Raw genomic sequence first — 69,470 nt, forward strand, 5'->3', positions numbered from 1 at the left:
ACTTACACCAGATATTGACACAAAAAGGAAAATGTGATATTTCTTTTTTAAAAAAGATTTATTTATTTATTATGTATACGACATTCTGCCTCCATATATGCCCGCATGCCAGAAGAGGGCACCAGATCTCATTACAGATGGTTGTGAGCCACCATGTGGTTGCTGGGAATTGAACTCAGGAACTCTGGAAGAGCAGTGAGTGCTCTTAACCAATGAGTAATCTCTCCAGCCCAAATGTGATATTTCTTGCTGAACGTTTGGACAAACTGAAACCTGGAGCTTGATGGGTATCGAAAATGGGAACAGGGCTGGAGGTATAGCTCATTCGGTAGAGTGCTTACCTAGCGTGCACTCTGGGTTCGATCCTCAGCACAGCCTAAAATGGGGTGTAGTAAGTCACTCAAGACTTTAATTCCAGCTCTCTGGAAGTGGAAACAGGAGAATCAGAAGTTCAAGGTCATTTTCAGCAATTTAGCGAGTTGGAGGCTAGTCTGGGCTACATGAAACCCTGTCTCAAAACCAAGGGGGGTGGTGTGGAGGGAGACTGTGATTCTTGCCAGTAATCAGATGGGGTAAATAAAGCTCAGAGGATGCCAAACTATAAATCAAATTCTAATTGGTCTTAATAATAAAAACCCGGAGCCAGATACTAGGGTGTGCAAGCTGAGAGATCAGAGAAGCAGTGCAGCCACTAGAGAGACCTTTTACCTCTGCCAAACCCTCAGACTGAGGGGTGATCCAGTCTCTACAAATCATCAGACTGAACTCTTCCAACTTCTTTTTCCTCCTGCCTGCCCAGCCATATCCCTTCCTGTCTCCACCTCCCTAGTGCTGAGTTTAACGGCTGTGACTCCCAAGTACTGCAATTAAAGGTGTGAGCCACCACCACCCGACTTGGTTTCTCCTTTGAATTGGATCTATTTTGTTTAGCCTAATGTGGCCTTGAACTCACAGAGATCCATCTGCTGGGATGAAAGGTGTGTGCCACCACTACCGGGCCTCTGTGGCTAAGTAGTGACTTAGCTCTACACTCTGATCTTCAGGCAAGTTTTATTTGTTAGATTACAAACAAAATATCGCTACACCAGACACTCTTAGGCACAGATATGGAAAGGTGTGTGTTTCCCATTGAGTACATGGGGAAGCTGAGATTCAGAGAAAGCCAGAGTTTGCCATATATGCAATCAAGGAAACTGATTTGCCAGAATGGAGGAGAGTGCAGGCGAGGGCACTGGCGCCCTTTATCCAATGTAGTCGGTGCTCTGGGCCCTTCGTGGAGGGGCTGAGCATCTAGTGTTCATGTGGTCAGTGAGGACACTACATATTTCTAGATGCACTCTTGAACCAAGAAACAATTAGGGGCATTTCGGACCCATGTAGGGCTAAGACCTAGGTCTATGTACTAGAAGTTGGGAGGGAGCAACAGGTGGAAATAGTCAAGGAAGAGGAGGGTTACTTTGGCGCCCAGCCCGAGGACCCCCGAAGGGTGGACAAGCCCCCTTATAGAGTTGCCCGACATTTTTCCATTGGTGGCAATGCTATAATCCCTGAGTGGTGTGACAGACACTGGGTATGTGAAGCTGCTTAGCACTTGAACTGAAGCTAGTGTTTCTGGGGCCCTGAGTATAGAATTTATTCATCCCCTAACTCAGATTTACTCTATGGAACCGCTATATAAACTTCGCTTTTTCTTTTTGAGACAGAACCTCAAGTAGCCTAACTTGACTTCAGATTTGCTAAGTAGCCTAAGATACCCTTGAATTCTTTTTTATGTGTATGAGTGTTTTACCTCCACATATGTATATGCACCACGTGTGTGCTTGGTGTCCCTGGAGGTCAGAAGAGAGCATCGGGTCTCCTAGAACTGAACTTAGGGGGATTGTTGTCAGGGTGCACCATGTAGCGCAGGGTGGTTGAAGAAAAAGCACTTTCTTTGTAACTTGTGTAGCAGGAAGGCCCAGCCTCTCTGAGGAACTGAGCCTTGAGCAGACACACAAAGGCATATTTGAAAGTTCCACAAAGTGTCCCCTCATACCACTCCCAGGTCTGATTTACATAGCTCCCTAGATGAGAGCATCATGAGCCTCCATGGCTCCAATCATTTACCTTACATCGTTTGCAATACACAGTAATGCAAGAGCCTCGGGTGTGCGAGCCTGGGCTGTCTTTTGACCAAAGTCATGAAATTGCTGCAATGCCCTTTCAGCAAAACAGTTGCTGTTTTCAGCGAGGATTCTTCAAGGTCAAAGTGCTTCTGGAAAATAGTTGCTCATTCTTAGGTCTACCCCAGATTCAGTGATTTTGGTAAATTCCTACATCAGTCTCACCAGAAATCAGCATAAATCTAAACCCTTCAATGTCCTCCTTCCCCCCACACCCCAAAAGCCACACAAATGGGTTTTTTCTTCCATCAGATCCATGCCCTGATGTGTTCTATTGTTGTTGTTGGTTTTTTTTTTCTTTCAGGGAGGTAGTGGAATTGCTTGGGTCTGGTTTTGTTTTTTGTTGTTTTTTTTTTAAAAAAAACAGATTTACTTATTTATTATGTGTACAACATTCTGCCTCCATGTATGCCTGCATGCCAGAGGAAGGCGCCAGATCTCATTACAGATGGTTGTGAGCCACCATGTGGTTACTGGGAATTGAACTCAGGACCTCTGGAAGAGCAGTGAGTGCTCTTAGCCACTGAGCCATTTCTCCCCCCCCCCCAGTTTGGTTTTTTTAAGACAGGGTCTGACTGTCCTGGAACTCACAATGTAGACCAGGCTGGCCTCAACTCTCAGAGATATGCCTGTCTCTGCCTCCTGAGTGCTGAGATTAAAGGCATGCCCAGCCCTCCACTCTGTTTTTAAAGCCCTCATTCTGGCCACTTTTCACCTGGACCCCAATATCAGCCTTCTCCTTAGTATAGCACTTCAGCCTCCAGTGACCGTATATGACTTGTCAAGCTACTGAAATTGAATGTTACATTTGCACATCTAAAACCTTGTCAGGGATGGAAGGATGGCTTAGCAGTGAAAAGAGCACACCATGCTCTTCCAGAGGTCTTGAGTTTGGTACCCAGCACACACAAAATGTGGCTCACTATCACCTGTAAGTCTAGCTCCAGGAGAACTGGACTCTAAGGGCACATGAACACAGGTGGCATACACTCATTCATGTGTGTGTGTGTGTGTGTGTGTGTGTGTGTGTGTGTGTGTGTGTGATTTAAAAACAAAAACCTTTCAGGGACCCCACTGGCCTATGTCCAAGTTCTTCAGCCTGAAACTTGAGACCCTTCACAAGACAGGTACAGCCACGTCTCCATCTCACCCCACATCCTGTACTCCAACTATGAAAACCATCTCCTGCCCACCTGGCCAGACTTTGAATTTGCTTGGCTTCTCATACAAAGCAATAGCAAGACAGATCCTCTGCCTAGTAGCTAGAGTCACACCATTTTCAAGCAAGCCGTCATTTAGGTTCTACGTACCAGACCACAGCAAAACAAATCATCCCATGCTTGCTGAGACCATCAAATTTTCTGATAAGGGTCAAGATGATTTTAAATACACAGAAACACAACTTTCTTGGAGTCTGTGCCTTAAGCTGTCTGAGTCTTAGATCATCTGCTCTGCTTTAACACTAGGTAGTGCTCTGGACCCAGGTTCACAAATCCCTTGTAGGCTTTGAGCCACATAAAATACAAAGATAAGTGGGGATGTGTGCAGATTGCGGGTGGGGATGTGTGCTGATTGCATTGGGTCTGTAGATTACTTTTGGTAATCACAGCCGTTCCCACAGTATTGCTCCTCTCAGAGCAGGAACACAGAATGTCTGCCCATCATCTAATCACTACTGCCTTCTTTGTTGTTGTTTTTTTTTTCACAATGTCTTGAAAGTTTTCATTGTAAACTGGGCAGTGGAGGTGCACGCCTTTAATCCCAGCCCTTGGAAGGCATTGGTAGGCAGATTTCTGTGAGTTCAAGGCCAACCTGATCTACAAAGTGAGTTCCAGGACAGCCAGAACTAAACAGTGAAACCCTGTCTTGAAAAATCAAAATAATAATAATAATATAATAAAAGTTTTTATTGTAGAGGTCTCTCACCTTCTTGGTTAGGTTAGCTCAAAAGTTTGAGATACTTTTCTTTTTTAAGCTATTGTGAATGGAACTTTTTCCTAACGTCTTACTGGTGGGGCCCATAAGGTCTTTTGCGTGTAGAATCATGTTACCTGTAAGAAGGGCCAATTTGGTTCCTTTGCTGTTTGTATCCTTTTTCTTTCTTTCTTTTTGCCACAAGGTGTGTTGTATTTTCACCAGTCATACAAATAATTTCCTATTTCCCATGGCTAATCAGTGAAACTTGTAGTTCAATTAGTGGCATTGCTCCCCTTCAGAGACCCATAGGCTGGTGGCATCGGTGTACAATGCTGGAGTTCACAATGCAGCTTGTGGCTGGCATCCATCTTGCAGGTGGCTCTTCCTCCACTGAGAGGGTCTCAGAGATGAACGGGTGGGGTGGGGAAATTCTCCAGTCTAGACTTTGAGAAGATTTCACTCCTCTATTCCCATTCAGTAGTCTCTTTGGTCTATAGGACATTCTTCTGCATCTTGGTTTTTTCAACTTGGTCTTATCAAAGTCGGTGATGTCCCCCATGTCCGACTTGTCTGCCATTTTCCTCCAGCATCACCTAGGGTTAAAGCAGAGCGTGGTGTCTCCTTTGGAGCTCACGCTCCAGGCGCTCCCTCTCGCGTTGCTGTAGCAAGAGACCTGTATCTCTTTTCTTGCCATATTGCTCTAGGCAAGTCTTTGAGCAGAGCCGAGTGTTTGCTTTCAGAATTTATTGGGAGTAAGCTCAGTTTCTCAACATTTAATATGTTAGCCTCACAGGCTTTTTGTAAACATCTTCTATTGTGTGCACATTCCAACTGTTCCTAACCTCTATAGGATTTTTTTTTACCATATGCTTGTTTGTTTGCTTGTTTGTTTTTTGAGACAGGATTTCTCTGTGTAGCCCTAGCTATCCTGGAACTAGCTCTTGTAGACCAGGCTGGCCCGATCTCACAGAGATCCGCCTGCCTCTACCTTCTGGGTGCTGGGATTAAAGGCGTGCACCACCACTGCCAGGCACTTTATAGAAAATACTTTATTGTCTGGGTTGGAGAGATAGTTCAGCTGTAAAATCCCTGATTGCTCTTCCAGAGGACTAGGGCTTAATTCCCAGCATCCATGTGGTGGCTAAGAACTCTGGTTCAAAAGATCTGACACTTTCCCCTTGCTTCTAGGGACACTGCACACACACAGGGCACAAACAGACATGCAAGCAAGACACAAATGCACATAATGTGACTATAGGAAAGCCTTTGATTTTTATAATTAGCCCATGTGTGCAAAGGTGTGTGTACATGTCATGGCACATGTGTGGAAGTCAGAGGACAGCTTGTAGGAGTTAGTTTTCTCTTCCCATAGCTTGTCCCAAGGATCAAATACAGGCCAGCAGGCAGTGAGCACTTTGACCAGCTAAGCCATCTCACTTACCTGAGTGGCTTGGCTTCATGTTGCCCAGCAGGAACTCAGTTTTCCTGGCCATCATCAGGCCCTATTGGCCCGAGCACGGGGACCCGGCAACTGCAGAGCTTCCCGCTATCACCAGGACCACAGACAACAAGTGTGAGCTAGGGCTGAGGTCAGAAGCTCTGTATGAAGCCATGCTCTTCTCGACTGCTGGAACGCGAGGGACTTTCCACTGGTAGTGGCACCCACGTTGGCCCCTGGGCTCCATTGTTCTGCTCTGTAGGTCTCGGGCATGGGCAACTCTCGAGGGCCTTCATAGCCCCTGGACAAAGGATGTTCTCACCAGCTCAGGCCCAGGGACCAGAGGACTAGAGGCTCCTCCCTCCTCCACTATATCCACATAGGCGATACCACTCCCATAAGCGATGAGGAGGGCAGAGGAGACAGAAACCACAGGAGGACGAAAAGGTGGCCTCCGCAGAGCCAGGGACAGGCTCGGCAGAACTTTGGAGTTCAGAGATTGAAAGGAGAGACAGGATTAATTAGAATTCCCTCTGCGAGGCCTCGCACCCCACTGCTTCCTGACACCTGTGGACTTCCAGCACACCCCTCAGTTGGGGGTCAGTCATTCAGTGGAAGTGGTGCTGCCTCGGGTTTGGGCTTTGCTACGTCCCAGGCCGACACAGGGCACCCTAGGAAGGACTCCCAGAACCGTGACTGCAAACCCAGCTCCACGACAATGGCAACATATTCAGTCTTCCCTGAAGAACTAGAACATGCCACTAAGTCAGCTCTCTGGCCCTTCGGAACGTGGCACATGAGGAACCGGTACAGGAAGCCTGTGCTGGTTTTTTGGGGTGAAAGACTGTTTGCCGTTGTTGGTTTCTTGAGATAGGGTTTCTCTATGTAGCCTTGTATATCCTGAAACTCATTCTGTAGTCCAGCCTGGCCTTGAACTCAGAGATCTGCCAACTTCTGCGTTCCAAGTGCTGATATTAAAGGTGTGTGCCACCACTGCCCAGCTATTCTTCTGTTTGTTCATCAACTTCACAAGTTAGAGTATTCTGGGAAAGGGGACTGCAATAGAAAAAAAGTCTCCAGTAGATTGGCCAGTAGACAAGTTTGTGGGACATTTTTTTTTAATTGATGACTAATGGGGGGGGGTGCTCAGGCCACTGTGAGTGGTGTCAGCCTTGGGCAAAAAGTCCTGGGATGTATAAAAAAGCAAACTGAAGAAGCAATGGGAAGCAAGTCAGTAGGCAGTGTTCCTCCACGGCCTCTGCCTCAGCTCCTGCATGATTTCTGCTGTGACCCTCTCCATGCTAGACTGTAAGACGAAACAAAGCCATTCTTCCCTAAGCTGCTTTCGGTCATGGTCTTTCTCACTGCACTAGGACAACCCCAAGCTGATTGTCATGTAGCTTCCACATAAAGGAACTCTCTCCTAGGCCTTATGGGGGCGACAAAGTTCAAAATATTAAAACGTTCCCTCCATTTTCACAGATTGTGAGATGCAAATTCAGAGACTTAAGGGTTGGGCTGACGAGATAGCTCATGGATAAACGGTCTTGCCACCAAGCCGGACAACCTGTTTGTGCCCCAGCCTCAGTTTGACCAGAGGCCCACATGATGGAAGAACTGACTCCCACAGGTTGGCCTCTGACCTCCACAAGAATGCCATGGCGTGCACACACACAAATGTACACACACACACACACACACACTCATACAAGCAAAAACAAGTGTTATTTTTAAAATGTTTTTATTTAGAAATGAGACTGCTTCCTCAGCGAACAGCTACCTGCATGTGAAAAAGAACCCAGAGGTGGAGAATTCCTGACCCTCGGGGTTAATCCAAGGCTGGAGAGCCACGTGTTAGATGGGTGACAAGGTGAAACCACGTGGTTCCTTCTTTACTTGTGCAGAGCACTACCCGTTCACAAGGAGGCTAGCTTCTCACTCCCGAAACATACATAACTACTCCTGTGGAACCCAGCCCAGGCTCAAACCATCTAACACAGCTACTGATTTTTTTAACCTTATTTATTTATTTGTTTATTATGTACAGTGTTCTGTACTGTATGTCTACCTGCACGCCAGAAGAGGGCACCAGATCTCATTACAGGTGGTTGTGAGCCACCATATAGTTGCTGGGAATTGAACTCAGTACCTCTGGAAGAGCAGCCAGTGCGCTTAACCTCTGAAACATCTCTCCAGCCCTTCTTCTTTATTTTTTATTATTTTTTGGGGGGGGAGCTTGATGATTTTTTTTATTCTTTTTATTGAGCTATATACTTTCTTCACTCCACTCCCTTCCTACCCTCTCCCATGATCCCCACGCTCCCAATTTACTCAGAAGATCTTGTCTTTTTCTACTTCCCATGTAGATTAGATCCATGTTTGCCTCTCTAGGGGTCATCTTTGTTATCTAGCCCCTTTTTGTTTGTTTGTTTGTTTGTTTGTTTGTTTTTGATTTTTTTGTTTTGTTTTGTTTTTTTGTTTTTCGAGACAGGGTTTCTCTGTGTAGCTTTGGAGCCTGTCCTGGAACTAGCTTTTGTAGACCAGGATGGCCTCGAACTCACAGAGATCCACCTGCCTCTGCCTCTCGAGTGCTGGGATTAAAGGCGTGTGCTACCACCGCCCGGTTCTTGTTTATTTTTTAAGACAGGGTCTCACTGTGCAACATTGACTGGCCTGGAACTCAAAGCGTTTATGCCTGCTTCTGCCTCCTATGATGGAATTAAAGGTATGCACTTCTATGCTCTACTTTATTTTAATTGGGTAAGTGTGCTGCTGCTGCTCCAAGTATGTGTCATACTTGGAGCTCTAGCAGAGGACATGGGATTTCCCTCCCTCGAGCTGCAGGTGGTTGTGAGCCATGCAGTATGGATGCTGGGAACTGAACCTGGCTCCTCTGCAGCAGCAGGAAGCACTCCTATCCACTGAGCCATCTCTCCATCTCCATAACTACTTAAAAATATTTTTAAAGCAGTGGTGGTGCCTGCCTTTCATCCCAGCACTCGGGAGGTGGAGGTAGAGGTAGGAGGATCTCTGAGAGTTCAAGGCCAGCCTGGTCTACAAGAGCTAGTTCCAGAACAGCTAGGGCTGTTACACAAAGAAACCCTGTCTTGAAAAACCAAAACAAAGTGTTCTTAAATTACATTTATTGGGGGGAGGGGTTAGAGTGCGTGCCATGGCACTCAGAGGACAATTGGGGAAAGTCAGTTCTCTCCTTCTACCATGTGGGTCCTGGGGATTGAACCCAAGTTAGTGAGCATGGCAGCCACAACCTTTGCCCACTAACCATGTCTATGGCTCTGGAATAACTGCTTCTAATAGCGGCTATATGGATTCAGCTTGATAACAGCTATGATAACTGCCCCCAGAGTAAGCCTTGGTGTAACATCAGGGCCGGCTTGTTTGTTGGGGTTTCCGGTCCTGCCCAGTACCCCACAGCCGGAAAATCCCAAAGAAAATCACACAGAGTCTACATTTGGTTATAAACTGATTGGCCCATTAGCTCACACTTCTTGTTAACTCTTATAGCTTATATTAACCCATTATTCTCCTCTATGTTAGCCATGTGACTCAGTACCTTTTCCAGCAGGACAGGTTACATCTTGCTTCTCTGTGGTCTGGGCAGGAATGGAGGAATGGGTTTCCTCCTTCCTAGCCTTCTCCTGTTCTCATTGCCCTGCCTCTACTTCCTGTCTGGTTGATCCGCCTATACTTCCTGCCTGGCCAATCAGCGTTTTACTAAAATACATGATTGACAGAATACAGATAATTCTCCCGCACCACCTTGGTTTTTCCTGCAGTGTCTCTGTGAACCACACACATACCATAAGAGTAGTGTGTGGTGTTTCATTGTCCGGGTATACCTGGCCCTTTGATATTATCTGTCTAAAAAGTCACAACTGTCTCAGACAGACAAAACACACAAGACAAAGAAACAGGCAAGTACAACGCGGGGTGGAGAAACATGGCCTCTAGGGAGCCAGAGGCAGATGGATCTCTGTGAACTCCAGGATAGCCTGGTCTGCATATTGAATTTCTGGCCAGCCATGGATATACAGTGAGATCCTTCAAGTGGCCTGGGACATGGCTCAACAGGTAAAGGTGATTGCCATCAAACACGATGATCTGAGTTTGACCCCTAGGACCAAGGTGGTGCAAGGAGAGAATTGACCCCTGAACTTTATTCTCTGACCAACACACACACACATATCTCCTTGGGACATGTGCACCCACACAAATGCACACAAAAATAAATGAATAAAAGCACAATTTAAAATATTTAAAGTGGATTTTAATGTAATATGTATGGGTGTTTTCTCTGCACGTGTATCTGTGCACCGCTTACATATCTGGTGCTCAGAAAGCCTAGAAGAGGGCATCAGATTTCACAAACTGGGGTTAAAGATGGTTGTGAGTGCTGGGACTCAAAACCAGGTCTTCTGAAAGAGCAGCCAGTGTTCCCCACCCCACACAGGATTTCTCTGTGTAACACCGGCTATCCTGGAACTCACTTTGTAGACCAGGCTGGCCTCGAACTCACAAAATCTGCCTGTCTCTCTGCCCCCTGAGTGTTGGAATTAAAGGCATGTGCCACCACAACCAGGTGCAGCCAGTGTTCTTAACTTCTATGTCACTTCTCCAGCCCCTGAGACATATATATAAAATCTTCTATGTTCTGTTTGTTTTTGTATTTTGAGGCAGGGGGTCTCATAGTCTGGGCTAGCCTTGAACTCACTGTGTAGCTGTTACTGGGATTCAAGAAGCCCTAGGAAAAGGCCAGAGACTCAATCTCAGTTATAATTAGTTAAATTTCTTGACACTCATAGCAGGACAGAAATCTCTGAGTCAAACTAGAGACTGCCACTCAAAGTGGGGTGAGGGAAAAATCTTTTAAAGGCAAAAACCCACAAGAATACCTCAAGTATCTGCACAAGCAAGCAACGAGCTGTTCTGCTCTGCCAAAATTGAAGGCGACTTCAAAACAGTCCTTGACTGTCTGTCTAAGCAGGTTTCAGAAGCCAAAAAAGCAGTCATAGCATAACAAGAAGATGGTCATGGCTGTACATTTCTGGGTGGGGGTCACTGGGTACCAACATGGATGGATGGCACACAATGGAGCATGATTTGGTTGTTTTTTTTTGAGACAGGGTTTCTTTGTTTAGCCCTGGCTATCCTGGAACCTGTTCTGTAGTCCAAGCTAGCCTTGAATCAGAGATTCCCCCCCTCCCTACCCCTTGGCCTCCTGAGTGCTGTGATTAAAGGTGTGTGCCACCACGACTCAGCAATAAATCTTTCTTCAAATTTTGGGGAAAAGGTAAAGTCTTTTAATGTTGAGACTCTAGAAAAGGCTGCTGTTATAACCCACAGAGACAGATTCTGAGCTAAGAAAGGGGCGTTGGAGACGGAGAACTTAAGTTATTGTGTGGATTTCTGCCTCTTCTTCCCCCTTCCCTCTTCCCCTCCCCCTCTCCCAGAGATCCACCTGTCTCTCCTTCCTGGGTGCTGGGATTAAAGGCATGCACCACCACGGCCTGGCCAAAATGCTTACATCTCTTAATGGCTAACATTCTCCTCTTTGCAGTGACCTCAGAGAGGGTTTCAAGGCACAAGAATAATATCAGTACCAGCGCTCACCGCTACATGCTGTCTGCAAAAGGTATTTTGCTCTGTACATGGTTTTATTTCATTCCCCTGAGTGGTAACAAAGACTCTGTCCAGCTCAGAAACATTATCTTTTTTTTTTTCTCCTGAGACAGGATTTCTCAGTGTAGCCTTGGTTGTCCTGGAACTCGCTCTGTAGACCAGGCTGGCTCAAACTCTGATATCTGCCTGTCTCTGCCTCCTGAGTGCTGGGATTAAAGGAGTGAACCACCACTAGCAGCTCAGAAAACATCTATAAGCTGGGCTTGGGGATGGCCCAGAATGTGGGAGCATGGACTGTTCTTTCAGAGAACCCCAATTTGAGGTTCAGAACCTATATGATGGCTCACAAAACTCCATAATTGCAGCTCCAGGGAATCTGACACCCTCTTCTGGCCTCCTCAGGCACCTGCACACACACATGCACACATACAATTAAAAGTAAAGTAAGATTTAAACGTGAAACGAAAGTGGAAGGTGCTGGCACAGAAAGTACGGGTGCTTGTCACCAAGCCTCATGGCCTGAGATTCTTCCTTGGGCCCCAAATGGTGTCAGGGAAGAACTGGCCTGAAAGTTGTCCTGTGATCTCCAGATGCACCTCTTGGCACGTGGGTTCCCACCACCTGCACTAAGTAAATAAATAAACAAATACATAATACATTAAAAATGAGCCTGAGGGCTAGAGAGATGGCTCAGTGGTTAAGAGCATTGCCTGCTCTTCCAAAGGTCCTGGGTTCAATTCCCAGCAACCACATGGTGGTTCACAACCATCTGTAATGAAGTCTGGTGCCCTCTTCTGGCCTGCAGGCATACATGCATAAAGAATATTGTATAATAAATAAATAAATAAATAAATAAATAAATATTTTTAAAAAATGAACCTGAGTATTTGTAGATGCTATTTAAAAATTAGAAAAATACATATATGGATATTCACTACATGAGTCTTGCAACTTTTGTTTGACATTATATTTTAATTTTTAAAATGTTTTCTTATTCCATGCATATGAGTGTTTTGCCTGCATGTATGCCTGTGCACCACATGCATGCATTATGCCTGAGGAGGTCAGAAGATGACATTACAGTTACAGGTGGCTGTGAGCTATCATGTGGGTGCTGGGAACTGAACCCAAGTCTTCTGAATGAGCAGTCAGTGCACTTAACTGCTGAATCAATACCTAAGCACCCCCCCCCCCAATTAATTTTTTTTAATAAAATATTGGTGTCAGGGAGCCTGTAGACAGTTTTTAAAATCTGACATACATACAGGCATACATGCAAGCAAAACACCATACACATAAAATAAAATGGAATAATTAAAAGTAACATCAGATAATGGGCACGGTAGTGCACACTTTTGTTCCTGGAACTCAGGAGTCAGAGGCAGCAAGATCTCTCTTAGTTTGAAGCCAACCTTGTCTACATAGTAAGTTTTGAGAGAACCAGGGCTATGTAGTGAGATCATTCCTCAAAATTAAAGACTTTGAAGGTAGTGGTACAATATCTTTTTTAGTCAGGCAGTGGTGGTGCATGCCTTTAATCCCAGCACTTGGGAGGCAGAGACAGACGGATCTCAGTGAGTTTGAGGCTAGCCTGGTCTACAAAGAGAGTTCCAGGACAGTCTCCAAAGCTACCAAGAAACCCTATCTCGAAAAACAAAAAAGAATACCTTTTTTTGCTTACATTTTCTTATCTACTACTTATCCTAGTTTGTTCTTTCTCTCTGTCTATCTCCCTCCACCCCTTGCTAGGGACAGAACCTAGCACCTTGCATATACTAGGCAATCACTCTACCATACAACTGCATTCCCAGCCTGCTATATTATTTCTACAGAAAACAGCTAGTGTTCTTAACCTCTGAGCTATATCTTCAGATTATTTAAGAATAGAAAACTCCTGAGGTCCTAATACTGAGGGTCAGGTACCCACGCAGTACCTGGCTAATCTGAGCCCCATCCAGCTGCTGGCTAACTAGCTTTGAATGAGTTCTTTCCTCATTCTGGCCTCATTTTCAGGGACATCTCTCTTGTCTGTACCTGGTGTCACGGGAGCACAAAATGAGAAAGAGGAAATTTCTGTGTATTCAGGCATCCCCGTACTGGCCTGACCTTGGGGTTCATGTCCTCAGCTGTAGCCACGAAGAGCACCTCGAGTGCACATTCACTGTGTTCCCTTTTAAAAGGCCATACCCACCTCCTCTCTCTCTCTCTCTCTCTCTTTCTCTCTCTCTCTCTCTCTTTCTCTCTCTCTCTCCATCTAAATGTCTCTTCTCTTCTCTTCTCTTCTCTTCTCTTCTCTTCTGTTACTCCTGTCCCCAAAGGCCAATCTCCCCTCTCCCCTCCTCCCTTTTCCCATTCACTTTTCCCCAAGACAAAACCCCTCCACCTGAGCTCTGTCTTTCTCACACCACTTTTTTTTTTTTAATAAATTACAACAGAAGTGACTGTGCTGGGGAAGAAAGAATCCTTTTAATATAAGAAGGTGAGATGGACCCTTGCCAATAAGAAGGGAATTTTATACTCTTGGCTTGGTTCTTTACAGCTGCAGCATTTTTGCAAAGGGCCGGAATTCCCACCTGCTACTCATAGTTGGCCTCGAGTGACAACCTTTAATATTTCTCCATCCTTCTGTGAAAGAGTTCTTATACTGGCTGCTGCCTGAGTTTGGCAGCACCAGATATGTGATCTATAGATGGATCTGAGGGCGAAGGAGGATCAAACTTAAAAAGTCAAGTTAATAAGCTGTTAAGAGCTGGGAGGTTGTGGCACACACCTTTAATCCTACCACTCAGGAGTCAGAGGCAGATGGATCTTCTGTAGACCAGGCCAGCCTGGACTACATAGAGAAACCTTGTCTTGGGGGAAAAAAAAGACCTGAGTTAAGTTCTCAACACCCAAGTTACATGGCTCAAAAATTCATGGAACTCCAGCTCCAGAGATACTTCTCCATCTACTGGCCTCCACAGGCACCCACACACATATACATAAATGAAAATTAAAGGTAGCTTTATTTTTGAATTATTTAATGTTTTTGTGTGTGCCTGCACATATGTTTGTGCACCGTGTGTATGTCGGTACTCATAGAGACCAGAAGATAGTATCAGATCCCCTGATGTGGATGCTGGCAGTCAAACCCTGGTCCTGTGCAAGAACAGCCAGTGGTCTTAACCACTGAGCCAACTCTCCAGCACCAAAGATAATATTTTCAAGATTCCTCCACTCTGTATGTTGTACCTGAAGGGACACTAGCCCACTGGAGCATGTGGCTCTGTCAGGCCTTGCCCTTTTCCCCATTTCCTCTGCCTTGCTGAAAACCATTTGATTAGGATATGGCTTGTGCCTAATCCAGGTACAGGAGGATGCCCCCACTGTTCAGGGGTCTCCTGCAGTGCCAATAGGACCATTCCATCATAGCACTCTGTCACATCTGTTTGAGTCTTTGTTATTGGTTGACATTTGCATTGATTCAGCACTATGACTGCTTTTAAAATCATAAGCTTCTAGCCGAGGGGTGGTGGCTCATGTCTAACCCAGCAAAGGGAGGAAGAGGCAGGAGGATTTCTGTGAGCTTAAGGCCAGCCTGGTCTAAAGAGCTAGTTCCAGGACAAGGCCCAAAGCTACAGAGAAACCCAGTCTCAAAAAAACCAAAACCAAACAAAAAACCCATAAGTTTCTACATACAATTTTTTTTTTCAAAAAAGGTTTTCTCTGTGTGGCCCTGGCTGTCCTGGAACTCACTCTCTAGACCAGACTGACCTCAGACTCAGAGAGATCCAACTGTTGGTGCCTCCTGAGTGCTGAAATTAAAGGTGTGTGCCACCACCACTCAGATACATACAAGTTTTGTGGAAATACACTTGTTTAATATTTTTATTGTATGGGTGAGAGAGAGGGAGGGAGAGAGACTGCACAAACATACCACAATGTTCTCTGGGAGCTCAGAGGACAACTTGAGGGAGCTGGTTCTCTCCTCCCTGTAGAAGGCCGCAACCACACTCTCCACCATAGATGGCGCTGCACCGCCAGGTGAGCTAGAAAGCTCACACGTGTTGGTAACTTTCCACTACTCCCAAGGTATCACCTGGGACTGGGAGCAGTTGACCAATCCAAGAGTGACACGTTCCGAAGCAGGGTCTGTTTCCTATATAAGGGATGGGTTCCATCTTATCTGGGTCTCCGCCATGTGGCTTATGCTCTAGCTCCCAAGAGGATTAAAGCCATTTCTGCAGAAGAATCCTGTGTCCCGCATGGTTCTTGCAGGCGAGGCCGAGCGCGGGGCACCTCCCACCATGGAAGTTCTGAGGATTGAACTCAGAATATCAGGCTTGGCATCTTACCCACTGAGCCATCTTGCTGGCCCAGAAATGTACATTTTATTTTATTTGGAATTGCTGGACCCTTGGTAGATCTATAAGCCAATCAATTTTGAAAGACAAAGGAAATAGAGCCAATACAAAGGAGAGGGGATTGCTGCAGGTCTTACAGTAAAGACGAGACGGAATGAAGCAGGCATAACCTCCACTCTTCCACACTTAAGCCTCGGCAGATCATTATGTCATTTCCTGATGGTTCCTGTAGCCAGACTCAGGTTATACAAAAGACTATCTAGTGTCATGTTTTGGGGTGGAGGTGCGTTCCATGAGCCCAACCTCATTCCATGCCAGGGTGTTGGTGGGTCTAATCTTGTGCAGATCTTGAAAAGATAATCTCAGCTACTGTGAATTCAAGGGAGCAACAGCCTGAATGCAACCAGAAGTCATTGTTCTACATCACCTACCCCCATGATCTGGCTCTTACTTTCTTTTTGTCCCCTTGTGGTGGTTTGACTAGGAATGATCCCCATAGACTCAGGTGTTTGAATGCTTGTCCCGTAGGGAGTGGCACTATTAGGAGGTGTGGCCTTGATGGAGTAGTGTAGCCTTGGAAGAAGCTGTCACTGTGGAGGCAGGCATTGACATCTCTGATATGCCCAAACTATGCCCAGCGTGGAAAAGTCTCCTTCTGCTGCCTGCGGATCAAGATGTAGAACTCTCAGCTCCTTCTCCAGCACCATGTCTGCCTGCATGCCATCATGCTTCTCACCATGATGACAATAGACTAAACCTCTGAAACTGTAAGCCAGCCCCAATTAAATGTTTTCCTTTATAAGAATTTCCATGGGGCTGGAGAATGGCTCAGTGGTTAAGAGCACTGACTGTTCTTCCAGAGGATCTGGATTTAATTCCCACTACCCACAAGGAAGCTCACAACTGTAATTCCAATTTCAGGGACTCTGATATCCTCACACAGACGTACATGCAGGCAAAACACTAATGCACATAAAAATAAATAAATCTTTAAAAGAAAAAAAAAGAGTTGCCATGGTTCATACACCTTTAATCTCAGTCCTCAGGGAGGCAGAGGCAGATGGATCTCTGTGAATTCGAGGCCAGCCTGGTCTACAGCGTGAGTCCCAGGACAGCCAAGACTACACAGAGAAACCCTGTCTCAGAAAACAAAACAAGAGTTGCCATGGTCACATTGTCTCTTCATGGCAACAGAAACCCTGATTAAGACAACAGTCATGGGTTTTTGGCAGAGTTTTCTGGCTGGTTACTTTGGGCTTTGTTATTGTTTTTGGTCAACTTGACCAAGCTATGGTCATCTGGGAAAGGAAACCTCAACTGAGAAAACACCTCCATCAGACTGGCCTGCAGGCAAGATCATGGGGCACTTTCTTGATTAACGACTTGGTGTGGGAGGGTATAGCTCACTGAGGGTGGTGTCACCTGTGGGCAGGCAGACCTAAGCTGTAGAAGAAGCCATGAGGAGCAAGCATTTGTCCATTGTCTCTGCGTCAGTTCATGCATTCAGGTTCCTTCTCTGAATCCCTGCCTTTGCGTCCCTCGGTGATCAGAACAGGTAGGCCCAATAAACTCTTTCCTTACCAAGTTGCTTTTGGTTAGAATGTTTTTATCACAGCAATAAAAACCTAACTAGGACACTGACAGGGTTTACAGTACCAGATGTTAACTAGCTTCCTATGGAGTGGGCCTCAACTCTGATCAGTGCCCCTCTTATAGAACTATCTTTACTGCCCTGCACATCGTGTCTGCTGCATCAGTAGTGTTGTGCGCAAGTCCAGAAAGTTTATTTTAAAGGCTACATACATAGCCAGGGCTCAAATAACCCAGCATAAAAGCACAAGCTTAGCATTCTTTTGAAACATGGTTTTGAAATTATACTTATTTTCTGTTCTGGAGCATGTGTGCCAAGACAGGTCTGTGAAGGTTGGAGACCACCTGCAAAAGTTGGTTCTCTCCTCAGCCATGTGGGTTACAGCAATGGAACTCAAGGAATCAGGCTTGACAGCAGGCACTTGACCCTCTCATCAATCCACCAGCTTTAGCCTTCTCAAGCTCTGGTCCACAGGAAGCGGACCTGCTGGAGCTCTGGCAAAGCAAAGTGGCTAAAGCAACAGAGGTTTACTTGAACTGTTACTCAGTGGCTAATACAACAGAGGTTTACTTGAACTGTTACTCAGTGGCTAATACAACAGAGGTTTACTTGAACTGTTACTCAGTGGCTAATACAACAGAGGTTTACTTGAACTGTTACTCAGTGGCTAATACAACAGAGGTTTACTTGAACTGTTACTCAGTGGCTAATACAACAGAGGTTTACTTGAACTGTTACTCAGTGGCTAATACAACAGAGGTTTACTTGAACTGTTACTCAGTGGCTAATACAACAGAGGTTTACTTGAAATGTTGCGCATCCAAGGCAAACCAGCACCACGTCTGTGCTGAGGAGTCACTCTGGGTTTCAACCTGATGGACATTTCACTTCCTACTAAAGAACAGGAGCAATGGATGGTTGTATGGGCGTATCTGAGACTTGCAATGTGTGTCAAGAGGGACCAAAACACTATCATTTATATGTCATTACCCAAAGAAAATCACATGGCCACATGTAACTTCAAACAGAAGTGCCACCATAACCCCCCAAAGAACAGAAATCTTAGCTGTGGTGATAAATGTTCAGGGTCTCCTGTTTTATCCAAGTAAACAGTGTTTTAAAGCTCAAAGCTCTTCTCTCTGTGTCTGTCTCTCTCTGTCTGTCTGTCTCTCTCTGTCTCTCTCTGTGTGTCTCTCTGTCTCTCTGTTCCCCCCCTCTGTTTCTCTGTGTCTCTCTGTCTCTGTCTCTCTGTTTTGCTGGTTTTTCAAGGCAGGGTTTATTTGTACAGCTCTGGCTGTCCTGAAACTAGGTCTGTAGACCAGGCTGGCCTTGAACTCACAGAGATTCACCTGCCTCTGCCTCCCACGTCCTGGGAGTAAAGGTGTGTGCCACCACCATCCTGATCCCAAGTCTCTTCTCTATCTGTTTCAACTTCTAGAGGTCTGTACAGAAAACAAAAGAATGGAGTTGGGCATGGGAGTGCATGCCTGCAATCACAGTACCAGAAAGATCAAGGGTTCAAGGCTAGAGCCGGAGAGATAACAGCAGTCAAGCATCTGTTGCTCTTGCAGATGCAGGCGACCCAAGTTCAGTTCCCAACATCCACATGACAGCTAGCAACCATCTGTAACTTCAAGAGGCTACAACACCGTCTCCAGCCTCCATGGACACTGCTAACATGTGGCGTACAGACATCCATGCAGGCAGAGCACCCAATACCTAGTTTGTTTGTTTGTTTTAGTTCTAAGAGTCAGAACTCAATAGAGTTCAAGGCCAGCTTAGACTACAATAGTAAATTTGTCAAGGTGGTCTTGTCAATAGGAGGGAAACAGGGAGTAGGGAGAGGAAGAGTTGGTCACAAAAATATCCTGACTTATCCAAAGTCAGAAAGCCAGGCCCCAGACTGAATTGAACCCTCAGAAAAGCCCTGTCCTTGGTGTCGCTGAAAACCTTTTGACCTCTTTTCTTCCAAACATCACAGCACCTAGCAGGGCTTTTCTTCCTTCTGGAAGTTCCTGCACTGCTGCTAAGTCTCTTTCTTTTTTTTAAAGTTTTTTAAAATTTATATTTATTTATTATGTATACAATATTCTGTCTGTGTGTATGTCTGCAGGCCAGAAGAGGGCACCAGACCTCATTACTGATGGTTGTGAGGCACTATGTGGTTGTCGGGAATTGAACTCAGGACCTTTGGAAGAGCAGGCAATGCTCTTAACCACTGAGCCATCTCTCCAGTCCCCCTAAGTCTCTTTCTTGACACAGACTTTTGCAAAACCTTCCGTTCATAAACTGCACCGCTTTGTCTCCTGCACATGAATTGAAGAACCTTAGAAACGTTTTCTGTAGCATAAATCAAAGCTGCTTCCGTGCCTTGAGGTTCAGATAAGCAAACTTCGTGCTCGGCCAGAGTTAGTTTTAAAAAGGGACTTGTAGGGCCGAGCATAGTGGCTCAGAGGCGAGCGGATCTTTGTGAGTTTGAGGTCAGATTGGTCTACATAGAGAGTTCGAGGGCAGACCGGACTAGACAGTGAGAACCTGTATAAACAATAATTTTTAAAAGGGAGGGCGACGACGTCGGAATTCGTCTCCAGGATCTGGTCGACCTCCCAGTCACAAGCTCAGTTTGTCCTCGTGGAGGAGGATTGACAAGTAATGAAGACTTTCCGTGGCTCCCGGTCACGGCCCCGCCCTTCGCCGCCCTGCCGCGCGCTTGCGCAGCGCCGCCAGCCCGGCCCCGCCCCTCGCGGAGCGATCATTGGCCTCAGGGACAGGGTTTAGCTACAAGATGGCCGCCGCGCACCCGGACCCCCCGATTCCGAGCTCACCGACCCGGGAGTCGCCATCCCCGGAGCCGTCGGACCTGGTCGGGAGACGAAGGGGTCTGGGCCGGGAGTTCACGGCGAAGGAGGGCGCAGGACAGGGGGCGGGGCCTAGGAGGACTGGGCGGGGGTATGGTAATACTCCCGGGGCGGGGCTTAGGGAGGAGCCTATGGGGAATGAGGAGCGAGGCCTGGTTGAGGCGGGGCCTGAAGACAGGTTGCGTGTGGGGCAGGGTTAGGTCCTGAGAGAGAACTAGGGAGTTGGTTTGCATAGACAGGGGTGGAGTCTTAAGAGGAGTGGGTCGTCAGGGAAATAATAGTGGATGGTTGGGAAGGTGACCTCAAAGGGGAGTTATAATCCGGACACCATGTTGGGATGCCATGTGATGATACAAGGACTACCTTATGAGTGCCCAAGGGAAGATTTTGGAGGAGAAATGGGTGTTCCGGGTGACTTTGGAACCTCTCACTCGTTACTGAAGAGTAACTCAGAATATTGATTCATTCAACCAATATTGACTGAGTTCCAGGGGACCAAAACGGACAGAGATTGCGTCCTCTTGCGGCTCGCAGTCTCGTGAGGACTTGTGAGGAGTGACGATAAACAGAATTTATTGTAGTATGTTCCATAAAGGGAATAAAAAGTAAACTGATAGGGTGGGGACAGGGCGAGCTAAATTTAGATGGCAGAAGTCTGCTGGATGACGGGTTATATTTACACTGCAGTCAGGGAGATAAGCAGGATCCAGATCGTGCTGGATATTATAGGGACGACACGAGGTTTTAAATGCCGTTGGAGGGCTTAGAGTGGCAAAATGCATGACCTTATTTACATTTTCCAAAGTCTATTCAGGTGCTCTAGAGAGGGAGGTAATGAGGGGCAGAAGTAAGAACAGGGATTCCCTTTGAGTGGTATTTTTTTCAGTTGCAAGGGTAAGAAATGATGAGGCTTTTAACTAGTATAGAGGACAGGCACGTCTGTATCTGTGGTATATTCTGGGCAGGAAAAGGAAATGCCAACCGAATGCAGCAAAAATTCTGGATCGTGTATAACAGGGTGGAGAAAACAATAGCTGGGGCTGGAGAGATGGCTCAGCAGTTAAGAGCACTGGCTGCTCTTTTAGAGGTTCACTTCCCAGCATCCATATGGAGCTCATAACCATCTATAACTCCACTTCTGGGAGATCTGACCCTCACTTCTGGACTCCATAGCACACATGTGGTGAACATACACACATGAAGGCACTCACACATACATATAAAAAGAAAAACTCAGGCCTGGTGGTACACGCCTTTAATCTCAGCACTTGGGAAGGCAGAGGCAGGCAGCATCTCTGAGTTCTAGACCAGCCTGGTCTACACAAGTCCCCATTCAGCTAAGGCTAATAGTGAAACTCTTGTCTCAAAATAAGTAAATAATAAATCATAAAAACCAGGATCCAGTGGACTTCAGAGAAGCAAATATTTTATTTAAAAATTTTAATTTATATATTTGAGGAAAGGGTGTGCATGTGTGCCATGGCACAGGCATGTGGAGGTCAAAGGGCAATTTGGGAGAGTCAGTTCTGTCTTTCTACCCTGCTGGTTCCAGGGATCATACTCAGTTTGTTAGATTTGGCAAGTGTCTATGCGCTGAGCCATTTCGCCGGCCTGGGCAAGTGTTTTAAGTGGAAGCACATTGAAGAATGCTCTCTGAGCAGGGTCTACAGCCTCCTGTTTCTTCTTCTGCTCTCCAGGTCCTGGTGCCTGATGGTGGCCGCTCTGCCACACCCCCAAGTGACCTCATCGAGATCCAGGTGGTAAAAGTTACAGATACTACACTGGTACCTGAGCCCCCAGAGCCTGGATCTTTTCACTGTGCCCTGTGTCCCGCTGCCTTCCACCTGGTGTCAGAGCTGCTGTTTCACGAACATGGCCACCTGGCAGGCGTGGAGGGGGTTGGACAGGGTGGGGACCCAAGCCGTTGTCACGTGTGTGGCCACCGCTGTCCAGGTCCTGCTAGCCTGCGTGCCCACTACAGCTTGCATACGGGAGAGCGGCCTTACCGCTGCCCACTCTGTCCACGAGCTTTTAAGACTTTGGCACCTTTGCTCCGGCACCAGCCCCGTCACGGGGTGGAACCACGCACCTCTCGAAGGTTTCTACCGGCAGCATCAACTGGACAGCCGAACCCAGGGATGACCCAGGAGAGGTCGGAGGTGGTGATGGCTGCGGCAGCTGCAGGGGCTGTGGTAGGCAAGCCTTTCGCCTGCAGGTTCTGTACCAAGCCCTTCCGCCGCTCCTCAGACATGCGAGATCATGAGCGTGTGCACACGGGGGAGCGACCCTACCACTGCGCCATCTGTGGCAAGGGCTTCACACAGTCCTCTGTGCTGAGTGGCCACACCCGCATCCACACTGGCGAGCGCCCCTTCCGCTGCACGCTCTGTGAGCGCACTTTCAATAACTCCTCAAATTTTCGCAAACACCAGCGCACCCACTTCCACGGGCCAGGGCCTGGGGTGGGAAAGTCTGGAGGTCAACTGGGACCATCTTGGGTGGTCCAGGAATCAGGGAGTAAGCACGGGATGGAGAACACTACTGAAGAAGGGTGCAGAGAGACTGTGGAGGTGAATGTGGAGGTTAACCAGTAGTTTAGGGAGTAGGAAGCCTATTGTAGTGGAAGTGGGTGGACAAATAGAGGCAAAAGCCAAGGAGAAATAATGAACAGCTGGAATTGGAGAGCTGAGAAGGAACCGGGTTCAGGTCTCCCAGAAACCCACGCTACACTTGAGACTCAGGAAAGAGGTACCTGCAGTTCTGTAGATGCCCAGCTGAATGTGAAAACACAGAGAGAGCCCAGCATGGCCCATTCTTGTTAAGCACAGTATTCTAGAGGCTGAGGCAGGAGGTTGTGAGGTCTAGACCAGCCCAGGCTGCAAAGCAAGACTTAATAATCCACCACCACCACCTCTGGTCCAATCCTGAACTGCCTCTGGACTGTGCAGGGGTTGCCCAAAGGTGGACTAATATGAAATCTCTTACCTACCTCAACTGAGTTGCACCAGTCCTGGTATGCCTACCCTCCCTAGGCAGAAGATGCCCACAGGTAATCTCTAAAGGGATGCTGGAACGCCTTCTCCCTTAAAACCAGAGAGTACCTAAACTGCAGTTGGGTGTCCATAAATCTCTAGAATGAGCCTGCCCATAGAGACTAACTCTAAGTTCTGCTCACCTCGCCATCCTATCCCAGAGTGGTCTTTCCTTAGCCACTAGACTCTTCTGGAAGCATCCAAGAGCACACACTGCAAGCAAGCAAGCACCTGGTATCCCTTAAGCTTTAGGCTTAGAGCCTGTGTCTCCTGTGTCTACAGAGAAGTTTCAGATTTCTCTATTTTCCTCCACTGTGGGGTAAACAGCTTCCTGCTTAGTCCTGGGCAATTCAGAGGAAGGGTTGGCTGCTGCTGACAACCTTGATGGGCTGGTCCTGGGTGTAGAGAGTAAGAGGAAAGAAACACTGTGGGAAAGGGCTGAAAGGACTTGGGAACTGGAATTTGGGGAGGGAGTGGGGACTTTGAGTCTGTTCCTATTAAAAGACTTTCTGAAATGCTTCTCTGTCAGTCTTGTTCTCTAGGTAGTTGGGAGATCAGGGCCTCACTATGCCTCTGTTGTTTTTTTTTTCTTTCTTTTCTTTTTCTTTTCTTTTTTTCTTTTTTCTTTTTGGTTTTCCGAGACAGGGTTCTCTGTAACTTTGGAGGAGCCTGTCCTGGAACTAGCTCTTGTAGACCAGGCAGACTTCGAACTCACAGAGATCCACCTGCCTCTGTTTCCCGAGTGCTGGGATTAAAGGCGTGTACCACCACATCCCGGTGCCTGTTTTCTTATATCTGTTATATCTAGAATGGGGAGGGACTAGGCTTTGACTTTGTGGCTATATTGTAGTTTTGTGCACTGAAGGGATGTTGGAGGTTGCTGCTCTTACTCAGCAGAGCCCTTGATTTTCTCATGGAGAAGATGTGTTGCTAGCTCAGTCCTTGTTCATCCAGCATCCCCAAGAGACGACTCTCAGATGATGCATAATACAACTCACCATTTTCTCTAAAGAGAGGACCCTGCTTCCCATCTGTCTCACTAGCTCCTAATCTGAAGCCAGAGACCTACAGGGTTCCTTAAGCCACCTTCCCTCACCTTACTTCTGATCAGTCTTCCACACTGAGCAGTTAAGCACTTTGGAGTCCGGGCACTTCTTTTTATCATCTATTCGTCAGTGGCCTCATGTCTGAATGACTGCAGCAGTGCATGTCAGGTCCTGCCTTCTTCAGTTTCTCACACAGATCCTTGCCACTAAACAGAAGCTCCTGGGTGCTATCAGAAGGGACCACCAACACATCGGCAGTATGGGTAAGTGGCCAGATTCAAGGGGAGGGGAGATATAGCAACTGACACTCAGACTTGGTGTTCAGATTCAAAAGAAGCGAGGAAATTAGATGCTAATGGAATTTTCACACTCCATCAGAAGAGAGCAGTGGGGCTGGGGTGCAGCTCAGCTGCTAGCGTGCTTGCCTAGCATGCATGATATCCTGGGTTCAATTGCCAGCACCACAGAAACCAGGCATAACAGCATATGCCCATCTTCCCAGTACTCCGGAAGTGGAAGCAGAGGGATCAGAAGTTTGTAGTTATGAGGAAGAGGCTCTTAAGTCCCCACTCCTCTCTGAGAAGCTATAGGTAGTTAATGGTTGCCTGGGGAAGAGGGGTTGTAGTTCAGTGATGTAGCTGTTGGTAAGCCGCCCTTGCTCAGGTAAATAAGCTGCCCAATCCATTTATGCAAGCAACCCTGACTAAACACAATGGCACCAAGAGAATAAAGGACACGGAAGTAGAAGAGCCTGCTGGAAAGGAAGAGTTCAGCAGGAGGGTGAGAGGGATGAGCATACTGAGGGCTTTATAGATAGAATCAAAGGTGGATGTGTGTATGTGTGTGTACACATATACATATATGTATAAAACTGAGAGTAAAAATAAAATTCCAAGGCTGGAGAAATGGCTGCTCTTCCAGAGGTCCTGCATTCAATTCCCAGCAACCACATGGTTGCTCACAACCATATAGAATAAGATCTAGTGCCCTCTTCTGGCCTGCAGGCAGAATACTGTATGTATAATAGATAAATAAATCTTTAAAAAAATAAAATTACAAATTTGGGGCTGAAGGAATACCTCAGCAGTTAAGAGAACTAACTGCTCTTCCAGAGGACCAGAGTTTCAATCCCAGCACAGACATCATATCTCACAACCATCTGTGACTCTAGGGCCAGATGATCCAATGGCCTCTTTCAGCCTTCAGGGGCACCAGGCATCAAGTGGTGCACAAACATACATGAAGGCAAAATAACCATACATAAAATTTCTTTAAGTAAAAAAAAAAATCAAAATACAAAAAGAAAGTTCAAGATTAGCCAGCTGTGGTGGTGCACACCTTTAATGTCAATACCAGGGAGGTAAAGGCGGGTGGATTCTGTGAGTTCAAGGCCAGTCTGGTCGACAGAGTTCTGGAACAGCCAAGGATTACAGAGAGACCCACCCCGTCTCCAAAACAAAACAAAAATCAAGGCTATCCTTACCTCCAAAGCAAGTCCATAGCCAGCCTAGATCCTGTCTCCAGAAAGTCTGCAGGCGGTGGCGAATTCCACAGGCGTGCTCTCCCAGCTACTGGAGTGTGAATGACATGTCCAATCAATTCATGTTTCCCTAGTACCCAGGCCAGGACTTGGCAGACAGGAGACTTCGGTCATGATGGCTGAAAGCATCGTGGAGGGGAGTCTCGGAATCTCAAATCAGTTCCCCGGAGATGGACTTACCTGTCTCACTCTCGCCACTTGCCCAGTTCATAGGCTAATGCCGGGGACATGGCAAATCCTCACTCAACCCAGGTGAAACAAGACAGAGGTGCTGTGTGTCCATCCAGTTATCAGAATCCCCCAGCAACAGCAAGGACAGACCCCAGCGGCCCTGTTGATACGATTTATTGTTCTCTGCTCTGTACAAGCCGCGTCTGTTCCCCCCACCCTCCCAACCAAAGAGCACCCAGACCCCCAACCTATGCCCTCTCAACTCTGTTCATAGTCCACTGTCCAGCCAGATCCCAAAGGAAGTGGAGGCAGCGGGTAATTCAGGCCCATCTTCACCGCGGAGTTCACAGGAGCCAAAATGCGGCTGGGTAGCAGATGAGGTTTACAAAAGAAGGCTGGACGGAGGATCAAGTTCAGTGTCTGATGGACGAAGAAGGAAGGGCCAGAATGGCCTGGGATTGTAGCAATTTAACCTTCAGTTTATAGGGCAGGGCATGGGATCGGAAGGAAGCTAGTCCATTTGTAGTTCTTTAGAATGGGTAACAGTAAGGAGTGGTGGGGAGAGTCTGACCAGCAGCCCCAGGAAGGGGGGAGGGCGAGTCCAGAAGGGAACATCTGATTGGAGTGGTGTATTAAAACTCCCTGGTCAGGGATCCTTTCCGGCCAAGGCGCTTCCCCCTGTTCCGGGCCCCCCAAGGCCCTCAGCCTTGTGCACCAGGCGATGTTTCTTCAGACCGTAGGTGTTGGCAAAGCCCTCACCACAGGAGGAGCAGCGGAAGGGCCTACCTCCCTGATGGGCAGCCAGGTGCTTCCGGAAGTAGCCAGGATCCTTAAAGGCCTTGAGACAGGCCGGACAGCGCAGCTCGGGCCGTGGGGGCTCGTGGGCACGCTGGTGGCGCAACACCGAGCTCAGGTAAAAGAAGCCCTTGCCGCAGTGCTCGCAGCGGTAGGCGCGCTCGCCCAGATGCAGCCGCTGGTGCTCCAGCAGGTTGGAGCGGTAGCGGAAGGTCTTGCCGCAGGCGCCGCAGCGCTGAGGCCGAGCCACGGCGTGCAATCGCCGATGCTCCGCCAGGCTGGAGGATTGCGCGAAGCGCTTGGCGCACACTCCGCACTTGAAGGCGCGCTCGCCCGTGTGCACTACTCGGTGCTGCCGCAGGTACCAGGAACGCAGGAAGCCTCTGCCGCACACGCCGCACCGGTAGGGCCGCTGCTCTGTGTGACAGCGCTGGTGGCGCATCAGCAGGGCCGCCTCCCAGAAGCGCTTCCCGCACACCGGGCAGCGGAAGCCCCGCTTCTGTCGGTGGCTTCGGCGGTGCAGGAGCAGATCGTAAGCTCCGGCAAAGCTCTGGCCGCAGAGGCCGCAACCCAGGGTCCGGCGCACCAGGTGCACATACTTGTGAGTCACCAGGCCCAGGAAATGCTTGAAGCTTTGTCCGCACGTGGCACAGCTGAAGCGCTCAGCGCCTGAAGTGGCCCCGCCACCCCCTCCAGTCACAGTCGTCCCACCCGAATCCTCGCTGCCCCCAGACACGCCGGCCAGCGCTGCCACCGCCGCCCCCACCTCTCCGGCCAGTCCGTTGTCCAGCACGCTGGATGCGTCGGTGCCGCCGCTAGAACTATCAGAGGACTGGGGACCACTGGGGGTTGGCGGCAGAAGACGCTCCGGGGCAGCCTGGTGGACCAGCTTGTGCCACATGAGATTCTCGATGAAGCCGAAGGTCTTGCCACAGGAGTCACAGCCGTATGGCTTCTCTGACATGTGGGCTTCTTTGTGGCTCATGACGTGAAAGAGATCTGGGAAATGCTCCCCACAGTCCGAGCAGGCGTAGCTCAGGCCGTCGGCGGGCCCGCCCGAAGCACCTGCAGCCCCGGGTCCACAGGTCCCCGTGGTCCCCTGGCCCCCGCTGAGGCCTGTGGCTCCGGCCAGGGCACAGGGCAGCTGGAGCCGGTGCACCTGGCGATGGCGGGTGAGACTCTGCGGGTAGCCGAAGACCTTGCCGCACAGCTCGCACTTGTAGGGCCTTTCCCGGGTGTGCACCACATGGTGCTTGCTCAGGTGGAAGGACTCGCGGAAGCGCTTCCCGCACACTGGGCACTGGTGGGGCTTCTCGCCGGTATGGATGCGCTCGTGGCGCTTCAGGGTCTCGCGGCGCCCGAACGCCCGCCCGCAGATGCCGCAGCAGAACGTCTTACCTGGGACGCCCGTGCCCGCACCACCAGCGCCGCCGTTCCCGGCACCACCGAGCAGCAGCGGATGCGCGCCGAGAAGTGGCACAGGCACTGCCCCATACACCACCGCCGCTGCAGCAGCCGTGGCTTTCTCGTCGGTGGTGGTCGGGTCCGCGGGTAGGAGGTAGGGGCCCGGGGGGAAGGTGGGAGGTGGCTGCGGGGCTGGGGTCGCCCCATCCTTGGCGGGTTCGGTGGCCACAGGTGGCGCGTGGGCAGCCTTGTGCCGCAACAGGCTCTGGGGAGCTGAGTAGGTCTTCCCGCACAAGTCGCAAGGGTAGACTGGCCGCGGAGCCCCGGCCCCTGCATGAGCTGCCTGGTGCTTGAGGAGGTAGGAGGCATCGCGGAAGGCCTTGCCACAGATGCCACAAGGCAGGCGCAGCAGGTCGGCCGAGTGCGTTTTCACGTGCCGCTTGAGGCTCTCCCTCCGGTTGAAGCTTTTGCTGCAAACGGAGCAGGAGAAGGGCTTCTCACCTGTGTGGATGATCTGGTGCTGGTGGAGGTGGCTGGGCTTCTTGAAGACCTTCCAGCAGAGGGGGCAGGCAAATGGGCCCTCCCCGCCAGTAGTGGTGGGGGGAGGCATGGCCACCCCAGCTGCGGCAGCAGGGGTGGCATTCCCATCTGTGGAGGTGGCAGGCGCTGCAGGTGTAGCTGAAGGGCCGGAGGACACTGCAGCAGGAGCGGAGGTGGCTGTGGCACTGGCTGTGGGTACCGGGAGGCCCAGCGAAGGAAGCGGTGTCCCGGGCTGTGGTGGACCCCCAGCAGTTGGTGGCACATCCTTGTGGCAGCGTCGGTGGCGTATGAGACTGGAGACATGGTTGTAGGTGCGGCCACAGACACCGCATTCGTATGGTCGCTCCCCAGAGTGCACCAGCATGTGCTGGACCAGATGTGAGGACTGTTTGAAGGACTTCTGGCACACACCGCATGGGAAGCGACGCTCCATCAGGTACTTCAGCCTTCGGAAGTAGCCCTTATCGTCCTTGGTTGGGTCGCAGGCCGCCCCGACCGTAGGCCCAGGTGGGGTCTGCGTGGGTGTGGGAAGTGGCCCAGGGGTCCCGGTGGGAGTACCCAGACCCGATGTCACCCCAGGCCCAGGCGTGGGCCCTCCTCGTTTCAGATTTCCGAACAGGTGCTGGTGCCCAGACAGGTCGACAATTCCCCATTGCGGGGCAGGGAAGGCAGCATCAAAGAGCGGAGGGGGGTGGCGCCCCGAAGGTGGGCGGCAATGGCGGATCCAGCTTCTTGGCTTGGGAAGAGGATGAAGAAGATGAAGATGAGGAAGATGAGGAGGAAGATGATGACGAGGAGGATGAGGACGGAGCCTCTGCCTTGGGTTTGAAACTGGACTGGGGTGGGTAGTCATACTGAGGCGGAGGAGGCTGGGGTGGGGGCTGGGGCGGGGGCCCCGGGGTGCAGGGCAGGGCCGCCACTGCTTTGGCATGCTCCCCGTACAGTTCCATGGGCTCAAAGCGCTGGTGGTTGAGGAATTCCAGGAAGTCAAAGGGGTAACTCTGGAAGTGGACCCCGTCCTCGCCCCCGATGCCGCTGCTCCCGCCACCCCCGGCACCGCTGCCTGCCTGGTTTGCCTCCATCTCTGGCCGGTGGAGAGAAGGGAGACCCTGTGAAGAAGAGGATGGGGACTGAGCAAGGGGGGGCCCATGAGTAGCAGGCAAAGGAAACTACGTCCATGCTCCTGCACCAGCGCCAATCTCTTAGCTCACCTGACAATCTGCCCATACAAGTTACCCAGGCTGTGTATCTAGCATCCTCCCAACCTTACCTCCATCTTTTCCTGGATCTTCACACATCTCCCTATTCACCCTCAGACTGTCTTCTCCATGCATCTCTCCCAAGACTAATTCTCCCAGGACCTTGGTGATGGGGGGGGGGGGCGGGTCTAAACTATCTCCTGCTCTACATTGAGATTCTTTCACTCCATCACATACTTCCTCTGGTCTCGATCTTCCCAGGTTTGCCACTATAAAATGAGGATAAAAATAGCACCCAGCTAAGTAGTTAAGACAGGGGCTTCAGGAACCAAAATGGCAGCTTCAAACCTAAATCTAGTCCCTTTCTTTTCTTTTTCCCCAAGACAGGTCTTCTCTGTGTAGCTCTGGCTGTCCTGGAACTCACTCTGTAGACCAGGCTGGCCTCAGATTGAGAGATTTGTCTACCTCTGCCTCCCAAGTGTTCTCCCAAGTGTTGGAATTAAAGGCATGGGCAACCACTGCCTCCCCCCCCCCCACCCATCCCTTTCTAGCTGTGGGACCACGGGCAAATGACAGAACCTCTGCCTCCACAACCATTGTGACTAAGGGCAAACCAAGCACTCAGGAGGCTGAGATTGCTCCAAGTTTGAGGTAATCTTGTGGTAGGGGAGGGAGGCAAGGAGGCAGGCAGGGAGGAAGGAAAAGGTCTAGGGCAAGCAGAATATATCAAGCACTAGGTTGTTGTGAAGACCCAACATTTTAACATTAGCATGTGGAAGGCTCCTCCTGGCGCCTTGTAAACACTCAATATATGGTAATGCCTTCCATGAATTGATAGTATCCATTTCAGTAGCAGAAATAGGGAAGTCAAGTAAACTGGGTAAGAGCTCAATACTGGGGGAGAGGGAATATTCTTTGATTGCAAAGTAGAAAGGAAAATCCACTAGCCTAGGACAAGGTAGTTACGGCAAGAATACCTGCATAGACCTGGGTTCTGATCTGATCTTTGCTAGGTCCATGCTTTCTCCACATTTAAAATGGGGCCTGAACTTCTACATAGGGAGCTGAGGATGGAATGCAACATTATCAGTAGTGTGCATTCCAGCCCTGGGCTGGATGCTATAATTGATGATATCACACACCTGGGCAGACCGATCCTAGTCCTTCGATGACGGTTTCTCTTAGCTCCTCCCAGCAGGCAGGCACTTTTTGTACAACTTTTTCTGTCTGTTTTCCATTCCTGCTATCTGTCTGTCCTCTCTCCTCACTGGAACCTCAGCTTCCGGAGTTCACTTCTGTGTTCACACACACAGAAGCCCTACTGAGCTTTTGAAGAGTCGCTGGGAGAAAGGCCCATTTTTGCCCATCATCCCTTTCCCTATAGTTCTATAGTTCTGGCCCAGTACTCATCTTTCTAATCATACTATACTCAAAAGCTAAGGAGCCATGGGGGACAGGATATCCCTCCAAGGCCCAGGACCTTTATTTAGTCTGCCTGGCTGGCTCTTGGCACCCACAGGTAAAAGGTGTCTCCACCCCACCTCTACACAGAAATAGATATTTTTAGTATCCAGCTCTGAGTGTTCTTGAACAAGAGTCAACACCCATGCCCTTTACACCCCTTCTATTCAATCTAAGCTCCAGAAGAACCAAAGGCATAGCAACCAGAAGACTGCACGCAGAGCCTAAGTGTGGGACGCAGCCAGCAAGGAGGAAGACGCATAGTGGAAGGATGCAGGAGGCAGAGACCAATTTAGAGTGCCACGGAAGGGGGCGGGGACCTGCGGGGAGAAAATGGTGACCAGCTTTGCCTGCCCCCATGAGAACCTTAGTGACAGCTCAGCTGCTGCAGCTGGGGTGTCTCACACAGACTGGCCTGTCCTAAGCCCTTCCACTTCTTAACTCATGAAATCCTTGTTATAACTCTTATATGGAGACGCTTCTCTCCACTGAACCCACTGAAGCACCAAGGATCTAGTGATTCCTCGAGGTCCCCAGAGCAAGTCTGCAGTAGAACGGCTGGTGTGACAGCCAGAAGATGCCATCCCCTGTGGGAGAGGCTTTCCCAGGAGCTGCACCCTGAAAGTGGAGGAAGGTGCAGGGTAGAATTATGGTAACAGAAGTCTCCTTTAGGGCTATTTAGGAGTCTCTCTGGGCTATTTATATGAGGGACCTAGCAGGTGGTGTGGGGGATTACTATTCAATAGATTTTGCCAGACATGGTAGTGCACCTTTATAACCCCAGTATTTGTGAACCTGAGGGAGGAGTCAAGGCTAGCCTTGCCTACGTGGTGAGTTTGAGGCCAGCCTGGGATACTGGAGACTGTCTGAAAAAGCAACAAACCCCATGGATTCTTTGTCTGCCTCAGGACATCCTCCTCCCCCACCCACCCACACATCCTATTCAGGTTTCTATCCTCACATTGTCTCCACTAGTCCATAACCCAGCTGTATTCTTTTCACCACAGTTAGTGCCACCAACAGATTATGTACTACTTTGTCATGCATTATTACTGTCTGACCTCTCAACTACGGGAGCAAGGACTAAAGTAGCCTGCTTTCTTTGCCACTATGCCCTAGCGCCTACCACAGTGCAGATGTGGACAAGCTACAGATACTTAACAAATATTTGTTGCTATGTAGAGATGAGCAACACCCCTCTCTCCTCCTCCAGGAGATCCATGAAGAGACCGTGAGGGGAATCAGAGAATGTGTTGCAATGAATGAAAATGAAGACACAGCCAGGTGCTGTGGCACATGCTTGTAATCTCAGCAGCACTAAAGGAGATAAGAGGTAGGAAGACCAGATCAAGACTAGCCTCAGCTGCACAGCATGTTCAAGGCCAACCTGTGCTATCTAGCACTCTGTCTCAGACAATAAAAAAAGAAAAGAAAAACACACACAAAAAAATACCAACATTGAAGAGATGTAGGTAAAACAGTGCTCAAAGGGAAATTTATTGCAGCAGACATCTATATTGATAAATATTTGCCAAATAATAAGAAACTAGAAAGATGGTTCAGTAAGTATTTACTGAGTAAGCATGACTTAAGTCTTCAATTGCCCCGTTTTAATAATATTAGTTTATTTTCTCCCAGCACATCTGTCTGTGCACTGCCCACGTGACTGAGTGGAAGCCAGAAAAGAGTGTCAGATCCTCTGGATTTGGGTTCCAGGTGGTTGAGAGCCACCATGTGGGTGTTGGGTTCTACAAGAATAGCAGGCACTCCTAGTGTGGGCCCATCTCTCCAATCCCAAACTGCCCCTTTCCTGAGGTGCTGTGTGCCAAGGAAAAGTTTATGCAATTATAATGGAAGAACTGCCCCACTCCACACACCAAACGGAGTTCCACATAAACACAGCAAGTCTTAACAGGGGTGAAGAGATGGTCCAGTGGATAGAGCACTTGGCATGCAAGACTAAAGACCAGAGTTTGGATCTCCATAACCCACAGAAAAGTAAAAGTCAGGTGGGCAAAACAGCTCTCTGTTATCCAGTACTTAAGAAGGCAGAGATAGGGCTGGGGAGATGGCTCAGTGGTTAGGAGCACTGGCTGCTCTTCCAGAGGACCCAGGTTCAATTCCCTGCACCCACATGGCAGCTCACAACTGTCTGTAACTCCTGTTTCAGGGGATCTGACATCTACATGCAGGCAAAACACCAATGCACATGAAATAAAAATAAACTAAAATAAAAAAAAAAACAAAAACAGCAGAGATGAGGGATCTCCATGGCCAGCAGGTTAACTACACTAGCCCAACTTGTGTGCTTCAGATTCAGTGGGAGCCCTTGCTTCAGTAAAGCAGAGTAGAATCAGGGAAGACACACATGTCAACCTCTGGCCCCTACATAAGTAAACACATGTACCATGCTACACACAGGGGAAAAAATGTTAAAAAGTCACATCTGTTATTTGACTCTTCTAAGTTCTCAAAACAATAAGAAAGGACGGGTAGACTCAGAAACACTGAGGCACAGCTGGGCAGTGGTGGCGCACACCTTTACTCCTGGCACTCAGGAGGCAGAGGCAGGCTGACCTCTGAATTCAAGGCCAGCTGGGATACACAATGAGTTCCAGGACAGCCAGAGCTACACAGAGACCCTGTCTCAAAAAAACACCCTAGCCCCCCAAAAAAATCACTAAGGAAGAGCTGGGGGGGGGGTCACTGAGATGAGTGGAGTTAAAGGAAAGTAAGTGGTGGGGTTCCAGACTCCACTCTTCCCTGTCAGTATTTCACTTTCCAAAACAGAAGTGGGGCCCCTACTGCTGCATACTGGAGACATGACCTGCTCCATCCTCTCCCCGCCTCCTAGTCATGCCTCTCAGTCTGCCCAACTCCAGACCAGCCACTGACATTCACTCAACTCTAGAGTGAATGGGCTTGCTGCTTCACACAGTGTGCTTCACACATTCAAGATTCCCAACAGCTCGGTGGTTAGGAGCACTGGCTGCTCTTCAGGGGACCTGGGTTCAGTTCCCAGCACCTACCCAGCAGCTCGCAACTGCAACTGCCGCTTCAGGAGTTTCAGCACCTTCACACAGAGACAAATGCAAGCAAAAACACCACTGCACAAAAAATTCCCAACACTCTCAGCAGTATTGCTGTCCTGCTTAGCTGGGAGATGAAGGTCAGGCCCTTCTTGCAGAAAACCTCGAAACCCTGCCTCACTTGGTAAATCCCAAAGTCCTTCCAGTGATCAACACAGGTCCCCACAAGCTTGCAGCTGTTCTTCCACTGCGCTGGCTCCATTTCTGCTCCGGGGCCTATGTTTCAGGACTGTTGCTTTTGCAGGCAAAATTAACTCCCCCACACTCTCCTCATCTTCTTCCTATCTCTGTTCAATTGTTGCCTTCTCAATGGAGGCTCTGAGTGGTCAGTGCCACCTGTGCCCCAGGCCTACACTCCCCAGCTAGCTTCATTTCCCTCCAGATCATCAGCACTGAATGTACCTACCGCACGTTTTGCTTTCCTGACTGGGTTTTTGATCACTCTCTGATGCCAAGATTTTCTTTTTCCATTTTCACATGTGTAGCCACATGTATGCATGTAGAGACTGGATGCTAGGAATGATCCTCCATCTCTCTTCCACTCAGTCATTAGCCAGACTGCTCTGGAGATCCTATTTCTGCCTTCAGAGACTAGAATTACAGTCCCAACTGTAATTCCAACTCACTGGCATTCAGATGGGTTCTGGGGATCCGAACTCTGATCCTTATGCTTTTGTGGCAAGTGGTTTAACCACTAAGCCATCTCCACAGCCGCAGAAACAAGATTTTTAAATGCTTTGCTCTGAACTCTGTCCTCAGGACCTGGGACAGTACCTAGCTTGCTAATAATTAAATAAAAACAAAAACAAAAAACGTGTTACATTTATTTCTTGTGTGTGTGAACATGTGGAGGTCAGAGGATAACTTACAGGAGTCAGCACTCCCCTTCCACCATGCGGGTTTTGGGAGCTGAACTCAGGTCATCAGGCTTGGGAGCAAGAGCTTTTACCCACTGAGCCATCTCACTGGTGGCTTGAAAATATTACTGAAGAAGCAAAGGAATGAGGCCAGCACACAGGGTGAGAAGACTCAAGTCTAGTTAAATCCACAGCCCATGCTCTTAACCACTTCACCTGCAAGGTGAGGCGCTGTCAAAGCAGCCCCACGGTAGCCACAGCAGTCTAGGACCAAACTGTCTGTTCCTGAGGAGCAAGATGGAATGAGAGCCCGCATGTGGTCTTAGTAACAGCCAGCCCCTGTAACTCTGTCCACATGCTTATTTTCATTTTGTGTGTGGTATATGTTTGCATGTGAGGGTGTGGAGACCCAGGCCAACATTGTTTGGCCTCCTCAACTGTTCTCCTCTCCTTCTTTGAGACAGTCTTTCATTAAATCTGGAATTAGTCAGTGGGCTCCAGGAATCCCCTCGTCTCCACTTCCCCAGTGCCAGGATTACAGACATGTGCCACTATGCCCATTTTTTTCTTTAATGTAAATGCTGAGACTCTGAATTCAGAATCAAACACTTTACTGATTGAACTATGTCCACCAACCCCAGGTAGATTGATTTCTAATGTCCACCTTCTCAACTAGCATAGCCACTCTATGTGGACAGGAATCTTTGCCCATTTTATTCTCTGTAGGAAGTAGATGCTCATTAAACAGGTGATGAAAGTGTTTATGAGTCAATAAGGAACAAGTGGATGCAGGAAGAATCTTAGGAGCTTGGTAGAGCAGACAAAAGCCAGGCAATTTATCTCCAGGCTCTTTGGGATCAAGCCTTCTCTCCTTCGATTCTGCTCCAAGCTCACTGCTGCTCTTCCACACTCACTGTTACCTCCGGAATTCTGCACCAGCTGTTCCCCCAGATCTTTGAATGGCACGATTATTAAATCTTCTGTTTCAGCATTCACCTCCGGGCATAGCTCACCAGACTCTCAGAAAACCCAAAGAGCAGCACTGTTTGTTTCTGATCTGCCTCTCAACTAGGCTGCAAACCCCCGGAAAATGAGGGTTAGTTGCGCCTCTCCCCTTCACAACTGCATGGCGTGGGCCTAGAACGGTGGGATTCATTCAGTAAAGAGTAAGAACGTATGGGGAAGGATGCAAGCAGCGCCAGGGTCTTTCCTAGGAAGTTTAGGACAATATCACGAGACTTGGCTAAAGATGGGGACAAGAGCTGTTGATGCTCCATAGAGGAACATTCTCTGCTAACTTGCATTGTTCTGGGAAAGCAGAGGCCAGGGTGAGGGGAGGGAGGGAAGTGGGGCGGGAGTGTTTCATGAGAACCTGATGCTAAGCAGGCAGATGTCTCTTCCTAATGGGGAAAAGGACTCTGGAAGGAGCTGTTTCACTGATGGGGTCTTTTTGAGGGGGTTGCAGGAAGGGTTTTTAAAAAGCAATCTTGGCATAGGCCAGAATAGAAAATATTTTTGCACCCACAAAGGCATTGGGGATGGGTTGTGTGTGGTCAGACATGGTGGGGGGCAACTCTTGTCACAAAGTACTAATGCAACACCCCCTGGAGACAATCGTACAGGAGATAGGGACCTAGGGCTCATGGGCAGCTGCCCTGCAAGCATAGCAATGCTGATGGCTTGGGGAGGGTCTCGTGAAGGAAGCTGACGAGGCTATAGGAAAAGGATCCGTGGGGGGCCCTGGCTCTTGAGAGGTTCATTACGAATGAAAACGCGTTGGTAGCCAGCCCACGGTGAGGGGGGCGTCCATGGGGGATATATCTGGAGTGATCTTGTGGGGGACTAGTGATTGGGGATCCCCTGCCTCGGGCCCGGCAGTGAAGCACTGACGTTCTGGGGGGGGTGCGTCCTAGGGATTGCGGCAGGCCAGGAAGAGGCCCCCCGCCCCCGAGGAACCCGGGTCCCCGGGCCGCGCACCCCGTCACTCACCGGCGCTGGGGTCTCCGCCGGGAGGAGGCTGAGGAGGCGGAGGAGGTGCCGCCGCTCCGGGGAGACCCGAGGGCCCAACCGGAAGTGCCGCCCCTTCCCCCCCCACTCCCCACCAGCCCCGCGCCTCCTGCCCGGAAGCGGAAGTCGCGCCGGTTCCCCCAAAGCGCCGGCGTGGAGGATGGCGGCCGGGGAACGGGGAAGGGAAATTACGCCGGCACAGTGTCTCACGACACGGGGGGCGGGGGGGGGAGATAGCTTAGGCTGCTTCCGGTGGGCGAACGGAACCTGCTGCGCCTGCGCTCAATGCGCCCGATTCTTAGGGCACCACCCACAGGCTTTAGCCATCCGGCTAGGACACACCCTGGGGCTCGGGTCTCACGCTTGAGCCCCGCCCCCTAGGCTTGGCCCCGCCCATTTCCGAACGTCTTGTTTTAGGTTGGTTCGATTCCTCCAATTAATTCTAGTCTTCTCTCTAAACCCCTACTTTTGGAATTCCACCCTCCCGCCCAGATCACGCCCCCTTTTAAATCCCGTCTCTTACAAAAAAGCTGTGCACCGCCCCTCGCATTTAAGAGACATCACTTTTTTACTTTTTAATTTCTTCTTTTCAGATGTGATCTCACACTGTGGCTCAGAGTGGCCTTGAACTCCTGTGTAGGGCATACTGGCCTCAAATTTGCAGCAATCCTCCTGTCAGAGCTTTCGGGAACTCTGAGATTATGGGGCTGGCTCTCTAATAATTTGTATGCTTGTAGTCACTTTGAAAGCGTTCCTTTAAGTCAGTTATTCTTAACCATTGGCATCAATCAGCGTGATGCTCCTTAACCCAGACTTACTGAATAGAAAGCTTTGGGGTGGGTTTCAGAGATCCGAGTCGAGACACTTTGGATGTACGACTTTTTTGTTTGTTTTGGTTTTTCGAGACAGGTTTTCTCTGTATTGCTCTGGCTGTCCTGGAACTCTCTCTGTAGACCAGGCTGGCCTTGAACTCAGAGATTCGTCCATTTCTGCCTCCTGAGTGCTAGGATTGAAGGTGGATGCACTACTCTTAACTTAGTCCGTCTATGAACAGCTGAACCTAATTTTAGTCTATTTTTCTTCCCTCTCCACTCCATGACCTGAATAGCAATAATGTCCATCCCTAAGCATTCTCTCCAAATGGTTAATACCGCACTTTGCAAAGTACTTCTACAGAACAGGTTTTTGAGATGCCCCTACGAATGTTCGCAGGGGTGCCTTATTTCGCACGCCTATATTAAAAGATCTTTAAAATCAACAATCTTGAACTCTACTTCATTTTTTAAAAAGACTTTACTCCCACCTTTCAGTTAAATGCCATCCATTCCCTTTAACTTGCTTTCTGCCAGCCAAGCCTTAAAGTTCTTTGTTCCTCAGCCTAATTTTTCGCCTGCTTTCCTAAACTGCGACCTAGCTTTTATTGCCGAAGTTTCGTACCTCATCTTAAGCCTCACCCTCCCCTCGAGCTCACATCCTTTTCTCTAAACCCGATGGAAATGTTCAGTTCTGTTCACCCTCCTCAGCCCACACCCTGGAACTGGCCACTCACTCAACCCAGGGCCTTGTGCATTGAAAGTACATTACCACTAAGTTAGACTGCAAGTCCTCAACTTAGTTTTTTTCTTCTGAATAGCAAGTCCTCTGGAAAAGAAGTTGGAGCAAAGAGTGTCCTAGGTAAAAATTCTGGGGACTCAGCTATGAAGAAGGGGCCCAGAGTCACGTTTGCATAGTGGGTTAAATGTTTTACAGTACTTGTCTGATGGAGAGGAGCTTGGGCCAAGGCTTGTTCCAAGCCACTGGTTCTTTGGCACCATGCTAAGGAGATATGTGAAATGGTTTCTCTCCAATCACACACACCGCAGTCAGGGAAGGTAACAGAGGAACATTGAAAGGGACAGGCACCATGACTGAACACACACTGGAAGTCAGTAGGCAGGGATTTATTTCCACAGCCCATGCCTCCCAGAGCCTGTCAGTCCGAAGGAAGGTGCTAGATGGCATCAGGACCCAGCGATTTAGGTCCCTGCTTTCGACCGCCTTCTGTGATGGGAGTACCACTAGAAATAAGGGTGTCTTGGCCTCCTTCCCCTTGCCCAGCACCAGCTGAACTCCCGGCTGTAAACCCAGACAGGGGAGAAGTGGTGGAGGATACAGGCCAAGCAGGCATCTTTCCTTCAGGACTCTCTTCCTGCACCCTTTCTGGAACAGGCATACCCTCATCATCATCCCACAGCGGTTGGGGTCTTGGGTTTGGGGGGCACAGGCGCACCGGCATCCCCACAAGCTCTGGGTGTTTGCGTTTGTAATGGCGCCGAAGAGTATTGGCTTCAGTGAAGCGCACCCTGCACGAGGGACACTGATATGGACGCTCGCCAGAGTGAATGCGGTGGTGATGTGCGAGCTCCCCAGCCTCGCGGAAGCGACGAGGGCAGAGCACACAACGGAAGGGCCGATGGCCGGCATGGATGTTGCAATGACGCCGCAAGTGGCTGGACCGCTTGAAGGTCTTGCCGCAATCTTTGCACACATGCGGCTTCAACTCTGAGTGCGAGATGCTGTGGCGCTCCAGGTCGGAGAGGTAGGGGAAGGCTCTCAGGCACACAGGACAGAAGTGTGGAGCCCTCTTGGAGCCAGAGCCCTGGGGCCCATCTGCTGCTGATCCTTCTGGAACTGTATAAGGAACACCCTGATCATCGATCAACAGAAGATCGTTGCTGCCACCGCTGTCCACTGGTGCTGCCAACGGGGCTTCCTGCACTGATTTGGGGGGGCGGCCCCGCTTTCGAGGGAGGGAGGACTTGAGAGTCCGATTGGAGGTGGTGACTCCCCCTGGTGGCCGGCCTCGGCGGCCCCGGGGAACAGGAGGAAGTAAGGCCAGAGGTTTTTCTTCCTCCCCAGACAAAGTTGAAGGCAACGGGTCTGAGCTGGGGTTGTCCATTGAGCAGTGGGGAGCTTGAGTCTGGGTACTGGAGCCGGCTAAGAGAAGAGAGGGGGCGGTGTCAGTGTGGTGAGGGTCTAAGCCCCCATGTACCCCAATAACTCATCTATCCCTCCTAAGTCTTTGGAGACCTATATAAGAAGACAAGTTGATAAGATATACTGACTGCCCTCCTCCACATGGCTCTCTCCAGGCATTCTTTCATGGCAGTTTGAGAATGATCTGGCTCCCCACAGGCTCCTATGTTTGAATGTCTGGCTCCATTAAGTGGAACTCTTTGGGAAGGATTAGGAGATGTGGTGTTATGGGACATTTGTACACTCAGTGAAGATGTATTGCTGCGATTGGTCTAACAGCTGAACAGTCAATAGCTAGGCTGGAGAGGTTAGGCGGGACTTGTGGGTAGAGAGGAACTCAGGGTTAGAATCTGGCCTGACAGGAGCTGCCTACCAGACACTGAAGAAACTGGACATATGGTAAAGAGGAGCAGTAACCGAGCCACGTGGCAGACTGTAGATTAATAGAAACAGGTTTGTTTAAGCTATAAGAGCTAGTTGAAAAAGTCTACGCTAAGGCCAAGCTTTCATAATTAATAGTAAGTTTCTATGTTGTTATTTGTGAGCTGTGGCCCAAAGGAAAGTCAGACTACAGTGTGCCCTTGATGGAGTAGCTGCTGCCTTGTGGGAAGAGGTGTTTCACCAGGAGTGAGCTACACCAGGCCAGTCTCCCTCTACCTGAAACTTACAGGTCAGATATGAGCTCTTAGCTACTGTTCCAGCACCAGGTCAGCCTGTTGGCCCCCACACTCCTGACCAAGATAATTGTGGACTCGCCCTCTGAAAATGTAAGCAAGCCTCATTCAATGCTGCTTTTTTGTTCTGTTTGGTTTTTGGTTTCTTTTGTTTTTTTGAGGCAGGGTTTCTCTGTGTATCTCTGGCTATCCTGGAACCAGTTCCCGTAGACCAGGCTGGCCCTGAACTCACAGAGATTTGCCTGCCTCTGCCTCCCTGAGTGCTGGGATTAAAGGCGTGCACCACCACCGCACACCAAATGCCGTTTTACAAGTTGCCGTGGTGACAGATTTTCATCACAACAACAGATCAGTAACTACTTTAGTCTTTAAGGTCAAAATGAGTTAAAAATCTAGCTGAGAATGGAACTCTGGGCCACAAAGGCCTCCAAAAGCCCTCTACCACACATAGATGGGGAGGAGGTCTGAAAAGGGTCAGGTCCTAGGCAAATCTGCTGATGTGTGAAGGACATGTGGTGCTAAATGTCTGGACTTTGGAGTCAGATAATCAGAAATGAAATGCTGAATCTGTCCCTTCCTTTCTGTCTGGCATTATACAAGATCTTAACTTCTCTGGGCTCATATATGTCCTTTGCAAGATGTAACTCAGGGTTTGTTTGTTTGCTGTTCTTTCTTTCTCTTGTTGTTATTGCTGTTGTTAATTTACTAACCCAGACATGCAGAGAACATGATACACAAAAGCCAGCACTAACCTTTCGAGGAAAACACATTTTCTGTTTTGCAAACAGGAAAACTAAGGCACAGAAAGCCAAGTGAGTTAAAGTTCTCTCTGCCAGTAAGTGCCAATGAAGTCAAATCAGTCTGACCTTGGTGGCCCAGGAAAGAGAAAAACCTAGGAAGATTAGGTTTGTGTGTGTACATGGCATACTTGAGGTCTCCCAGTCCTGGGTTTGGATCCCGTTCTACCAATAATTAGCTGCAAGTCAGTTTCCTTTTCTGTAAAGTCAATATACTGAGGTTGTGGGGGAGAATCGACTGAAATAAGGAAGTTTCAAAAATGTCCCTAGAACATTTGCCTGGAATACAGAAAGCATCCGAAAAACCACCACCATCATTTCCCAGAGCCCAGATCTCGGGACCATAGAAATGAAGTGTACTTGGAGGACAAGAGGGCTACAGGTGCAGCTAGGAGTAGCACATGCTGCTGGGGGGCCCTGCATTCCTCTTTAAACAGTTCTGTTGTCTGGTTGGTTCTAAGTTTTCTTTGTGTGTGGTGCTGGTTATCCAATTCAGGGGCCTCACGCATACTAGGCCTGAGCTACAACCCCAAACCTTGCACCCCCTTTTCATATGCACACAGCATGAGGTCCACACCGGGGGGGGGGGGAGCAACTTTTCCAGGATCGCAAGGTTCGCACCATGCTGTGGCCTGGACAAGTAACTGAATTTCTGAAACATACCTAGGAAGTGAGTGATCCCTCGACCCTCCCCCACCCACAGTCCGGTGGGACGTCTGCCTGTCAGCCCCGAGTGGCCCAGCCCGCAAGCGGGGCGGGCCCTCAGGATGCGGTGGCCAATAAGCGGCGCGGGGACATTGGCGGCAGGGGCTGCCAGGAGGGGGTCTGCGCTCACGAGCCCGGACCGCTTGGCGGGGCGCAAGGTCGGCGCGCGCAGGAGAGAGCGCAGAAGCAGGGAACAGGTGCCGGGGGCGCGCTCGGGCACGCGCACCCGGGACCACCCCCTTCCCCCTCCCCCCCCACCCGGGCCCCCCGCCTCTGGGTACCTCATTTGCATGCTGCCTGGGCTCGCGTGTGTATGCGCGCGCGCGCCGGGGGCGACGGGCCGAAGCGTGGGGAGGGGCGGGGGAGAGGGGGGCCCTGCCCCTAGGCGGCGGCGGGGCGGGGGCGGCGGAGCGCGAGCCGGGCCCCGCCCCTCGGTACGGACGCCGGTGGCCCCGCCCTCCCCGCCGCCCGCGCCCGCGGGGAACAAAGGGGAACGCGCTGGGTCCCAAGGCCTAGACGCGCCTGCGCACCAATCGCCTTCCTTGTCCCTGTGAGAACCAACGCACGAAAATCCCCGACCACCTCCAAATGCCTTTCCTCCCACAAAGCACTCCAACCCGGTGACCCAATCAAATACAGGTACCGGATAGATGAGGCGCGGGAAATGGCTGCTAAGTGCCCCTAATTAACATGGCGCCCGGTAGCTTCAAAGCCCCATGGTGTTAAAGCAGTAAAATGGTGCTTGGTGTTTCCTAACTCCGTATTAGTTCGCCCGCTTGGATTTTTCTCCTTTTGAATGCAACTCGACAACCTGCAGGAGTCCAAGGTTAGGAGAAGGAAATCATATCTGCGCCCATCTATGTAAACTCTTAAATATAATCGCCGTGGACTAAGAGAAGCGGCGCGTCGCCCTTAGTCTATAGCGCGTCGGGGTAACTTAAGCCCCGCCCCTCCCTCTGCCCTCAACCAAGATGGCACCAGCCTAGCTTCTTTGACCTTCTTGGCTGGGAAAAGGAAGGGAATGTAGAAGGGCCGGGAGGGGGCGGGAAAGGGGAGCCAAGAGGGAGGGAGAAAAGAGGACGAGGGGGGGGCTGCTAGGGGGAGAAGGGAGCCGAGGCGGAAGTCGAGGGGCCCCTCAGGTGGAAGTGACGCTGACCCCGCTGCCCAAAATGTCGGCGCCCAGAGGGAGGTGTAAGTAATTAAAGAGGAAAGCCGACAGACTTTCCCGGCCTCCCGGGGTCCTGCCTGGTCTCCAGGACCTCCGCAACGCCAAAGCAAGGTGGTCTCGCCTAGTCCCGGGCCGCCTGACCCTGCCCCCGCCCCGGGCGCCCGGGGCCGCACCTTCTAGGGACAGGGAAAGGGGTACAAAGGGCTAGTTTTCCGGGCCTGGTTCGAAAGATCGAGCAGGGTGGGGGAGCCCCTGCAGCACCACATACAGTGGGGTGCAGAAGGAGGGGGCGGAGCTTATGGCTGTTGGGGCGGGGCAGAAGAGGGGGAGGAGCTTGTTGAGGCGGGGCCTAGAATAGGGAAGGAGGGATTTCGTGGAAGGGTAGAGACTGGTTAGGAAATGGGTGAGGTTTATGCAAAGGGTGGGGCCTGGTAAAGAGGCGTGGATTATATACCATGGGTAAAGGGGCCTAGATTGAAGAATTGAAGAAACTTGTTAAGGTTAGTGGAAAAATGGGGTGCAGGAAGACAAGAGAGGCCCAGAGTATGATGTGGAGTTTGCCTAAGCTGTGGCTTAGAGAAAAAGTTGCCATGGCAGGGTGCCCGATAGAGGTATGCAATTTTGAGAGTTTTAGTGGAACTATCAGGTCTTTATCATGAAGTTGAAAGTAGGCTAGGGACAGGTTTATGATAGGGAAAGGAAGTGATAGAAAAATGTGCCGGGCAGTGATGGCTCACATCTTTAATCCTAGCACTCGGGAGGCAGAGGCAGATGTATCTCTGTGAGTTCGAGGACAGCCTAGTCTATAGAGTGAGTTCCAGGAAAAGAAAAGAAAAGGAAAATGACTTACTTTAGAGGAAATGTTGGGTGGGATTTGGAGGCAGGTCTCAGCGAAAATCTAGCTTAGAAAAGTAAACTTTTAAGGAAGCAGATGGGAATAAAGGAACTGAGAGGAGCTTAAATATCCAAACTGCTCAGTGCATCAGTGCTTTGGGAAGTACACTGACCACGTTAGCTCAGACCGTCACCGTGTGAGGTAGACACGAGTACACCCATTTCATGGGTGAAGCGTTCCAGTTGGCTTCATTGGAAGCTACAGACCGACTGCAGAGGAGCTACTGCGATCTCTCTAGAAATATGAGAGCAGTGTGCTCAGCCCCAAATCCTGTCTCACTAGCTTGTCTTCGGAGAAGAGTTAGAAGCCAGAAGTCTTTCGAGGAATGCTGGGTGCCAAGGGAACAGAGGGAGGGGCCCAGACCTACGCAAGAGTAGGAGGGCCTTAATTTGTAGTGGGCGGGGCTTGGAGAGGATTGAGAGAGCCTACAGAAACCTTGGGAAGAAGAGTAAAGTGGAAGTGGCTAGGAAGATTAGAGAAGGAAGAAGGTCTGAGAGGGAGGGAGGAGAGAGAGAGAGAGAGAGAGAGAGAGAGAGAGAGAGAGAGAGAGAGAGAGATTTCAAGGGCAGTGGGTGTGGCTTGGTGGTGGTCATGTATTAGCATTGGGCGGGTCTCCCAGAGGACAAGTGTTTCTGAGCCCAGAGAGCTAAGGGCCCCATTGGGGAGGTGATTTTTTACCTGCTTCTGTGTCTCTAATATACTCCAGAGAAAGCCCCAAGCCATCCCTGAACCTGTCACCATGGATGAGTCCTCGCTGCCTGTGGTTCCAGCCCCTATTGCTGCTCCAGGGCCAGCACCATCTGCTGCTGCTCCCCGGGTGCCCTTTCACTGCAGCGAATGTGGCAAGAGCTTCCGTTACCGATCAGACCTGCGGCGCCACTTTGCTCGGCATACAGCTCTCAAGCCCCACGCATGTCCTCGCTGTGGCAAGGGCTTCAAGCATAGCTTCAACCTGGCTAACCACCTGCGCTCACACACCGGCGAGCGGCCCTACCGATGCTCCGCCTGCCCTAAGGGATTCCGAGACTCCACTGGCCTGCTGCACCACCAGGTGAGTCCTGGGAGCCTCACGGGGCTGAGACCCTGGAGCTCCATTCCACCCAGAGAAAGGTAACAGGAGATGGGAGCACACTCTTTCCCCAGCTTCCTTCTCGTAGAAAATTTCGTTTTCCTTTCTGCCAAAAACCAATCAAAGCATGAGCCCGCAGAGCAAGTTTGCCCCACGTAATTAATTGTTTCACCCCTGCTACTGCTGCAGCTTCCAATGCCCACCAGTGTCTGCAGCCTTGTGTTTACAGTTCTCTCCCTTACCATCTTGAAAGCAGGTTTATCTGTGCACACCCAGCTCCTTTATTCTACAGTGGCCAACTGAAGGCTTTCCCTTCATGGAGCACAGGCCTTCGAGGGAGTTCAACAAGGCCTTTGGAAAACTTACTCCTTTAAATGACCAGAAGCCAGATGGAGGGTAAAGAAAGTAGTTCTCTAAGGGAGAAGTCGGGAAGCAAATTTAAAAAAAAAAAATTCAGGGCATGTGATGCATTCTTATAATTCCAGTGCTTGGGAGGTGGAGGCAGGAGGATCAGGAGTTCCAGATCATCCTCAGCTACACACAGAGTTTGAGGCTAGCTTAGGCTATATGACACACTCTGTCACAAGCAGCAAAACAAAAACTAATGTGTAGGAGTGAATTGCGAGCGCTGCTGGTTACCATAGACAAGAGGGCACAGTGATGTCTGCCTGAGACTTTTGAAGTGTGGGAAGTCCACTTGGGAAAAGCACTGCAGACAGAAACAGCGGCAGGTGAGAAGGCCGGGAGGTGGGAAGGACCTTGGTGTGCTCACAGGCGTCGCATTGGCTTCTCCTGGGGAGAACAAACTCACACATTCACCCCAGGAAGGGCCCCAACAGAAGACCAAAATATAGCTGCACCAGCGTTCAGTCTGGCAAATCAGTTTGGCTTTACTCAGAGAGCACAGGTGAGGGTTTACAGAGCATGTGTGGACCCCCAGTAGATTCTTTACAACAAAGCCCCATGCTGTCATGGAGATGGTCGGGCGGAAGTTGCATAATGGAGCCCACATTCGGATACCCTAACTTCCCACATAATGGAGCCCCACATTCAGTTACCCTAACTTCCCACATAATGGAGCCCACATTCAGTTACCCTAACTTCCCACATAATGGAGCCCCACATTCGGATACCCTAACTTCCCACATAATGGAGCCCCACATTCAGTTACCCTAACTTCCCACATAATGGAGCCCCACATTCAGATACCCTAACTTCCCACATAATGGAGCCCACATTCGGATACCCTAACTTCCCACATAATGGAGCCCACATTCGGTTACCCTAGCTTCCCACATAATGGAGCCCACATTCGGATACCCTAACTTCCCACATAATGGAGCCCACATTCAGATACCCTAACTTCCCACATAATGGAGCCCACATTCAGATACCCTAACTTCCCACATAATGGAGCCCCACATTCGGATACCCTAACTTCCTAGCACTCTAATGCCTCATCAGGCCCCTCTCAGCTGGGCAGAGCAACAGCTGCACTCCTGGGCGCTGCCTTGGTTCCCTGGCTCAGGTGCTCTCCTAGATAGAAAGCAAACAAACAAAACAATTGTATCTTAACACATCTGTTGTAGGGTAACCACGCAGTTGAGACAGTGTTCAGGGCACTGTGAAGTGGGCCATTTTGCAAAGGGAAAAGTGGAGCATTCACAGAGAAGAGAGATGGGTGAACTCAGGCATGTGAATGCCTAGCACCCTGGCCATAGCGGTGTTCTGTGATGAGCCTGTTGGAAAGGGAACAGTGTAACATGAGGGCTGGCTTGTTGGGGTTTCTGTCCCGCCCAGTACCCTACAGCCGGCAAGTCCCAAAGAAAATCACAGAGTCTACATTAGGTTATAAACTGATTGGCCCATTAGCTCAGTCTTCTTATTAACTAATTCTTACATCTTATGGTAACCAATAATTCTTGTTTGTGTTAGCCATGTGGCTCAGTACCTTTTTCAGCTGTCAGCTCACATGTTGCTTCTGTGGTGGTGTGGGCATGAATGGCGGAGGAAGCGTCCTGCTTCCTAGAATACTCCTGTTCTCTTTGCTCCACCTCTACTTCCTGTCTGGTTTTCCCACCTATACTTCCTGCCTGGCCAATCAGCATTTATTTAAAATATGATTGACAGAATACAGACAATTCTCCCGCACCAGAACAGTGTGTACAGAGGCCATTAGTGTAAGGGACTGGGTCACTGGCCTGTAGCAGGGCTGTGATTGGGGAGCTAGGGTCCCCTTTTGTGGATTCCTACTCTCTTGGACAAAAAAATTTAAAAGCAGAGTTAAAAGCTTAGGAATCATTTTATTAGAATTTGAAAGAAAAACCATAGGAAAGGCCAGCTGTCAATCTTAGCAGCTTTGTGTGGGGCTGGGGACTGGAGAGGCAGTAAGAAGATAGAAAGATGCACCTTTTCAGTTAGTCCAGGAGAGAAGGCAGGTTTATCAGTGAAGGTCTGCAAGCAGCCACGTGGGAGGTGCCTCTTCAGGGAGACAGTGAAAAAGTCCAGAGTGTCAGGACAAGCATGCTGAAAATTTGGGCTGGTATCCAAAGGAGAGACAGAAAGTAGGAAAAGAGTCAGACAGTGGTTTCATAGGCCCTTAGCCCCAGCACTTGGGAGGCAGAAGCAGGTGGATCTCTTGAGTTCCAGGATAGCTAAGGCTACACAGAGAAACTCTCTTGAAAAACCAAAACAAAGCCAGGCAGTGGTGGCACACATCTTTAATCCCAGCACTCAGGTGGCAGAGGCAGGCAGATCTCTGTGACCAGCCTGGTCTACAATAGCTAGTTCCAAGACAGGCTCCAAAGCTACAGAGAAACCCTGTCTCGAAAAACCAAAAAGAAATAAAGAAAAGAAAAACCAAAACAAACAAAACAAAAAGAAAGTAGAAAAGGAAAGGTTAGACTTTTTGAGTTAAGAACTCAGAAAAGAGCCAGGGGTGGTGTCACACGCCTTTAATCACAGCACTCCAGAGGCAGAGGCAGGCAGATCTCTGAGTTCAAGGCCAGCCTGAACTACAGAGCGAGTTCCAGGACAGGCTCCAAAGCTACACAGAGAAAACCTGTCTTGAAAAATGAAAAGGGGGGGATGAGAAAAACACACAGCCCAGGGAGGGCTTCTGAAGAGGGTGAGTACATCACCTCATTAAGGAGATAATTATTCCTCCCATCTCCTTAGCTTTTCTTGACCAGGTAATTGACAGGGCCAGTTGGTTTAACCTTCAGGGAAAAGACAGTAGTATGCAGTGTTTGAGGCAGTAATTTGAAATGTAGCATCTACACCCAGGGCTCAAAGTAGATTTAGATCCTCTTCCTTTGTAAGATTTGTTTGTTTATTATTTGGCACGTGTGTCTGTGCACTACATTTGTCCCTGCTGCTTCAGCAGATAAGAGAGCAATGGATCCCTTAGACCTGGAGCTACAGGCAGGTGTGAGCTGCCGTGTGGGTGCTGGGAAATGAACCCAGAGCCTCTGCACGAGCTACTAGTGCTCTTGACTGCTAAACCATCTCTCTAGCTCCTGTTCTTTCCTTAAAATATTTTTATTTCAATATTTGTTGATGTTCAGTTGATTGTTCTGTGACAGGGTTTCCCTGTGTAGACCTGACTGGCCTCCTTCTCACAGGGTTGTCCTGCCTCAATTTCCTGCCTCCTGAGTGCTGGAATTAAAGGCTTCTACCAAGGTGCCCAGCTCCATTATTTCTGTAACTTAAATATTCTTTGTTTTGTATTTTTGGTTTTTGTGCTGTTGTTTTTCAAGACAGGGTCCTGTTTCTCTGACCTAGAACTAGCTCTCTAGACCAGGCTAGCCTCAAACCCACAGAGATTCGCCTGCCTCTGCCTCCTAAGTGCTGGGATTAAAGGCGTGCGCCACCACCCTCCTGCTGTTCCGTTATTTTTATACAGGGTAGGATGTGCCACATCTCACCTTATAAGAGTTGGCTCTCTTTTTCTTTCCACCATCTGGATCCCAGGGATCAAACTCAGGTCACCAGATGCAAGCACCTTTACCTGCTGAACCATGTTGCTAACCCAGATTCAATTCCTTTGGCTAGGAGGCTGTAGCTTTCCTTTAATGGGCCTCGGTGAAGCCCTGTTACTTCTTCTTCTTCTTTTTTTTTTTTTTTGTTTTTGTTTTTGTTTTTGTTTTTCCATGACAGGATTTCTCTGTGGCTATGGAGCCTGTCCTGGAACTAGCTTTTGTAGACCAGGCTGGCCTCGAACTCACAGAGATCTGCCTGCCTCTGCCTCCCAAGTGCTGGGATTAAAGGCGTGCGCCACCATCGCCCTGCTCCTACTACTTCTTCATAATGGTGTTTGAACTTTATATGAAAGGTCCTTGTGAAGCTTCCTATAACAAAGAGGTGGGAGTCTCTTCTCAGTGGCCTCCACCCCTGCGAATGCCAGTCTAGCAACCTAACAGTGGAGAGCGGGTGAAAGCTAGATCATTTCCCATGAGCAGAGACTGAGAACTTGTGTCTGGTCTCCTGGGAATCTGTTGCAGGACCCCAATCCTCAGCCCTGCCTCTCTACTCTTGCTCCCAGGTCGTCCACACTGGCGAGAAGCCCTACTGCTGTTTGGTCTGTGAGCTTCGCTTCTCCTCTCGCTCCAGCCTGGGCCGCCACCTCAAGCGGCAGCACCGGGGCGTCCTTCCGTCTCCCCTGCAGCCCAGCCCAGGCCTGCCTCCCCTGAACCCCTCCTGCTCAGTGTGTTGCAACGTGGGTCCCTGTACGGTTTGTGGAGGTGGAGGGGCTGGCGGAGGAGAGGGCTTAGAGGGAGCAGGAGCAACCAGCTGGGGACTAGCAGAGGCGGCAGCTGCCGCAGCTGCCTCTCTGCCCCCATTTGCATGTGGCGCCTGTGCCCGTCGCTTTGACCACGGCAGGGAGCTAGCTGCCCACTGGGCCGCACACACTGATGTGAAGCCATTCAAGTGCCCACGCTGCGAGCGCGACTTCAACGCGCCCGCGCTGCTGGAACGCCATAAGCTTACGCACGACCTGCAGGGGAGCAATGCACCTCCAACGCAGGTCTGGTCTTCTGGTGGGGGTCCAGAGGTGGCAGGAGATGGCAATGCAGTGGAAGTAGGGGATGCCCCACCGACCTGGGACGCCGGGCTACTCCTAAGCCCCACGGGGGCAGGCATCCCCAAGCTGGAGGCACTGCTCCCCGAGGGTGAGGGTGCAGAGAATGCCCGAGCTCCGGCTGCAGTCGAGGCGTCCTCGGAAGACACACTGTACCAGTGCGACTGTGGGACCTTCTTCGCGTCTGCCCCGGCCTTGGCCAGTCACCTAGAAGCCCATTCGGGCCCAGCCACCTATGGCTGCGGCCACTGCGGGGCGTTGTATGCAGCGCTGGCCGCACTGGAGGAGCATCGGCGTGCCAGCCATGGTGAGGGCAGTGGGGAGGTGGCCCCTGATGGCGAGGGCGAGCAGGCCACTGGAGGGCCGGGGCCCGGCTCCTCCAGCCGTGGCAAGAAAATCTTTGGCTGTTCAGAATGCGAGAAGTTGTTCCGTTCGCCTCGCGACCTGGAACGGCATGTTCTAGTCCACACAGGGGAGAAGCCGTTCCCGTGCCTAGAGTGTGGCAAGTTCTTCCGCCACGAGTGCTACCTCAAGCGCCACCGACTGCTGCATGGCACAGAGCGGCCCTTTCCCTGCCACATCTGTGGCAAGGGCTTCATCACACTCAGCAATCTCTCTAGGCACCTGAAGCTGCACAGGGGCATGGACTGAATAGCCAGGCCACCCCGACCTCTACAAGTCCAGAGCCAGACCATAATAAGATGAGGCCCTTGCCTGGAAAATTGGTGCCACCCAGAACCCACACAGGACCACAGTGAAGCATCCTTCAGCAAAGGGGTCCAAGAACATAATTGTTGGGAACTGAAACCTGCAGAGAGACTTGACTTTGAGACCCCTGGAATGTGGGCATGCTCAGATCAACTGGCCTCCACCACTGAGACCTGAAAATGAAAAACAGGTCTCCACTAACACCTCTCAGCAGATCACATGTGGGTACCCTCACGGTCCTACCACCCTGAGAGCCATCATTCCCAACGACCTTTATCTGGGGGGATGGGGGCAACATCTTGGAATCTTCAGGATCCCCTCCAGATGACACCCACCAGCCACTCACTGGTAGCCCCAGAAAATGAGTATAGCCAGAATCTGCCTTTCCCCGTTTTGCTTCCTATGCTGAAAGAGGACCAGGGTAGATGCCCCCACCTTCAGTTAACCTCCTCTCAGATTAGGTCTCCCTGCCTGCAGAATGGTCTGACCCTACTCATCGTCCCCATCCTGAACACTAGCTTAGACTGGCCCAAAGTCTCCCTGCCCCGTAGGTTGGATTGACCCAGATACACATATTCCTGTGCACTTGCAATGGGCTGGTGCAGGCTGTGGCCTGACTCCACTCTCCTTAGAGTAATAGGGCAGACATTTCCTTATGCTGTAGAGCACAGTCCTCTGTCCAAGGTCATCCCAATCCTGTGACCTAGTGGAGGTGGTAGACATTGGGGTTTCCCTTCCCCTCAACTGTAGTACCTGTCAGTCTCTCCATCACTACCACCTTGTCTCTGTGTTCTAACCCCAAGAGGAAAGGGGGACTTGGCAAGGGGTTTCTCCCCCGTGAGCCTCAACCTCACCCCCTGATCTCCCCAGTGTCTCTGGGACCCCAATAAACCTCATTTTGTCCATCTCTGCTGTCTTGTTTGCTGACTGTGGGTCTCAGGGAGGTGGGGCTCTCTCCCTCTTGGACTTAGAATATGACCCCCAAGACCTAAGGAGATGGCTCAACAGTTAAAATGCACGCTGTCGGGACCAGAGTTCAGTTCTTAGCGCCCACATCAGGCTGCTCATAACCACCTGTAACCGAGCTCCAGAGGCTCCAGTGTCCTCTTGTGGCCTCCTGGAGCATTGCACTCACATGCACAACCCACATACATGTGCACCTCATTTCTGTTTAACCTTTAAAAAAGAATAGGTTCACTGGATACCAGTCCTTGAGGAGCAGAGTCAAGGGTTGCTGCCCCTTCCTGTGGGTTTTTAAGCAGTTAATGGTTGGTAGGGTCGAGGAAGGGCATAATGACTCCCAAGCTCCCACCCCTCCCCTGAGGATAGGCAGTTAAAGACAGGCAGGGTGGGGGAACGACACTTTCCTCCTGTAAGTGCTCCTATCCTCAAACCCTCGCAAGAAGGCTTGGGCACTTCAATCCTTTTTAAGCCCTTCAGATGAGACACGGTTTACAACAACACCCCCACAGGACATGTCCCTTGGAAACCAAGGCATATCTTGAAGAGGTTCCTTGCCTTAGACTCTGTTTTCTGCATGGCCATACTAAGCGTTCAAAACTCTAGATCATAGACCATACATTGAACAAAGCAGAAAATACTGGCCCTCCTAGAGCTTACTATATTCTACGGTGTGAGCAGTGCACTGGGAGAGGGAGGGAGGCATCAAGAGAAGATGGTAATTTCATATGGTAGCGAACACCTTTGCAGCAAGAAGGAAGAGTGCTGACAACGTGGTGGCAGCTGCTTCAGGTGCAGGCCTGTTACTTAGGAAGTTAAAGCAGGAGACACCGAAGTCCAGTGCCAGCCTGGATGACTTAGAACCCACCTCAGTAGTAAAAGATTGTGCTGGGGAGATAGGTCAGTTGATAAAATACTTAACTCAAAATCATGAGGGCTTGAATTTAATCTCCAGAACTCACACAAAACTTCCAGGCATGATGAAGCTAGAGAAACAGAACCAGGACCCCTGGGGTTCACTGCTCAGTCAGTCTAGCTTTATCCATGGGGTGCAGCCCCACAAGAGATCCTATCTGAAAGGTCATGGACACATTGTCACGAATGACACCTGAGGTTGTCCTCTGGCTTTCACACACACACACACACGTGACACTCCCATACATAAATGTACACTCATGTGTGTGTGTGTGTGTATGTGTGTGTGCACACACACGCACACACACATTAACAATTTGAGAGAAAAGATTGAAAAGAGCTTGGAATGAAGTTCAAAGGTAGAATGCTTAGAATCCCCCAGTGAGGGACTGGGGTGTGGCTCAGTGGCAGAGCCCCTGCCTAGAATCCCCCAGTGAAGGACTGGGGTGTGGCTCAGTGGTAGAGCACTTGTCTAGTATCATGAGCAACATCCTAAATTCAGTCCCAGCTCTCTCTCTCTCTCTCTCTCTCTCTCTCTCTCTCTCTCTCTCTCTCTCTCACACACACACACACACACACACCATAGTGAATAGCAAGAGCTCACCATCTTAGATAGGATGGCCCAAGGACTTCTCTGCAGTGGCAGCATTAGCTTGGTCATTAAAGGGGGACTTGTTGGGAGAACCTAGATAGGTACAGGAGAAGAATGAGTTCAAGAAGGGAGGGAGGGAGGAGTGGCTCTCACATTCTCAGTTGCATCCCTGCACTAAGTGATCCTTCTGTGGCAGACAATATAAAACCTGTGAGAACACTATGGTGAATGAAACAGACAATCCCAGTCATCCTAGACTTTATTTGTTTACTTTCATTTATTTTTGAGACAGGGTCTCACTATGTAGCCTTGGTTGGCCTGGAACTCACCTTGTAGACCAGGCTGGTTCTGAATTCATAGGAATACACCTGCCTCGGCCATTCACATGCTGGGATTAAACACACAGGGCCTGGGCAAGCCACAGAATCAGCACTGTCTTCCACTCGCCTCGCTCCGGTCCTTCACCATTCCACAGCCAGAGGACAAGAAAATGGCACACGTCGTCTGCACTTAAAGCCTTGTCTTGCATCTTTGCACTGTCCATGGTCACAGCCAAATCCCAGCTTGAGCCACCTAGCTCTAAAGTGTTCGTTTCTTCTCAATGCCCCACAATAGATTAAAAAGCCTACGATGGCTGGGCACGTTGGCACATATCCCCTGTCCTATTTAGCATTTTTATTGTTGTGACACCATGACTCTTTAACTCTTCTTTCTTTTTCTTTCTTCTTAATTAATTAATTAATTAATTAATTAACTTATTTATTAGTTTTTCGAGAAAGGATTTCTTGCTGTAGCTTTGGAGCCTGTCCTGGAATTTTGCTCTGTAGACCAGGCAGGCCTTGAACTCACAGAGATCCACCTGCCTCTGCCTCCCGAATTCTGAGATTAAAGGCGTGCACCACCACTGCCCAGCTTGACCACAGCAACTCTTATAAGGAAAACAGTTAATTGGGGTGGTTTTACATTTTCAGAGGTTTAGTCCATTGTCATCGTGGCGTCACATGACGGCAAGCAGGCGGACATGGTGCTGGAGAAGGGACTGAGAGACCCACACCTTGACCCACAAGCAACAGAGTGGTCTGTCTCATTGGATGTGGTTTGAGCATATAGAGACCTCAAAGCCTGCTTGTCTCCACAGTGACACATTTCCTCCAACAAGGCCATTCCTCTTAATAGTGCCACTCCCTATGGGGGCCATCTTCTTTTTAACTGCCACACCCTCTCACAGGTTCCCAAACATTTTTAAAAAATATTTGTGTGTGTGTGGTGCTGGAGAGATGGTTCAAAGGTTAAAAGTACATAAGGACCCAAGTTCAGTTCCCAGTACCCACACCAAGTAGCTCACAGTTTCCTGTAATTCCAGTTCCAGGGCACCAGCTCTCTAGTGCACATAAAAAATTAAAAGGGATTTCCATGTGACAGGGTATCACATACCCCATGCTAGCCTCAAGTTGGCTGGCTATACAGTAGAGGATAATCCTGAGCACTCTATTCTATGACCACTAACCAAATGTCGAGATGGCAGACATATGCCACATGTTTGGTGGGGGGCAATTTTCTACAAAACCCGCACAGCTACTTAGAAAGGTTGAATGTGAGAGGAGACGCCATGGTTGCCGATAGCCAATAGTGTCCTGTATCTTAATCTGGAGCCATCTGTTCATTCACTAAGGTGGGTGTGTAAGCCTGGGTATAAGGCTGCCTGTGGAGACCAGAGGTTACCAGAGGTGTCTTCCTCAACCACTCTTCACTTTACTTCATTTTCATTACAGTGTCTGTGTGTTTGTGTGTGTGTGTGTGTGCATGTGCTTGTATGTGCATGTTTTTGCTCTTCTGTGTGTACGTGTGTGCTTGTATGTACATGTTTGTGCTCTTGTATGTGTGTGATTGTATGTGCATGTTTGTGCTCTTGTGTGTGTGCGCATGTGTGTGTGTGTGCTTGTATATACATATTTGTGCTCTTGTGTGTTTTGTTCTTTTTAAAAAATAATACCATGGTGGGATGTCCCGGGCAGCTTGCGGAGCAGCTGCTAGTGGCTGTGGGTCCCCGCAAGATCTTCAGGGTGGCAGCGCCATGCGGCCGGGGAGTCAGGGTCCCCGGGCGAGCGGCAGAGTCAGGTGGCTGGATGCGGTGGACGGCAGAGTAAATGGACATAAGGCTATACATAAAGCTAGACATTCATTACTTAAAGAAAGGGAGACATAGACAAACATAGAGAGAACAAAGACACACACACGCGCACGCACAGCACACACACGAGAGAGAAGATGGCGGCGGGGAGGGGTGTGGGGGGTGTGGGGGGGTCCGAAGTGGCTGGGGTGGGCGTGGTTAGTTCTTAAAGTGACAGCAGAAGACTAACAGTGTGTGTGCTTGTATGTACATGTTTTTGCTCTTGTATGTGTGCTTGTGTGTGCATGTGCTATGGCATGGGCATGGAGGGCAGAGGCCAACTTTCAGAAGTTCTTTCTCTTCTACCACATTGGTCCCAAGGGTCAAACTTGGGTCAGCAGGCTAGCAGCTAGCCCCTTTACCCTGAGCCATCTCACCAGCACTGCACCTTCTTAATCGAGATAGTCCCTCTCTGCATCTGAAGCGTGTCTTTGGATAGTGAACCTCCGATATCTGCGTCTTCGCTCCCTGCTTCTATTGGTGCTGGGGATCTGAACTCAGATCCTCATGCTTGCAAAGCAGGTTTCTTAACTAATGAACCATTCCCTCAGTCCTGGCTGTTTGTTTGTTTTGTTTCTGTTTTACAGTGCTGAAACAGAACCAGGCCCTGCGAAAGGCACATGTTCCATTCCACCATCTCGCTGGTTCCTTTTAAAGCAAATTCGCTCGATCATTCATTCATATTATGGCTTTTTATCTCTGCGTCTTCACCACAAAAAAGAAAATTTGGGAGAGTCAGGGGGACAACTGACAATTTGAAAAAGTCCCATCTCTTGGGGGCAAAGTCATTCCCCAGAGATGCTCGGCCTTAGAGATATTCTCAATGTTGGGGCCAGAGAGATGGTTCAGTGGGTAAAGGCACCTGCTGCCTGGCCTGACGACCTGAGCTCACTGGGACCCACACTGTGGAAAGAAAGCAAGGACTCTCGCAAGTTGCCCTCTGATCTCCACAGGTGCGCCATGGTAGATGCCTGCTACCCCAAGGAATAAGTAAAAAGGTGAAAATCAAGAGGTATTTTCTAGGGGCTGGAGAGATGGCTTAGTTGTTAAGAGCACTGGCTGCTCTTGCAGAGGGCCAGAGTTCAAGTCCCAGCACCCACATGGCAGTTAGCAACCATTTATAACTTCAGTTCCAGGGGATCTGACACCCTCTTCTGGTCTCCATGGGAAATAGGCACACATGTAGTGCACACACATCCATGCAGGCAAAACACTCATATGCATTAAATAAATAAGTTTTATATATTTTAAATATATACAACACATATGTACACACACACATACAGTATTCTCCACTCAGCAGTGGAGGTCCAGAAGCAAGACTTACTCTTTCTGAGTAATATAAATTTGGTGGCACATGCTATCCCAAGTTTATAGTATCAGTACTTGGGAGGCAGAGGCAGGAGTATCCAGGATAGCCCGGGCTAAGTGAGTCAAAAATAGAACCAAAAAGTCCAAGTTGGGGAAACAAGACCTGACCCTCTGGAGACAGACACTGCCCCCTGAAGACGAGACAGGCCCTGGGAGAAGGAGGCCAATGGCAGTGAGCACGTGGAATGGTCCCAGGATTGGAACAGAGACAGAAGCCACCCGTGGTTGGTTTAGGGGGTGGCTAAGGAAGCTTGGCTTCCACCCACTCTACCCACCACAATCCTTGCAATTCAGCAGAAGCAGTGATGAACGATTGATCCAGTTCCTGAGTGGTAGCACAGACTCGTAATGCCAGCCAGCACTGGGGAACCTGAAGCAGGAGGATCCCTGTGAGTTCCAGGCAAGCCTGGGCGACAAAGCAAGCCCCCATTGAAAAATAAAACAAAGCTAGGCAATGATGGCACAGGCCTTTAATCCCAGCACTTGGGAGGCAGAGGCAGGCAGATCTCTGTGAGTTTGGGGCCAGCCTGGTCTACAAAAGGAGTTCCAGGGCAGCCAAGGATACACAAAGAAACCTTGTCTCAGAAAATAAAACAAAACAAAATAATAGCAACAAAGAAACACATGTTATTTCCAAGCACACCTATGCCCGGAGCTGGTCACCAAACCTGCCTCAGTGTGTCCCAAGTTTATAGCTGTGCTGGAGGAGGGAAAGGTGGATCTTCTGCCTCTCCAAACCATCAGTTCCTGTACGGACGCTGGGAACGCCCAAGACTCTCCTTCCCCATCTGACTCTTCAGCACCCCACACCTCACCATTCTGGCGTCCAAGCCATAGTCCTCATTCTTCTGAAAGGGTCTCAGGTTGTGTGGTGCGCTGCTTGACCAGCAAGCAAAAACGACCACGAGTTGAGGATTCTTCTCTGATCACACTTTATTGGAGCCTCTTGGTTGAAGGGAGAACAGGAAGCAAGAGAGAGCGAAAGCCAAGCGACAGTTGCTTTTCTAGGGTGGAGGTACTGTCCTGATTGGTGAATACCATTCCGCTGAAGCCCGGGGCTTCGGGATTGGCTAGGGAACAAGGCTCATTTGTGCATGTACAAGCAAAGGGCGCTCAGCCCCACGCAGCATTGCCAAAGAAGGATTTGTTTACCTCCAAGCTGCAGGACCGCCAGTGCCATATTGTAATGTCGATATCCGGACGGCTCCTTACAGCTCCCCCTTTTTGTTTTTATAGAGAAGTAAGGCAAAACCTATTTCCCAATCAGGTCCCCACCTCATGATGTGTGGATCGATTGAGGGAAAGGAAAAAGCAAGATACACCCTTTCCATGCAATGGAACAAATTTTTCCCTGGGAGTGCAAGGGCTGTATCTATATACTCTCGCCTATGCATACCTTCCTCTGTGCAATGGGACTATCTGGTCCCTAGAGGGTGCAAAGGCTATGCATGGCATATTGACTACAAGCTCTTTAAGGCTGAAAGCCAAACTTGGGGTGAGGATCCACATTCCAAGGCAGCCAAGGCTTGTGCCACAATGACCTAGTCCCTCCTCATTTGGGCTTGTAGATGGTACACCAATCACAGACATACCGCACATCCACCTAGGCAGCATGCCAAAAATATCCCTACCCCCACCCATTCCTTAAAGAAGGAAAAGGCAGAAGAAAACCAATCAGAAAAATTGCTGACAGGTGAGAGGCTGCACACGGGTGCTGCTCAAGGTGATAATGTAGGCATACATGGCGCACTCATGTCACAGGAGGTGGAAAATAATGTGGGCAAATGGGATAAGTTAACATGAACTGGTATCGGTATGGACCATGCCCTTGTCACTGCCCAGAGGGTCATCCTTGCTGCTTCTGCACGGCATCAAGTTCTCCAGTCCAATTACCTAGAAGATAACTAGACAATTGCTTAGACAAATTTATAGCATGGTTCAGGTAATAATCAGTCACTGCATCTGGGATCATAGGGGTGTAATCCTCCAGCTGCATCAAGAAGTCTACCAGAGGCATGCTGGAAACTACGGGCTTTACTTTTTCCTTGACCACACTCGGCAGGGCGTAAACCCCGTTAGACATTGCCCCTTCAGGGAAGTCGCGCTGCCCGAGGCCGTTCCGCACCGTTCCGCCAGCTCCCCGGCTGGCTCGCGCGGCTATGCCTGTAGTGGAGGCTCCACCCCTGGCCCCCCTGCCGTCCCCGTAGGGCTAGCCTTGCTCTCCACGGCTGTGCTGGTGGGGAGCATGGTGGGAGCCGACACCGGAGGCGCAGGACCCGCGACCTCGGCAGCACAGGCCTGCGCCGCCTTGGGGTCCGCGCCGGAGCCGCTGCAGCTCACGGGGCTGATGGGAGAGGTGACGAACAGGGCCGCTTCCTTATTAGCAAACTCTCAACACCTGTGCCACAGTAAAAGAGGCTGTAAATTCTCACAGATTTAGCCAATGACCCAATCACCTTAAAAATCCAAGGGCTTTTTGCATCCACCTCCCTGCAGATTCTGAAACATTAGATAAACCAAGCGTATATACAGCAATCTTTCAGGAGGACGTGAGTTCTTAAAATGCTAAGCAGTTCTTAAAAACTTAAGTCGCACTATGTAGATGTAATACGGTACTGTCTGTTTACTGCATCTAAACCTTAATTGTGCTTTTATTATGATAATTACGACCAGTCCTGCCTGAAGTCAGCATAGTTTAGCATAGCCAAGTGGAACCGGAGCCACTCCAGCCTCAGAGCCCCTCACAGTTTCAGGCACACTGCAAGTCTTCTGGTTTAGACAGCTTGTGGCACCGCTCTTATTCTCGGCACTGCTGTGGGACCCGCCAGGCTAGGCACCGACTGGGTTGGTGCAATGTGCCTTTCACCACAGCCACCTAGCAAAGCTCTGCTCCAGCGGCCTTCTAGCCGCAGCTGTATTCGTTTTGAGTCCAAACTGCTGCACAGAGTGAAGTGGAACTCAGAGAAGCAGGCTTGCTGCTCTGTAACCATTGGAAGGACCTCACTTAATCTTTTAGGGAATTTGGGCGTTGTCAGTCTGTCTGGCTACTTCCTGCTGAATAGGGACGTTGTATTCTTAGGGGTATTTACTACAACATTTCAGGAGGTCTCGGTGATTCTAACCATATAAATCTCGAATACATCCTCAGGCTCTCATTTTCTGTGGAGACGAAAACAGAACCCCTTTTCCAAAACATCATATTCCTAAATTCAAATATCTTTCTCCTGTCCAGTACACAAAAGACAACACAAACAACTTAACATACATCTGTACACATTTACACTAACCCTGCTTGTAGCAGTCACATTAACACCACTCTTGTGGTCATTAAACCCCACTTTGGTCGTGGTCAATAACCCCGCTCTTCAGGCGGACTTCCCCTTTACCTGGGAATTTTTTCAGTGCACTTTTCCCTATCCTCCTCTTTATACCTGGAGGATTTTCTGACGTCGCTGCTCCATGTATAGAGTTCTAAATCCTCTGCCCCCTCGCTGTGTGACCGATATGTTGTCTCGGGTTCTCGGCATCAGTTGTGGCGCGCTGCTTGACCAGCAAGAAAGAACGACCACGAGTTGAGGATTCTTCTCTGATCACACTTTATTGGAGCCTCTTGGTTGAAGGGAGAGCAGGAAGTGAGAGAGAGCGAAAGCCAAGCGGCAGTTGCTTTTCTAGGGTGGAGGTACTGTCCTGATTGGTGAATACCATTCCGCTGAAGCCCAGGGCTTTGGGATTGGCTAGGGAACAGGGCTCATTTGCGCATGTACAAGCAAAGGGCGCTCAGCCCCAAGCAGCACTGCCAAAGAAGGATTTGTTTACCTCCAAGCTGCAGGACCGCCAGCGCCATATTGTAATGGCGATATCCGGACGGCTCCTTACAAGGTTGGACTACTTTGGATCCACCTGCCTCCACCTCCCAAGTGTTGGGTTTGGGGCACCAAGACTGGTTTGTGCTGGGATCAGCCTGCAAGCTGGAATGGCACTCTACCAATGGAACTACATCACCAGCTCCCTCCATCCCTTTTATCTGCCTACAAATGGGTGGTACTGAGAGCAGTCCAGTATCCAGAAGGCATTGGCCATCCCGAGTGATTCACAAATAGTCTATGGTCAGTTTGCGGTCAGTACAATATTGAAAAATGGGCCAGTTTGGCCAGATGGCTCAGCAGGTAAAGGCACTTGCTGCCAAGCCCCATGACCTGAGTTCAGTCCTTGGGGCTTGGTAGAAGGGGAACTGATTCTGCAGACAGTCCTCTGGCTTCCACATGCACACCTTAACACATGTTAAGGTGTGCATTCCCTCCCCCCACATAATCAATACATAAATGTAACAAAATCATCATCATCGTTATTGTCTTTTAGAGACAGGGTTTCTCTGTGTAGCCTAGCTGTCCTGGAACTCACTCTGTAGACCAGGTTGGTCTCAAACTCACATAACTCCACCTGCTTCTGCCTCCCAAGTGCTGGCATTGAAGGTGTGAGCCATCATTCCCGGCCCAACAACAAAATTGTTTTTCAAGACAGGGTTTCTCTGTTACAGTCCTGGTTGTCCTGAAACTAGCTCTTGTAGACCAGGTTGGCCTTAAACTCACAGAAATCTGCCTGTCTCCCAAGTGCTGGGATTAAAGGTGTGCGCCACCATTGCCCAGCTTATTTTTTAAGATTTATTTATTTATTGTGTTTACAACATTCTTCCTCCATGTATGCCTGCATGTCATAAGAGGGCACCAGATCTCATTAGAGATGGCTGTGATGGTTGCTGGGAATTGAACTCAGGACCTCTGGAAGAGCAGCCAGTGCTCTTAACCTCTGAGCCATCTCTCCAGCTTAGAGATTAAGATCTTTAACTGCTCTTCCAGAAGATGCAAATCCAATTCCCAGCACCAAGATTTCCAGGGAGAGCTGATGCTCTTTTCTGGCCTCCTTGCACACTGCACAAATGTGCACATACACTCCAACTCACACATAAGTAAAAGTAAAATATTTAATAGTAATAATAATAATTCTTTTTAAAAGAAAGAAAATGGCCCAGCAAAATCCAGCAAAATTCTTCAAAGACCTCGGAAGAACAGTACTCAACTTCATATGGAAAAGCAAAAAAAAAAAAAAAAAAAAAAAAAAAAAAAAAAAAAACCAAGCTAGCCAAAACAATCCTGTGCAATAAAAGACCTTCTGGAGGCATCATGGCATCACAATCCCCTACTTCAAACTCTACTACAGAGCTACAGTACTGAAAACAGCCTGGTGTTGTCATAAGAACAGACAGGAGGGCCAATGGAACCGAATAGAAGACCCAGATATTAATCCACACATCTTCGAACGCCTGATGTTTGACAAGGAAGCAAAAAAATCAAATGGAAAAAAGAAAGCATATTTAACAAGTGGTGCTGGCATAACTGAATATCAACATGTAGAAGAATGAAAATAGACACATATCTATCACCATGCACAAAACTCAAGTCCAAATGGATCAAAGACCTCAACATAAAGCCAGCCAACACTGAACTTCATAGAAGAGAAAGTGGGAAGTACACTTGAACTCATTGGCTCAGGGAACCACTTCCTAAATAGAACCCCAGCAGCACAGACACTGAGAGAAACAATTAATAAATGGGACCTCCTGAGACTGAAAAGCTTCTGTAAAGCAAAGGACATGGTCAACAATACAAAACAACAGCCTACAGAATGGGAAAAGATCTTCACAAACCCAAATCAGACAGAGGTCTGATCTCCAAAATATACAAAGAACTCAAGAAATTGGACACCAAAAGAACTGGACACCAAAAGAACACATAATCCAATAAAAAATGGAGTAAAGACCTAAATAGAGAACTCTCAACAGAGGAATCTAAAATGGCTGAAAGACACGTAAGGAAATGTCCAACATCCTTAGTCATCAGAGAAATGTCAATCAAAATAACTCTGAGATTCTATCTTACACCTATAAGAATGGCCAAGATCAAAAACACTGATGACAATTTATGCTGGAGGGGTTGTGGGGAAAAGGGAACACTTCTGCATTGCTGGTGGGAATGTAAGCTGGTACAGCCCCTTTGGTTGTCAGTGTGGTGATTTCTCAGAAAATTAGGAAACAACCTTCCTCAAGACCCAGTAATATCACTTTTGGGTATATATCCAAAGGATGCTCAATCATGCCACAAGGACATGTGCTCAACTATGTTTATAGCAGCTTTGTTTGTCATAGCCAGAACCTGAAAACAACCTAAATACCCCTCGACCAAAGAATGGATAAGGAAAATGTGGTAATTTACACAATGGAGTACTACACAGCAGAAAAAAATAATGACAGCTTGAATTTTGCAGGAAAATGAATGGAGCTAGAAAACATTTTGAGTGAGGTAACCCAGACACAGAAAGACAATTATCACATGTACTCACTCATAGGTGGTTTTTAAACATAAAGCAAAGAAAGCCAGCCTACAAACCACAATCCCAGAGAACTTAGACAACAATACATACACTAAGAGAGACTTACTTAGATCTAATCTACATGGGAAGTAGAAAGTATAAAAAGACAAGATCTCGCCGGGCAGTGGTGGCACACGCATTTAATCCCAGCACTTGGGAGGCAGAGGCAGGCGGATCTCTGTGAGTTCGAGGCCAGCCTGGTCTACAAGAGCTAGTTCCAGGACAGGCTCCAATAACTACAGAGAGACCCTGTCTCGAAAAAAAAAAAAAAAGACAAGATCTCCTGAATAAATTGGGAACATGGGGACCTTGAGGGAGGATTAAAAGGGGAGGGGAGAGTCAGAGAGGGGAGCAGAGAAAAATGTAGAGCTCAATAAATATCAATTTAAAAAGGTTAGAAAAAAAGAAAGAAAATAGAGGATCATTTTATTTTTAAAGGTTTATTTATTTATTACATGGACAGTGTTCTGTCTGCATGTCTGCCTGTAGGCCAGAAGAGGGCATCAGATCTCATTACAGATGGTTGTGAGCCACCAACCAGTATGGGTACTGGGAATTGAACTCAGGACCTCTGGAAGAACAGCCAGTGCTCTTAACTTCTGAGCCATCTCTCCTGCCCTAGAGGGCCATCTTAGACACCATATATCAGCCATACATGTCAAGCAATGTCTGAAGCAAGGAAAACCTCACAGAAGTGAGTCCAAAGGAAGGACAGACATCCCAGGCAGAGTAAAGAGGGTGGGTGGTGCGCAAAGGAAGCAGGAGGCAGGAAATTAAGTGAGAAAATGTTGAGGCTGGTTGTGCTTGCCTTTATAATCCTAGCATTCTGGTCACTGAAAAGAAGGATCACAAGTTTTGAGGCCAACCTGAATTATATAGCTACATTTTGCTCCCCGCCCCTACGCCTGTCTCCTCCCAGCACCAGAAATTAGGTGAGGGGCCAAAAGACCTTTATAGGGGTACATGGAGTTTGAGGGCTAAAGGAGGAAAGGCTGTTTTTTTATTCCTGAGCATGATGAACACCACCTCCGGAGGTGTTCACCTCAAAAATGAGGTATGGCTGAACCAGCAAGACCTCTCAGCAAGTAAAGGTGCTTGCTGATGAGATCGACCAGAGCTCCATCTCCAGAACTCACAGGTTGTCCTCTGATCTCCGCCAACAGGCACACACTTTTTTGTTTGCTTGCTTTTGTTAGTTTATTTAAGTGAGGAATTGTGGTTTGTAGGGCTGAAGTCTAAGCTGGGAGCAGAGGAGCCGGTGAGAAACGAAGTGTCCCTCAATTAGTGCCTCCCTGAGTAGGGGGTCCCTTCCCAGGCTGGGTCCCAGTGGCCCAGCCACCTCTCACCTGGACCAGGGCAGTGCTACCACCTCCGCACCCCCCCTCCCGCGCCCCACCTTTGTCTCCCGCATCCTGCCTGCCTCCACGCTGGTCCCACGGGAATATCTCTGAAATGCTAATCCGATCATATGACTCTTCTGCTCAAAATTTTCTCAATGACTCCTCAGTGCTCTCCAAATAACCCCAAGTCCAGCCGGGACCAGGAGCCTGCCACAGAGCCCGCCACAGACCTTGCATCAGGTTCAGGCTTCTCTCTGACAGCTCTGGCCACCGTGGATGGCCACTTAAGATCCCACCCCAAGTAACAAGCCCCTTGTTCTCTTCTGTTGGAAATTCTTCCTGTTTACCCACTTGCAAGTTTGTTACTTTTCTTTTTTCCCTCAACCCCCTCGTTGTTGTTGTTGGCTCATTTGTTTGTTTGAGACTAGGGATGGAGTAGTCAAGTCTGATCTCGAACTCCTTCTGTAGTCACTGCACAGAATCTCCATTGCGCAGTCTCTGCTGGCTCAGTGTTGGGATTGCAGGCCTGACCCACCTGTCTTTTCTTTCTTCTCTTTCTTTCTTTCTTTCTTTCTTTCTTTCTTTCTTTCTTTCTTTCTTCCTTCCTTCCTTCCTTCCTTCCTTCCTTTCTTTCTTTCTTTCTTTCATCATCTTCTTACTTTCTCTCCTCCTCCTCCTTCCTCTCTCCCCTCCCCTCTAAGAAAAAATTTTTTAAATTTTTATTTTATGTGTTTTGCCTACCTGTATGCCTGTGCCCTGTGCCCCTCCCCATGCATACTTGGTGCTGTGGAAGTCAGAAGAGGGTGCTAGATCCCCTTGGAACTGGAGAGTTATAGAGGGACTGTAAGCTGCTGTGTGGGTGGTGAGAACCCAATCCAGGTCCTCAGCAAGAGCAGTGGTTGCTTTTAACCACTGGGCCATCTTGCCAGTCCCCAAGCCACTGATGCAAGGAAACGCAGAGACTTATTATAGACAGCTCTTGGGGTGTTCTTCTTCGTGTGACCACTTGGAGAAGCTCCACATTTCCACACAGTAAAGCTTCTCTCTCTCTCTCTCTCTCTCTCTCTCTCTCTCTCTCTCTCTCTCTCCCTCCCTCCCTCCCTCCCTCCCTCCCAAGATGTACAAGATTCCACTGGGTCATGATTTTATTTGGCCAGGCGGTGGTGGCGCACACCTTTAATCCTAGCACTCGGGAGACAGAGGCAGGCAGATCTCTGTGAGTTCGAGGCCAGCCTGGTCTACAAGAGCTAGTTCCAGGACAGGCTCCAAAGCAACACAGAGAAACCTTGTCTCAAAAAACCAAAACCAAACCAAACCAAAACTGCAGTAGGGATCTAGTGAGATGGCTCAGTCAGTACAGGCACTTGTACCCAAGCCTGATGACCAGAGTCAGATCCCAGTACCCACATCATAGGAGAGAACTGACCTCTGAAAGTTGCCCTCTGACCTTCACAATGCACCATGGTGTGTGTGCACCCACACACATAAATAATAAATGTAATAAAATGAACTGCATCTGATTCTGTCTATTTGTAAGTGTGTATGTGTGTCTGTGCACATACTCTCAGAAGATAGAAGAGGGTGTTGGAGTTGAAGTTACAGGGGATTGCATGACCCTTGATTGGGTGCTGGGCACCAAGCTCTGGTCTTTTGGAACAGCAGCAAACACTCTTAACCACTGAGTCATCTTCTCAGCTCCATACGTGTGCGCGCGCGCACAGGTGTCGAGGTCAGAAGCTAACCCACGGGAATCAATTCTCTCCTTCCATTCTGTGGGTCCTTGACAACCAACTCAGGTCACCAGTCATAAGGCAGGCACCTTTACACGAGTCATCTTTCCTGCTTTTCAAATACCTACATATAAATTAAAACCAAAACAAAAATGTAGCAATGAACTTGGCACAAAAATAATATTGCATATTTCTGGTCTCCGAAGGGTAAATTCCTGGAATTGCTAGGTTGTTAAAGTTCTCCAAACTTCTACTCACCTCAGAGGTATACAAAAGGAACTGTTTACCCACACTCTTGCCAACAATGTTTGGTATGAATTTAAACCTAAAAAAATGGCACTGTAACACAGGGAGATTCCTGCAACAGGCCTTTTCCCATCACGTAACTTTGAGAACTGTGGCTATGGTGGTCCCATCTAACAGGCATTGAACCTCCAGTTTCAGGGAAACACCTTTGCCAAGAAAGACTAGAGGAATGACATTCACTTTCCCGAATCAGAGCGCTTCCCTGTCGCGCCCCCGTGACTGATTCTGATCTGTCTGTCACCTTGCATCAGACTATGAATTTTCACTCTATCGATCCAGCACCAAGGACAGAGTCAGCCCACAGTAGGTGCTCTGATTAAACTCTTTGGGTTGCGCTCCAGGGGCTTACTATAAAGGGGAAAACTGAGGCTCAGAGAAGAGAGAATTGGTTGCCCAGGCAACCAAGGGAAAGCGGGAGTCAGGCTCCATTATAGAGTGCGGGTACACTCTCAAGCTTGTATCTCTTCACTGCTTCGTTCATCTTCATCTCTGCCTCCTCCAACCCTCCTTCAGACCCAGCAGCCCAGCACAGTGCCTGGCACCGGCAGGGCTTGATAAATGCCTGTTTGTTGAAAGAATGAATGAATATGTGTTATCTGTTGGGAAATGGAGGAGGGGTGGTAAGCTGGATCCACAGTCCCAGGCTTGCAGCCCCCTCTTCCCTCGGAGGGTCTAAAAGACAGGCCTTCAGCCCCTTCCCCTCCTGGGATTCAGGAGCCGCATCGCCCTCCCTCTCTGCCCCCCAAGGTCCCTGGCCCTCCGCTTCCGGCTTCTCAGCCAGTCTTTCCTCTTCCAGCCTCGGACCAAACACCGGGTTTCCGGGGGGAAGGCTTAGGCTGTAACACCGAGCCCAGCCTCCTCCTCCACCCCCCACCACGCTCAGCCTCCTCCCTCCCCGCCACCACTGTCCGCGATCGCCGGGCAGCAGGGAAGGAAGAAAGGAGCGCAGGAGGCGGAGGTAAGACCGGCGCCCAGAGACTGGGGCGAGCACCGGGCCCTAGGGGAGCAATCCCCTTGGCCTCGACCCGCTGCCCCAGTTCTGCAGATCATACCTACCCGGAACAGATAGCCCCCTCTTGGACCTAGGGCCCCCGACAGCCTGCAGGCTCCACGCCCTCTCCGGACACCACGCCCGGCCAGGGGACTGGTCACAGCCATCTCTTCCCTGGAGATTTTCTCCAGACCACCTCCCAGCCCCCTCCTCTCCCCTGTCTTATGAGTCAGATCCCCCTACTCAGCTCCTTCCTTCATCCAGAATCAGGGGCTACGTCTAAGTCTAGTTCGCCTAACCTGTTCTGTCTGAAACCCGGGACTCCTAGCCTTCAGTCTGCCTGCCCGAGACCCAGGGATCCAGGACTCAGCACTAACACTCCTTCAAGCCCAGGAGTGCAGACCCCAGCCCTCCTCCCTCAGACCCTGGAGTCCAGACCCCCGCCCTCCTCCCTCAGACTCAGGACTCCAGACCCCCGCCCTCCTCCCTCAGACCCAGGACTCCAGACCCCAGCCCTTCTCCCTCAGACCCAGGAGCTTAAAGCTCTGCTACTCCTTGGTCCCTCCCAGCCCCTGACTTCTGGGAACACACACTCCATTTCCAGGTCCTCTGGACTGAATCCCACCCAACTTGGGCCCCAAGGGTGGACTGGTTCCCAATCCCACTGAGAATATTCAAGCCCCCGGGCCCTGGAGCAAAAGCAGTTGGCTGACTTTGTCTCCCTGTGTCTCCTGTGTATTGTTCTGTCTTCTTGTCTGTCCCCGCCTCTGATCTCTATGATCTCTCTCTGTCTCCATCTCCCTCCCTTCCATTTCTTCTGGACTTTGTCGCTCTTTCCTACTTCTTCACAACTCTCTCCTCTCCTTTATTGTCTCCGCCCCTCCTGCCTCCCCTGCCCACTTCCCCTGCTTCCCACCGGTCTCCTCTTCTGGACCGAGGATCTACCCTCCTCTATCTCTCCTCTTCTCTTCACCACGCCCCACATCCTTCATCTCTTCTCCCTGCCCCTGCCTCTCCCACTTTTCCCCCACAGGCATGGATCCACAGCCCCCTCCACCTGCCCAAGGCAGTCCACCTCACCGTGGCAGAGGCCGAGGCCGAGGCCGTGGCCGTGGTCGAGGCCGTGGTCGTGGCAGAGGGGGTACTGGAGCCCCTCGGGCACCTCTGCCCTGCCCCACCTGTGGTCGTCTCTTCCGCTTCCCTTACTACCTGTCTCGACACCGGCTGAGCCACTCGGGCCTCCGGCCCCACGCCTGCCCCCTGTGCCCCAAGGCTTTCCGCAGGCCTGCCCACCTCTCCCGCCACCTTCGTGGCCACGGGCCCCAGCCCCCGCTGCGCTGTGCTGCTTGTCCACGTACCTTCCCGGAGCCGGCCCAGCTCAGGCGCCACCTGGCCCAGGAACACGCAGGTGGTGAGGTGGATCTGTCCACGCAGAGGGCAGTGAAGGAGGAGCCCGAGTCCAGTTGGG

At 49.7% G+C, this 69,470-nt stretch overlaps 5 protein-coding genes across 12 annotated transcripts in view; 3 read left to right on the forward strand and 2 right to left on the reverse strand.

Annotated features, from left to right (window-relative positions):
- The first annotated feature begins 19,824 nt into the window (after positions 1-19,824).
- Znf784 (zinc finger protein 784) lies at positions 19,825-23,499 on the forward strand. Its single transcript, XM_048426900.3, has 2 exons — positions 19,825-19,954; positions 21,647-23,499. Exons 1-2 carry the CDS (start codon positions 19,877-19,879, stop codon positions 22,541-22,543), a joined length of 975 nt encoding a protein of 324 aa, XP_048282857.3. The 5' UTR covers positions 19,825-19,876; the 3' UTR covers positions 22,544-23,499.
- A 1,835-nt stretch (positions 23,500-25,334) lies between these two features.
- Positions 25,335-37,192, reverse strand: Znf865 (zinc finger protein 865). Its single transcript, XM_048426789.3, is given in 3 exon segments — positions 25,335-29,168; positions 29,170-29,586; positions 37,073-37,192. Coding segments are annotated over 2 exon segments (3,174 nt in total). The 5' UTR covers positions 29,560-29,586; positions 37,073-37,192; the 3' UTR covers positions 25,335-26,384.
- A 1,822-nt stretch (positions 37,193-39,014) lies between these two features.
- Znf524 (zinc finger protein 524) lies at positions 39,015-42,740 on the reverse strand. 2 transcript variants are annotated; one of them, XM_087909505.1, is made up of 3 exons: positions 42,563-42,740; positions 41,532-41,671; positions 39,015-40,066 (listed from the first exon to the last, which is right to left on the reverse strand). In XM_087909505.1, exons 1-3 carry the CDS (start codon positions 42,571-42,573, stop codon positions 39,081-39,083), a joined length of 1,137 nt encoding a protein of 378 aa, XP_087765631.1. In that variant the 5' UTR covers positions 42,574-42,740; the 3' UTR covers positions 39,015-39,080. The 2 variants fall into 2 exon arrangements, with proteins under 2 accessions (XP_087765631.1, XP_087765634.1); XM_087909508.1 differs by lacking the exon at positions 41,532-41,671.
- Positions 42,741-42,785: 45 nt separating this feature from the next.
- Fiz1 (FLT3 interacting zinc finger 1) lies at positions 42,786-52,106 on the forward strand. Of its 7 annotated transcripts, none has more exons than XM_087909498.1 (3): positions 42,786-42,920; positions 45,051-45,395; positions 49,957-52,106. In XM_087909498.1, the coding sequence occupies exons 2-3, from the start codon at positions 45,084-45,086 to the stop codon at positions 51,142-51,144; spliced, it is 1,500 nt and encodes a 499-aa protein (XP_087765624.1). In that variant the 5' UTR covers positions 42,786-42,920; positions 45,051-45,083; the 3' UTR covers positions 51,145-52,106. The 7 variants fall into 7 exon arrangements, with proteins under 7 accessions (XP_087765624.1, XP_087765612.1, XP_087765614.1 ...); XM_087909486.1 differs by lacking the exon at positions 42,786-42,920 and adding an exon at positions 42,935-43,107; XM_087909488.1 differs by lacking the exon at positions 42,786-42,920 and adding an exon at positions 43,355-43,472.
- Positions 52,107-67,835: 15,729 nt separating this feature from the next.
- Positions 67,836-69,470, forward strand: part of Znf579 (zinc finger protein 579) — a 3,262-nt gene continuing 1,627 nt past the window's right edge. Inside the window, exons 1-2 of the mRNA XM_048426915.3 lie at positions 67,836-67,969; positions 69,036-69,470. The exon at positions 69,036-69,470 is cut by the window's right edge and continues 1,627 nt beyond it. Coding sequence (XP_048282872.3) covers positions 69,038-69,470 — 433 coding nt within the window. The 5' untranslated portion in view covers positions 67,836-67,969; positions 69,036-69,037. The remainder of the gene's footprint in view (positions 67,970-69,035) is intronic.

The sequence above is a fragment of the Myodes glareolus genome, chromosome 1, assembly GCF_982192425.1.
Source record: "Myodes glareolus chromosome 1, mMyoGla1.1, whole genome shotgun sequence".
NCBI classification, from domain to species: Eukaryota; Metazoa; Chordata; class Mammalia; order Rodentia; family Cricetidae; genus Myodes; species Myodes glareolus.

Bases quoted from the DNA above. Each gene is read 5' to 3' on its own strand.
- Znf784 (XM_048426900.3), top strand. From the start codon at position 19,877: ATGGCCGCCGCGCACCCGGACCCCCCGATTCCGAGCTCACCGACCCGG. The intron at 19,955-21,646 runs GTCGGGAGACGA...TCTGCTCTCCAG, and splicing joins CCCCGGAGCCGTCGGACCTG to GTCCTGGTGCCTGATGGTGG.
- Znf524 (XM_087909505.1), bottom strand. The intron at 40,067-41,531 runs GTTAGTGCTGGC...CTCTTCTCTTAG, and splicing joins AAATGTGTTTTCCTCGAAAG to CCGGCTCCAGTACCCAGACT.
- Fiz1 (XM_087909484.1), top strand. From the start codon at position 43,962: ATGGGGTGCAGGAAGACAAGAGAGGCCCAGAGTATGATGTGGAGTTTG. The intron at 44,061-45,050 runs GTATGCAATTTT...AATATACTCCAG, and splicing joins TGGCAGGGTGCCCGATAGAG to AGAAAGCCCCAAGCCATCCC. The intron at 45,396-49,956 runs GTGAGTCCTGGG...TCTTGCTCCCAG, and splicing joins CTGGCCTGCTGCACCACCAG to GTCGTCCACACTGGCGAGAA.